Genomic DNA, 72,089 nt, shown 5'->3' on the forward strand with positions numbered 1-72,089 from the left:
ACGATTTCGATAATACTTTGTGGTATTTTCACTAAGATAAAGTTCAAACCGAAAGACACTTTATTTTATGCACTAAAACTGTTTAAGCTAGAGAATGTGGCTTGTATTTAACCAAGTGGGGGATTTTTATGATTGGTTAAATACAAATGATAAAGTGTTAAAATACAAGCAAGGTATAAACACTTAGTAGAATTCACATTGTGTAGATGTGAATTTGAGTTTCAAATTGTAGGCACTTATAAAATGAAAATTTGGGTCCAAAGTGATAATAAAAGTATCTAAGGGTTCCCAAAAAATTTTGTGGCATTTAGAGCATTTTTTGGTCCTTTGGAAGTGTCCAAAGTCAAAGGGGATGGCAACACATCGCCTGGAAGCTAGGGTTTCCGCATCGCCTGCTGTTTACGTGAAATATCGTAAATTCTCTAAATGATGTGTTTTGCAAGTCTAATCCTATTGGTTAGACCTAATGAGGGTGCCTACTGTATATATGGGTCAAAACCAGTAATTTGGGAGACTTGATCACTCTCTCTAATGTCTCTCTACCCTCATTGTCTCTCTAGCTCCAAGAGTCTCTAGTTTTCTCCAAGGATCCTCCAAGAAAGTGCTTGACTTAGAGAGTTGAAGACTTGTTCAATCGCAATCCTCATTTCCTCAAGAGAAGGCCTCAAGCATCAATGGTGGCTGGGAAATAGAGTATTAGGACAGTGTTTCTCAACGTGTATAAGCCTTGGTTTGTGTTTGGTTTTCTCAAGGGTTTGCTCTAAGGATTATTCAAAGTGGTGATTTGCCTAGGGTTTGAAGTTTCATCAAAACTTGAAGAACACCATTGTTCTACATGGGTTTGCGTGTTCTTTTTCTCCGTCTTTTTTAAGTCTCTATCGATCCAAATTTTGTGTAGATTCTATTTTTTTGTTGTGGTGTTATCTCACTCTCCCCCAACAGTATCTACCGCTATGAACTCCATTATCTTGGTTACTAAAACTGGATAGTCTCCCAAGGTCACCGGGAGCTCGATAGATCCCGTGCTGGCTATTCCTTCTCCTGAAAATTTGTACAACGTCATCGCACAGACTTTCAAGTCTCGAACTAAGAGTCCCATCTTTTCCGAGGTGGCATTATAAAGGATGTTAACTGAGCTCCCGTTATCTATCAGGACCCAGCGCACCCTTTTATTGGCGAGATGGAATGTGATGACCAAAGGGTCATTGCGAGGAAACTGGAAGCGTGAGGCGTCTTCTTATATGAAAGTAATGGGTTGAGTTTCAACCCTCTATTATTTTGGAGCTCGTGGTTCAAGTTCATAGGGAGATTCGTCCCCCGTCTTGAGCTCGTTGACATATCTTTTCTGGGCATTTCTGCCTGTCCCAGCGATATGTGGTCCTCCAACAATGGTTACCACATCCTCCCCATCTATCGAGGGAGGTCGGTCATCCTCCCTTGCGCATGGGGCCGTATTATGTTGGGCAGGCTGTGTAGGAGTTGACCTCTGTCCAACCGAAGCTTGGGCTCGATTCCTTGTTTCTAACATACTGCCCAAAATATCCTATCGATATCAAACCTTCGATCTCGTCCTTTAGTTGTCTGCATTCATCGATGGTATGACCGATGTCCCTATGGAATCTGCAAAATTTACTGGTATCCCTTTTCGACTTTTGATTTCACATTGGATCAGGTCATCTGAACGGGACCTGATTCTCGTTTGCGATAAAAATGTTCTTCCGAGTATCTGTAAACTCAGTATAAACTGTGTAAATTGAGAAGTATTTATCTCCCTTTTTCTTTTTTTTTCCCTCGTCCGCCTCTGAGTTATTCCCTTCATTTTCTTCCTTTTTGAAGGGTTGTCTCCTGAGGATCGCGACGTTGAGGGTGTAGCCAAGGTCAAGGCTGGGTTGACGTTCGTCGTTGTAGTTATAATAGGCTGAGGGGTAAGTTTTGATGCTGATCTCACCTCTTCTACATTGACGAATCTCTGAGCCCTGTTATTGAACTCGGTTATTGTCCTTAGAGGTTTCCTTTACATGTCGTCCCAAAGAGGACTCCCTAGCAATACTCCAGCTCGTACTGCCATGAGATGACCACTGTCATCGACATTCCGGGCACGTGGCACCTCTATGTTAAATCTTTCCATGTAGCTTTTTAATGGCTCTCTCAACTGCTGTCTAACATTAGTCAAGGTCAAGGCTTCGAACCTGACACCTACCATGGCCTTGAATTGCTTCTTAAATTCCTTAGCCAGTTGTTCCCAAGATGAGATTGAATGCCTTCGGAACTTGTCGAACCAGTTTTTTTGCTGGTCCCGTTAGTGTGGTTGGAAAAAGCATACACCTTAGCTCGTACCCGACATTGCTGGCACGCATTACTGTGTTAAACATACTCGGGTGGTTATACGGGTTTGAGGTCCCGTCAAAGGGTGCCACGTGGGGTATCTTGAATCTGTAAGGAAACGAAGTGTTTGATGTGTGTGGAGCGAAAGGCTCGAGCTCCTCATCGGAGTCATCAGCCTTATCCTTATTTCTTTCTTCTTGAAGGAGCATGAATGTTCTTTCAAGTTGGTCGATTCTTTCTTGGACCAAGTCCACCGGAGGTTGAGCTTGCACTTGGGGTAGCTGATTATTGTTTGTGAAAACTCTAGCTCACTACCCCAGTACAGGGTTATACTGATTCCGCGTACTAGTTGCATGGGCTCGTTTTGTCTATTCATATGTGTTCATAAATCCGGGTTTGAAGGGTTAGCCTGCCCCCGGTTTTGATTCAAGTGATCTCAAAGATCAGGATAGTCATTCTCGTAATTCCCAATATTCCTAGGTTCGGTGTTGTATACACTCACCGATCTGCTGAGGTCCAGACTTACACTAAGGAAGGTAACATTCCTCTCAGGTTATTTCTATGTGGCTCGATGGTTGCGAGGTTGATTTTCCACTGGCCCCCTCGCCCCAGTTGTTTGTGACCTCGACATATGACTTCCTGCTGGTTGGGATGCCCTATGTCCTCGGGGGACCTCTCGTTCACCCCTTTGTCTTGGTCAAGCCCTATGATTTCTATCTCGGCTCCCACTTCGAGAGGGTCTTTGGGGTGCCCGTTCCCCTGCCTGGTTCCCATTAGGAGCTAGCTGGGGTGCCTCTCGAGCTGGAGAGAGGTGTCTTATTGGCAATGGAGGATGCCTTATTGGTGATGGCGGGGGCCTTCCATTATTGGGTCTGGAAGGTCCAGAATTGGCTCAGACAGACTTCAGGTTGTTCCTGACTGACTCGAGGTTATCATTCTGAGCTATGGGAAGAGCTCAGTTATTCCCTGTTCTAGCAGTTACACTTACCGTAGGGTTGCCCCTAGCAGCATTTTGAGCATTTCCCCCAGGACGACAGTTGTTGGTATTTGTCCTGGGCCTCGGTTGGGCCTGTTGGGCCCTTTGCTCATCCATTTTGGCGGTCTTACTCCCACGAGGACGTCCTCTGGTCCTCCGAGGCAGTGCCTGTGCTTCAACGGCTTACTTAGCCAATTCCTCGTTTCACCGTGTGGCTTTGGCTAGCTGTTCGCGCAATCTGGGATTCTCCAATTCCACGATGGGCACGTACCTTTCAGGATTATAGTATAGATCCTTGTCAGACCTGGGGGTTGGAGCAGGTTGCCCCCTGGAGGCTGATGATGCACTTCCCTCATCGGGGTTCTAATCTACCACGGGCTGCTTCCCAGGCCTTCACAGGTACTTTTCAGTCTAAGGAGTTCGCTCCTCGGAGATTTGTGGCAATGGTCGCCCACCAGTTCCAGGATTGTTCGTGGCGGTCATTGATGGTATGCAGGAGGTTTTTTATTAAACAATACACAAATTTGTTTAATGCTCTCAATGAAAGCACCAAATTGTTGACGTCATTTTTCATCAACTTAGATATGAAGAGCATTAAACAAAAATATAGAAAAAGTAGAAGGATTCAAAGGCTTTTTACATGGTTTCACAGTTAAAATCTGTCTAGTCCACGAGTCACTATTATTATTCTCACTACTCTCTCAAAAAATTTCCAGAAAGAAATTTGGCAGAGTATTCTGTAGTACAATTTTGTGCGTGTCTACAAATGAATTACTCCAGGCTATTTATAGACCTGGTCATAAGAATATCTTCATCTGATTCAGGGAAGTTACAATCAAACAAATAAATTTGAAATAAATATTATAAATGCGTTAATTACATAATATCACATGACAGGGGTTTAACGTATGATAATAGCGAATCCCTAGGAAATAGGGATTATCTGACAGTCTTTCTGTGTACAAATGCATCACTGAGCTCGATCGTTCCGCTGACGCGCTTTCGAGACTGGCCAGACTTCGAGCTCATCATTCCGGTTATAACCTCCTCCTCATCCAGTGAATTTGTCGAGCTCATTCCTCGTAGAAGATTGGTGTGTTCGAGCTTGCAACTATTGCTCGAACTCTGATAACATATTTGGAATCATATGTCAATTTATACAAGTGTACAACCAACACTTGTTATTTTCAAGCTTACTCTTTTCGAGCCTACATTTCGATGCTATTTATTAATTCTCAAAATTTGGGTGTAACACCAGTAATTAAAAAAACTAATATGAGATTATACAGTGGTAAAACCACAACTTGTCACCTTAAAATATCTAAGAAATAATTTTTTTTATATGTTAATTATAGAGTATTTGATCTTCTTGAACAAAATTATATGGAAAATGGCGGCTAAAGTCCCCGTTCTTTCAAAATTGAAGCATTGAAGTCACTCATCTTTTATTTTTTTAGCGCCAATAGTCCCTAACATTCATGTTTAGTCCCCATTTTAACAAAGGGATAACTGTTTTGGGAAAATGTGCAACAATTATGTAACGTTAGGGGCTTTTGCCAGCAAAAAGAAAAGATAAGGGACTTAAATGCTACACTTGTAAAAGAACAGGCACTTTAACCACTAATAACCTTATATTATTATAATAATGATATTTTATAATATTTGAATTTATATTAATATAATTGTTAGATATCTAGTCTTGTATTAAATATTATTATAATAATGATATTTTATAATATTTGAATTTATATTAATAACTTTTAATAAATATTTATTTTTAATAACTTTTAAGGGTATATTCCATTAAATATTTGTAATATTCCGTTAAAGTTAACAAAAAAACAGTTAAAACGAAAAAAATTTGTTATCTACACACTTTTTATATAAACGAGATATGCACACAACAATACTAAGGCAGAGGTAAATATGATACCAAATGTAAGATTAATATAATCTAGATACATTAACAATCCTAATATGCAGAATAAAACTTTATCAGATTGTTACAAAATAAAAGAGATCGATAAATATTATATCTCCAGCTATTGATTTGATAACCTCAATCTAAAGTCTTTAGATCTGCAAAAAAAAAAAGAAAGGGAAAAGAGTATTAGAGTGAGAATGAGCAATAAGCATGGGGAACAGAACCCTATATTTATATAGGTGAGACATTCCATCAAAGTCTTTGGCACAATTAATGTTAGAATATTTAAAATTCAATAGGATATGAAATATTGGGTAACTCAATATTGAGTAACTACCTTAAATGCTGACCATATTGAGAATATTTGTCATTTAATCTCAATATTAATTTTAATCATAATTAATTAGAATTATAGGTTTTGATAACTCTAATTAATTAAATAAAATATTCTAACACTAATCATTTGTCACCACGTGTAACCAAAACAACTGCACCGATGCGACTTTTTTTAATGCCCCCACAGAAGAAATTTCCAGAACAATTATGAGCAAAATTATTATATTTATTAAATTAAATAATAATTATTTTACATTTTAAGGACACATGTCCCACCAAAACAAGGTTAGAAATTCTCACTATACTCTCATATGTTTCACTAAAAAGAGATGATAGCATCCCCACGAGTGCTTGAGTCAAATTGGCTACCCTCTTGTGAGCCACACTCTCTTGCCACTTCCCACTGTATAGTCCCCACTTTCTGTTCTTTATTGAACTCAGCAAATTCAAACAAAATTACCTTGCAGCAATGAGAATGTCAATAAATCAGTTCACAAGAATAAGAGTAGTGTGACGAAAATAAACAGAGGAAAACAAATGAAGTAAGGAGAACAAAACAACGGAATAGAAAGTGTTAAAGAAAAGAAAGAAAGAAAGAAAAAAGGAAAGAATGGGAAAGGATAGAAATGGTGTAATAGAAAAATAACAAACAAGAATAGAAGCTAGGAATATCAAAGACAAGAATTAAATAGTTAGCAACACTTAAACACTTCAACAATACTGGAATTCTATTTATATAAATGTATATAGCAAAGATCTGCAAAGATCTGAATGAAAATAACACTAAAAATTACCAAGAACTGATATTCTTTACAAGTATTTAGAAATTATATCTTCTATGCTATCAATCTCAAAATTCCAGCAACCCGAACCATCAATGAGCCTATTAATTTGTGCTCTTATAATCTTGATGACAAACTCACCAAGATGCACTACTACAATCTGAACGCCAGACATCATTTATGAGACTTCGGTTTCACATAAACCATCACAATACACGTTGATTTGGAACCAACTTCTCATGCAAATTTTGTAGTAGTGATGGAGAATGTAGTGTCAGATGTGTTCTTATAATCAGTTCGTCAAGCTTATGATCCTGACTTTATCATGTTCTTCAACAACATGACCAAATTACTTTCAAGTAATGATTTTGATATGTTTGTTATAATTACTTTCAAGTATGATATACTAGAGATTGTTTGCTTCATGATCGGACCATTCCAAAAAACAGGAAGTGCTTTGTGACATCATTTAAAAAAGAGCCTGAGACGTGTTAGCCACTAGCGGAAGATAATATTAAAGTCAATGTTGATGCTGCTGTTGACACCTCAAATGAGTGGTGCAGTTTTAAGGGCTGTTATTAGAGACAGAAAAAATTGATGTGATTCAAACCCAATTTATTCGAAGATCTTTTATGCTCATTAGCTGCTGAGTTATGGCCATCATGAACGGTGTCAAGGCTGCCAAGGACATGAAGTTTCAGTGTTTCAGGATTCAGCGCACTCAGATTGTGAAGATGTTAACATTGGATATTACCAACTTGGGTGATTATGAGGTTATTATTGTCCATGATTTAAAAGTAAAGAACTGTGATTTTGATGGTTTTTTTTTTTCCTCCTAGATCTGCTAATGTTGCAGCCTATTGTAATGGGCGAAATATGTGTTGTCTAGTAAAATTTCTGTTGTTTGAAAAGAAGATTTTTCTCATTTCGCATTGTCAGTTTTATTTACTGACTTATGCGTCTTTCTTAGGCTTTCTTTGAACTGTTCTTAACAATCCAATACAATTTCCTTTTTCCAAAATAACGTGTATCCATATTTCAAAACACAGAACTTATGTACCTGTCTTTTAATTTTGTTATTGATTTTTTTCCAGTTTAAGAGATAAAAAAATTTAATACCAGAAAATTTTTAAGATCATATTATTATATGGATCGTTAAGAAACATATCATATTTTGTTTTAAAAATACTGGTTACTCTTCTATGTTTCTTTATTAAATAAAAAAGCTCCAAATGAAACCGTTAATGAATCCAAAAAGCTTCGGTAACTTGACCAAAACTGGATCCTCCTGAATACACAAGGAATTCCTTAAAGTTTTGCTAACTTGTAATTAAAATGGTTAAAGAAAAACAAAAACTATTTAACAACCAACTTTGATTAAGGTACTCCAATTACCTTCAGCTGGTAAATTAGATGAGAGAAATAATGTGTTTTTCTTTTCAATGAAAATTATTTGATGTCAAGATAAATTAAATACTACAATAATAAGAGAATTTGGCTAATGAGCTAAGATGATTCAATTTCTCTAAGATAACTAATGATATGAAAGGGTGATTAAAACTGGAACAACATTATTATAAACTAGCATAGTTTGAGATACTCTTGGCACATCAATATATACATAAAAATTTCCTGGTTAGTGTAAAGTTGTGAATTCTTTTGAAGGGGTGCAAAAGGCAGATTTTAAAAAATTCCTGAAAATGCTAACATGATCCATGTTAGCTCTTAAGTCCTTTGGATTAAAATTTCAGTGTGTTCTATTGACAAGTAATGCTCATTGAATGCCCCCATGAGTTAATAGCCAAAATGTAAAAATCTTTGAAACAGAGTTAAATACCCTGATTTCGAGAAAATAGCTGAAGAGCTATTAACCACCTAGTTATCATAGCTGAACAAATTACAACCACAATTCACGAAAGTGACTGAGACTGCCATGCCTGCCTTTTCTTTTGAGCAGCTCTGGTCAATTGCATGTCTTGTCAAACAGGATAAGATATGCTTTTGTGCCCAGCACTCCATATTCTAATAAAGCATATTAGGTCAAATTCATCTCTCCCCACACATCAAGCCGAGAGGGTCCCCTTATTGCAATCGGACAAGGTAGACAATGTATCAGAGGTAACAATTTTCTTTTTCATATTATTCTAGATACTCGTTACTTGTGACAGTGAAAAAGAAAAGGATCATCAAATGATAAAGGGAATTTGACAATTGATGCAACAAAAATACCCACCCCACTATATTCATGAAATTTGACTATTGATGCAACAAAAATACCATTCCCACTATATTCATGTTTATCTTATCCTAGTATTTTTCTTAGTTTCAAAAATACAATTATCATTTCTTTCCCACTTTCTCTCTCCCTCACTCTCTCGGTCCCGAAACCAAAATCTCTCACTCTCCTTTCGCATTCACTGTTGAAACTGTGAGCATTGTCTTCCACGACCACGACCGCACATCAGTGGCAAGAAATCTCGACCGAAGTAAGCGGCGGGTAGGCAAGAAAACCCAATAAATCGACGAAACAACCCCGAAATGTGAGGGATTCACTTGTTTATTCTGCAATAAATTGTCTGAGCCTGATTTATTTATTAACTTTTTGTTCATAGGATAAATCGGGGCTAGGGAATGAAAAAAATTGAGTTATTTTTTTGAGATTTTTATTCACCTTGATAGAAATCAATAGACTTCAATAGTATATGTTAGGTTTTGGGTTTGATTGTGCCACGATAAACATGGAACTACTCTGATTTTTTCAGCGACCTCGATAGAATTAGGTATTTTATGATTTTGCATGGGCTATTAAGGCCTATCGAGGCAATGCAAAATCAGAATATATCTAACTCTATCGAGACCTATCGAGGCAGAAGCAAAAATCAGAGTATGCCTAACTCTATCGAGACCTATCGAGGCACAATCAAACCAAGAACATAATATTTACTATCGAGGCCTATCGATTTCTATCAAGGTGAATAAAAATCTCAAAAAAAAAATCAAATTTCTTTATTACCCAGCCCCGATCTATCCTATGAACAAAAAATTAACAAATAAACCATGCCCAGACAATTTATTGCACAATAAATAAGTAAATCTCTCACATTTTTCTATTTCAGGGTTGTTTCGTCAATCTCTTAGGTTTTCTCGCCTACCCACCTACTCTGGTCGAGATTTCTTTCTATTGATGTGCGAACGTGGTCGTAGAAGACAATACCCACAAATTTGACAGTGAATGCGAAAGGAGGGAGATTTTAGGAATTTTGGTTTCGGGACTGAGAGAGTGAGGGAGAGAATGGAGAAAGTACGAGAGTAAAGAGAGTGAGAAACAAATGACGAGTATTTTTAGAACTACGGAAAATACTATAATCAAATGGACATGTATATAGTGAGTAGGATATTTTTGTTATGGTACCCTATTTAATGCATCAATAGTCAAATTTCCCAATGATAAATACAATTCCAAAACTTTCAAACAAGAGTTTCGTACAGCTCAACTTATTTGAATACAAAAACTATCATGAATTTATGCCATTTATTCATAGAGAAATGTATACACAAACATATTCAGTAAAACTGATATTTGTAATTCCATTTTATGTGTAAAACTTGGTTTTCCCCAACTCAAAGATTAAACACTTTTTTTTTTGAGGAACAAAAAGATTAAATACTTGTGTTGACCATCCATAAATACATAAGAGCATCTGAGTTGTGCACCTTATAAAATAACATTGAAAACAAACAAACAAAATAATGCTCCACATACGCTAAGGTTTTAAAATCAAACGGCAACGCCCTGATCATTTCATAAAAGAAGAATAATGAAAAACAAGACCATCCCTAGTTTGAGAAATAACTATAAATGTAAATATATAGTATGGTATCTTCGTGTTTCTTTGTTGATATTGATGGCAATTACCAAGGCCTACTAAAAACAAAAAATAACCAGAGAAAAACTAAAAGCCCCTTGCAGGTCAAATCAGTATGGAGATGCATCATTGTATAGGTCACATTGGTTATTGGAATGGGATATTTTTCATTTCAAAGGAAGAAGTATTGCCATACCATTGAGTTCTAATAATTTCCACTCTCTTCATTGAATCACCATAGTTGACATAAGAAACCACAAAGGCACTCAAACTTCAACCAATTTCCAGTTACCTTGGGTGTATGACATTTACATATCACTAAACTATTACCTAAAAAACACAACAGAGGATGTAATAAATGGACACTTGAAAAGAATAAAAATGTTAATTCAAAACTGGGAACCAAGAAATGAAGATGATGCTGTTCAAATTTACCAAACCAAATCCTAAAATTGCAGTTTGGTCCCTAAATATACAAAATTACATCATGCATATTGAAATAACAACTTGGCACATGAAAATTACAAGTATAAAAAGCTCAACATAAAATTTCAATTGACCCTCCACAAACTTACCAAGAGGTAAGATTGGCATGTCCTAGCAATGAAATCGACTTCATGATTGGTGCGAAGGAAGCTCCGCACACCTGCTTCCAATACCTTAGTCAAAATTCAATTTACCCTGTGATAATAACTCACTGAAAAATCTAGCATATTAACATACAGAACCTTTTCTATTCTCCTTCTCTTTTTTTTTTTTGAAGCATATACATAACATGCAATTTGGTTTGAAATTTTCAAGTAATGGAGAACAAGTATAGATCTTGTTTTCTTAAGTCACATGCATCCATCTCAGAAACAAGAAAATGAAAACCACTCAGGTAAGGCCACTTTTAATCTAACACCATAGATAGACATGCCTATGAAAATCAAGAGTTTAAAACGCATAAAAAAATCAATTTTTGTCAATAGTAATCCTACCTAATTAATTATATTTTATATAAACCATCCACCATCAAATAGAGTAGGCTGTATAAGAACATAAATTCATGACTAATAATATTGCTTTTAAAATAAAAATAATTAACAAAAAACCATTACAGACTGCTGCTTCGAAGTACACAATTGCTTTCTGTCTTTGAGGACAAATCCAAACATCCAAGTATCATCTTCAACGTTAATAATGGAGGGTGCAAAAGAGGAGATGGGGAGGAAAAAGAGCCAAGTACATGCTGAATGACTAGAATGTCCATAGTCCACTGCAAATCACAGTCATGCTGCCTTCCCAAAATACCATCATTTATGAAAATGACCCGTGCACATGCCTTCAATCAAAACTACTGTTAAAAGATATACAACCTTTTCAACATAAGGTAAAATGACCCATCCAGTGGGCATGACAGATTAAAACAGCACAAATTTTTCACCAAAATTGAAAGCATGTGCACAGATGTTCATAAGAGATGTGCTAATGTGATGGTTGTAATAAAATAAGATTTTAGCATACATCAACTCCTATATGCCACAAGAGGATGTTTGCTTCTCGAGGAGCAGTAGATGATAAGTAAAAACAGGCTGTTGGCCCATAAAAAGTTGTGGTTAAAATTATGTCAGCAATTTGCTGCAAAACTGTGGCAGCTCATGAGACAGTTCGACCGTAGCAAATAGATGCAATGTAAAGGTTCTTCCCCCATTTCTCCTGAAAACCACACAGCATTAAACTAAGCTTGCCGAAAAGTAGAATGGTAGAATAAGAGAGTAAAGAAGAATAATCAATCAGATAATGTACCTTGACATGTGTACTAGGGAAAGCAGAAGTGCGGAGTGTCTCTTGAGTCTCATCTATCAGTTTTCTCCTTGGCACACTCAGAACAAAAGCAGCCTGATCCCAAGTTGCTGCAGTTGCAGTGATACGGTAGCCACTATCCCACCTTCTGTGAATACCTTCACTAGGATACAGAAAATCTAGCTCTACAACCTGACAATGTTGATAGAAAAGTTGTCAGAATTCTGTACACACACACATGTATGTATATGCTTGGGTTGGGCCACCTAATGCAGTTCCAACTAAGACGATTAATAATTTCCAAATATTAACAAAGACCTGGTCAGAGAAGCCTGCGCCTCGAGACATGACAATTGCCCACCTACTTCCAGCAGTGGCCATAGCAGTAACATAAAATCCCTCCCTCCATTTCTTATTGATCCATTTGAATGGAAATGTATCACTCACTTTATATGACTGCTGTAAGTACTGAGTCCCTATATGAAGCAACAAAAGTTGAGTCAGACAGCTATAAACTTCTCCATATATTCATGTTTCTGTGACTCCAGACTAACCTTTGGACATTATGACTAATGAACTACCATTGTTAGCTCCTGCTATTGCACTAATATAGAAATTCTTCTCCCATTGCTCCATGATCCATTCCTTCATTTACAAAAACAGTTACATGAATTCAGAGCTTTAACTCCCATAAGTAGTAATCATGTAGAGTTTTTACCCACTGTAATAAGCACCGGTCATAAACAAATTTGCTGCGTATAAATTCATTAGAGAAAGTATATGCAGCAAAATCAAGAGCAGGTATTCAATGCACACCACACAATGCAAGAAAATGTTAAGCCATAATTATATATGTTCCATAGATCCATCCTGGATTTGAAAGGAGAAAAAGAAACCTTATGAAGAAAGTAAGGAGAGAGTTCATAAACTTGATCTGAGAAACCAGTGCCAGCATCCATAATAAGAGCCCAAAGGTTTGAGCAAGATGAGACACTGCTGATATATAACCCATCATCATGTCCTTTTTCAATGTGTTGGGATAGCCTCACATCTGCAACATTATAGTGATATCTACAAGAGAAATTGAAAAAAAAAAAAATCAAAAATGAAAATCAACTTACTAAGCTTTAGTAAAGTTCAACGTCATGACTTTATTAAGTGAGATGTACACACCTTTGTTTCATAGGACGTCGAGCATTGTAAACACTGATCCACTGTGTCGCAGGCATTCCCATACGAATCTTTTTCTTAGGTTGTTCCTCATCTTCACCTTCCATGGACAATCTTCCTCTTTTATGTCCAACCTGACATATGAGCTTCGCAATCCATAATACACGAGTTAGGTGTATTTCAAGCCAAAAACAACCAAAATTCTTGTTTAATGTAAATGAAAAGTACCTTCTGAGCACCTTCAGTATTTATTGGCCTAATATCAGGGTTAGGGCCAACAATTCCATCAAAAAGGGAGATGCATTTTGCATAGTTGGGTTCTTCGTCGAACTTCAAATTCACCACATACTCCACAAAATGTCGAAAAGGCTGAGGGCAAAAACAACACAGAGCTTCTGGAGAAGTAGCCATCTTTTTCTTACAGACAAGAAATCCTTTATTCTCCCCCTAATACAAAAGATGTCTTAGTATTGCATACAAAATTAGGTATACACATAACCCAACTAAAACTTGAAAATTCTGAACCTGATATCCTTGCCAAGGCAAGCGACCTCGAAGAAGAAATACAAGTGTGTAAGCAAGAGACTCCAAATCATCTCTCCTACTACCAGTTCTACCAAGATGGGCATGCACACTAGCATATCGAACTGTTCCCCTGCAAATTAAAAGTTATATCATATAATATCAAGCAATTGCCAATATAAACAAACTCATCTCCTAATAAGTATAAGATGTCTATTCACCTGAATACATCGGGGCGTTGATCATACTCAACATGCTGGCCTGTTCCACTATCTCGCCACCGAGTTGCTGAAAGGTCAAAACAAGTTCCAAAATTATTTTTCATATAATATATTAACTAATTTTGGCAAAGTAACAACAGCTGAGAGAAGACAATGGTACTCCACAGTTACCTAATCCCAAGTCAACAAGAAACAGCTTTTTCTCATCTGAGGTGCCAGGGGGACCAAGCAAAAAATTCTCAGGTTTCACATCCCCATGTACATATCTGCATGAACAACAGCAAAAAATTAATAGGACCATCATTATCAAAATAATCAATGATCTTGTAGAGCATCACATCATTTCAGATAAAGTTCGAGGCAGTGCTTTTATACACAACCACCATCCAAAACGGAATAGAACCTTCTGCAACCTCAAAAAAAAAACAAATAGCATCAAGATAGAACAAAAAGCACATATCACTCTACAAAGTAAAATGTAATGAACAATAATGTCGTTTAATATACTCTATCTGTGGACCCTGCAAGATGGAAATTTAAAATTGCAATCATATAATGCAACAGTTTAAAAGTTCTGACATGACATAGTAACCATGCTCAGCAACAGAATAAAAGAAAAGTGGTATTATTAGGAAGTAAAATATTGTAAGTACTAAGTATTAAATTAATCACCCTCTAGAATGCATCTTTTCCAATATGGATATCGCCTCAATAGCAATGCATGCCACCATTTCGATTGACATTCTGCAGTTGAGAAATGTATATGTCAAACAACGATAAAGATAATCAATTCTTCAATAAACCAGCACAATATACTTACGTATGTGAATTATTATTCCAAACATCCCACAAACTAGGTCCAAGCATATCCATAACCTGTACAATATAAGATAGGATTACTTTTAAGCATTCACGGAGTAGCAAAACTGGAAGGAGAGTCGATGTCATACGGTTCAACCTAAAATATTAGAAGGAACCATACCATGACAAAATAGTCACCCTGTCGACCCTTATAATGAACTCTAGGCACCCCATGACTACCCCCAAGTGCACTGTAAAAGCAACAAAGTTAGTGACAGTTCTAAACATGTATATACCAAAACCTTGGTGGTGCAAATGCAATATGGACAAGATGAAAACAAAATTAAGAAGGTAGTTGCCTCACTTGTAAACTTGCCATTCGTATGGTGGTCCATAGTTGCATCCTTTACTAGTCCTGTGCTCGAATTTCAAGGCCACCTGAGATAATGAAGATCACAAAAGCCATCAAAAATAATAAACACCCTTCAGAAAAAACACCAAAAGATAACAATGTCAAACCTCTAAAGCTCCAGGGCCAGCTCTTTCATTTATATTTGTAGGATTAGCACGCCTACCGACATAAACTTGTCCAAAGCCTCCTTTCCCTAATTTCCTTTCTACTTTGTATAATGGAGAACCACCAACTTGGACCTGTTGTTGGTAAATAAAAATAAAAAATTAATAAACTTAACCCAATAAAAATGATTATTTTGCCAGACTATATCAATTAGCGACAAGATATACCAGTGGCTTAACAACATCACTAAGAGAAACTTTGTAAAGTATCACAACAAATATGGAAAAGCAAACTGCAAGTGCCTTCTCGGTTCTCCTAAAACATTGCAGCGTCCATTTACAACGGATTAACAAATAAAATTTTCCAAAGGACTCTATCAACCAAAAACAAAAAGCAGAGCAAACTTTTACAAGCCTCTGAAATAATCAAAGTGTGGGAAGCTAAAATATCAAAGGAAAAAAAACTACAAATGAAGGGAAATCCAAACATTGAACACAAAAATCCCCGCATTTTGCTTTATCTTCATTCCCTTTCTACAGTTTGCCATCATGCAAACAAAAAGAAAATATATATTTTTTAAAAGAAAATAATATATTTTATAAAAACAAACACACAGAGAGATATGGACCTTCTCAGGAATAGGAGCAGGGATTCCCTCATCCTCAGCCGCCGCAGCTCCCTTAGCGCCACTGCGACCACCACTATCGAGCTCGTCCATACCTCTCTCACGAACTCCTTCTTCTTCTTCCTCTCCTTCGGCCTTAAACGACCTCCTTTCAACTCCGATCGCCTTACTCTCCTTATTCTTCCCTTTGTTCGCCTTCTTCCCTGGTGACCCTTTACAGTTCGCGGAGGCGGTGGCTGCTCTTCTTGTTGTTTTTGTTGTTGTTGCTGCTGAAGGTGTGTAATCGGGTCGGGTACTGGTTCAGGACTAATAGGTGCCCGATTTCTGCGAGCTCTGCTGCGCAGCTCAGGCATGATAAAGCTGTTGTTGGTCCATGTGGGTGAAGAGGAGAGAGAACACCATGCAAGGAATATTCACGAAGCTTCCAGAATCATCGGCCAAAAATCGATCACTGTAAAGAGGGAAAGAGATATAAAAGTTTGTTTTTTTTCCTTTGCAAATCAAAAGAAAGAAAGAAAGAAAAATTAGGGTTCGGAAAGAATGGAATTGGGAAATATGTGGAGGGAAATGAACACAAATCAAAGCAAAAAAAAGAAGGATTCTCTTCTCAGTCTCTAGATTTCCACTTCAACAGAGAAAAAAAGCCATGTATGATGTATCCCATTTTTTATTTATTTTTTTAATCCTATATATGTATATAAATATCTAGTTCGAATAAGTTTAATCCTTTTAAAAAAACAATACATAACAAAATTTAATCAAAAACTTTAGTTGGTCTTTAGCTTTTACATTATAAATATGTTATAAAATAGAAATATGCAGTTTCCTTTGAAGAATATGGGTGTACGGACATGTGTTTATCGGTGCAAGAAATATATAATAAAACTTTGAATTAGGACAAAAGATATTCACACACGCGAGGACTAGGATTTTTATTATTCTTATTTTGTACGAAAATGCCATTTTAATAATTTATTTTTTAATCGTCTTAGTTCTAAGTTAGTACTTCATTGTTAAATTAATTTCATTTTAATGTTTTGTTTGTTTATAGTGAATTAGTTTTAAATTATATTGTTATGGTGTAAATAGTGCATTCGCTAAAAGAATGATCTAACAACCCAATCAACAAGGAGGCAACGCTTGAGCGAGAAGAAGACAATGTGGCAGCAAATAACAGATAATTCAGACAATTATCCTTGAACTTCGCTGACATGTCTGACAGAAAGTACAACTGTGAGCCGCCTCATGAACACCACCGTATTGTTAGGATTTGTTAAATTACAAAACTCAAAGTGTTCTTAGAAATTTAGGTGATTTTACATAATGGGGGGTTGTGAAATTTTAATTTGAGTTGTATGTATTTAAAAAAAATTATTTTTTTGGATCGTACAATGATGTATCCAGGTGTGTTCAAAATGATTGGAGTATTTGGAAGTGTTTAAAATCATTTTTAAAAAGCTTAACCAACCACTTAGGCGACGTTTTGCCTCCCTAGTGAAAGGCGACACATTGCGCGCGTCGTTTAGAGTCACACTAAACACAACATATAATAGGTCACTTGTTGTGGGGTGTCAACGATATGTCTCCATGACACGTGATATGTTTCCCATCTATTCTGTACAGTGTCAATTTTTTGCTCCAAATGATATATTTAAAATCTCTAATTCAATTTGTTAGGCTTAATAACAATGTCTACACTATAAAGAGAATCTTTTAGAGTTTTGAAGATTTAATCACACTTCTCCACTCTCTCTCTCTAGCCTCTCTCTCTAGCTCTAGCTCTAGCTCTCCAAGATCATAAATTTTCTCCAATAAATTCATCTAGAAAGTGTTTGTCTTATGAATTTCAATGGTTTGTTCAATGTCAATTATATTCCTTCTTAGAAAAGACCTCAAGCATCTACCAAGGACTAGGAAATAAAGAATTTAGACAGCAATATTCCTTGTGTATAAGCCTTTTGGTGTTCTTCCTCAAATTTTGGTGTTCTCCGACAGAATTATTTGGTTTTTAGTTTTTGGTTTCTCGTTTGTTATTTTGATTATTTCTTCATTGAATTATATTTCTTATTTAGAATCTTTCTAAAGTGGTGGTGTAATCTTACTTGACTCAAAAAATATCCAATGCCTCCACTACCAAGCAAATAAGCAATAGAATATGGACACTTGTTAGATTATTTCATGTTATATGATTGAGGGTAATTCTGTAAAAAGAACTTGTGACATAAAGCCCTGTAAAAGGGATAGAAGAACACTATGTAAAGGGATTGGAACCCAAGTTTTCTAAAGGCAATACAAGTCTTAAAACATATTCTCCTCTGCTGTTCAATTTCTTCATTGATATGTTCTTGTTCAACCTTACTACTTTTATATACAAAAAAACATAGTTAACAAAGATCAAATGTTAACATATATATTTACACTAATTTTGGTAAATATTTTTTTGATAAAAAATGTATAAATATGCTTTAGATTTAATTAAACAATAAATTACTAAGTGGTTCTATAACAAAGAATAAGGTATTAAAATGGTACATTCCTATTTTTTTTAACTCAATGCATGATAAGTCTTGTCTTTTGACATGGTTTGAATTTTTTTCTCAATTTTTTTTTCAATAAACTTTGGCATTTGCTTGGTTGGTGATAAGGCATGGCATCAGGTATTAATCATTTACAAGAGTTAGAAGATCGTTATGCTCTTATCAGTTTGGAGGAGGAGGAAAATGATGGTTTGTTATATGACGTACTGGAGGAATAGGAGGTTGGGATTGATGTGAGTTGGTGTGATTAATGCTCAAACGTGACTTCCACTTAGCAGTAGTTGTAGTATAGATGAGTTGTTGATTCCACAAGGAGGTAAAGAAACAAAGAACAAATAAAATAGTTAGAAGATAAGTAATGTGAAAGCATTAAAATAAATTATATTTTTGTGGTTTTGAAGAATTGAAATGAAAGGAAATAAATGATAAAAGGGGTTTGGTGAGGCATCAGGGTTCCACAATATATTTTGGTCACATATTACTTTGATAATTTACAAATGAATTTGAGTAGTAAAATCTCTTAATTGAAGTACATATTCATCTTATTGTTATGAGAAACCTAAAATCGACATAATATCATTGGCAATATGCAGTAAAAGACTACTCACAAAAATAACAGATTAATATATCATGCTAATACTATTGTTACGAGAAATCTATAAGTGACATTATACCTTCTTGGCGATAATGCAGTAAAAGACTACCTGCAAAATAATAAAATTAATATAAATTATTTTAGTAAACTTACATAGAAAAAGCTTGACTAAATCTATATAAAGTTAATAATAAATATTAATTGCATAAATAATGATAGAAATAATAAAACACAAATATTTGAACATTAAAACACTTTTATAAATTTAAAATAAAAAGATTACAAAATACAAAGCTTCACCTCTATCCCCACCAAAAGAAAACTCTAGCCTAAGTTAAAAGTCATTCTCACATTTTACATTGAAAATGTGAGAAGACTAGGCTTAGAGATAAAATGGAGAAGAGAAAATAGAAAGAAAAGATGATAGGGAGAGAAGTGTGTAGAAAATGTGTTTTTCACAAATGAAAACTAGATCTTATTTATAGGTGTAGAATACAAATAAACTATGGTGGAAATAACATGTGGCAAGCTACCATTGGTTGAGAGTCAAGCACATGGATTGCTAACTTTTGTTGAAAAGAAGACACTTCTATTGGTTAAGAATGAAGCACATGGATTGTCAATGTTTGTGGGAATGAGTTGTAATTGACATCTCTTATTGGTGGAGAAGAAATTGCATGTATTGGTGACATGGCATCTTCATGAATTGGATTGGGCTTAACTTCTTCAAAATGTCAACTTTCTTCATTTTCTTCCACGTTTATTTACTTTTCTTTTTGTTTTATTTTATTCAACCAAAATTGTATCATTTTCCTACAACATGAAAAAAAAAATTAAATATTTTCATTTATAAAATATATCACATTAATTCTATGAAAATATTAATTAAAACTTAATTTATGTTGACAATTAAAATCAATAAATGTGCAGTTTTGACCCTTAATCACAACCACCAACTAGATAATTGTTAGTCCCTAGCAATTCAAGCAGATAAAATTTATTACCGAGTTGAAATAATGAATGAAATCATGCAAAACTACTTAACAAAATGTTTAGTGAGAACTTAGAAAATGTTATTTAAAACTATCAAAGTTGTAATCAAAAGTTGTGTGTGTGCACCAAACAATATCAATCTTCTCATAATTCATAATACAAACAGTTTTGAAAAATCACCAAGGAATAAAGTCTCAACTCCAAATCCTCACAAACGTATTGAAAATATTTAAGGAAAAGGTTGACACTCTTAGAGTCGAAAATGTATGAATGATCGCTCAAAATGGATATTATAGTTTTAGGACAATCAATTTAAACAAACATTGATCAAAAGATAGGTTAACCAATTAATTTGAATTCAAATGACATAGAAACTTTCAGGATTTACAAAATAACACTAAGAGCCAAAATAAAAAATAATACAAAATTTAATACACGATTTTTTTTTATAACACAAATTGAAAACAATGTAGTAATGTTGATTTTTTTTTATTTCAACAAAACTACAAAAGATGGAAAATGAGAAATGTTGCTCTTGTTCTTTTTTTTTTTCTTCTCTTCATTTTTTTCTGGTATATATATATAATTTTTTTTTACAAGAGACACTATAAAAAAAATACAATAGATTAAGAGAAAATTACAACAAAGCCTCTTTTAAACAAAAAAATATCCCTATAGTAAATGTCATATTTTAAATTTCAAAAACTAATTGTTACCAACTCAATTGATCAATAAAAGTTCAAAAAGTTGTTTTCTCATTCTTACAACTCACAAAAAATAAAAATCTTTAAAACTTAGGGTTTTTCTCCAACTGAATGTGTTAACAATTTTTTTTCAATGTTTGGTTATGCATGGAATAACTCTCAAAATTACTTCCTAATAGTAAAAATAGCAAAAACTATCTCACAAAAATTTTGTTGTCGTGAATTTGCAAAAATTTAACTCAAAATTTTAAAATGGTAATCAAAATATATTTCAACATATGAATATGCCCACTACCTCCAACTTTAAATGAGACATTGTCCTTAATGTCTAACATTATTTACATTGTGGGAGCCAATGGGAAAATGATAACCAACAAACAACAACAAAAACTCCAAAAAGTAAAATTCGCAGCATAAAATAAAGACACAAATTAAAATAAAGCACACTAAAAAGAAAGATAAAATCTGATCATTCTTTGGTAGACAAAAGCACCGCTCTCAGGTAAGTCTACCAACTGCATGTGTTACATACTATCTTGTATCAAAAATAAATTTTCTTTTATCATGTGTCTAAAAAATAGAAGCGTTAACCACATTTTCAGGAAAAAGAAAATGTTCAGTTTCAAAATCGTGGAGAAAATTATGTGAATTTTTCATTGCAAATATGTTTATGATTTCCTCAACGACTAAGTCTATCACATCAGTGTGATAACTTTCATTTTCCTTTGGAGTGGTTAGAAGAATTTATGTGTGGGAAAGAGTTTCACTCCAAATGGTAATGACATCATTCTCATTGGGTTTGGAACTGGGAGTAAAGGATGGCACTGTGGTCTCAGGTTGAGACAGTAATTGACTTAGATTATGTGCAATAATAGTATTGGTCAATTCTAAAAGTTGAGTACTAGTTACCCTAAAATCTTCCACAAATTGTCTATTGAACTCTCTTTGCGCCTCTATAAATGTGTGTAAAGTGTCTTCTAAGGAATTCCTATCAGTCCAGACATTATATGGAGGTTCATGGGGGAAGTTAGGAAAATTTTGCTTAAAATTCATGTGAGGTGGTGCATGGTAGTTGTACTTAGACTTCCAACTAAAATCTACAGGGTTGTTCCAGCTAGAATTATGATTCCTATGGTCGACTCTTTCAGGGTCACAATAACGTTCATCATAATCTACCTCGGGAGCCTCGTAACTTTCTATATCAAACTTAGTTTCTAAGACCTCAAGTTTGTAGTACTCTCTTACACTAAGTTTGTATGCACCCCTAAAATGGCTAGTACCCTCAGTATCACTAGAATTATGATTGTTTCCGAATGAAGAATAAACCAGTTATCCCCAAAATTTTGTTCAATGGCATGGCAGTCAAATGGGACAAGTGACCATGCATGGTCAGTAAATGACACATTAATAGTCAATAAATGTGTTGATTAAAGAAGTGTGAAGATTGGATGTTGACCTGCGGAGTTGTGATATTGCTAGTTAGGAAATAGATTTAGCTGGTCAGTGGTGTAATGTGTCATGCCCAACCAGAGATGTGCCATGCCCAACCAGTAGTGTTCCATGCTGACCAGAGGTATGCTAGAGGTGTGCTTTGCCTATGCTGACCAGAGGTGTGCTTTGCATATATCGATCAGAGGTGTGCTAGAGGAGTGCTTTGCCTATATCAACCAGAGGTGTGCTAGTGGTGTGCTTTGCCTATACAAAACCAAAGGTGTGCTTTGCCTAAGAGGTGCTTGCCTGTGCCAACCAGTGATGTGTTTGGCATTGTCTTGGCCGACCAGTTACTTCGGGGATGGAGTTGGTTCTAAGAAGCTACCATCTAAGTAACTCAGTAATAGCTTCAACCCGAGTCGTTTGCAACTGTCGCAGGAATATCTCACACATCCCGAAATAATAGCTATATTGTTGTAATTTGAATTTGTTTATTATTCATTAATTAAAGTGGTTGAAACAACCAATGACCCCGTCAAAGGGGATATTTCGCATGTACGATCCATGAGCCTATAAATAAATAGCTCATGGCATCATTATAGGGATCTGATCTTTTGAAAGAAAAAGGAACTCTCTGGTTTTGAGAACTTGGGACTGTCATTTGGGGCATTTTTTGAGAGAGCTTAGAGAGAGAAAGCTTGTATTCTCTAGAGAGAGAAACACTGTATTTTCCTACTGATACTTGAGAAACTCAGTTGACCAAGATTCATCTAATCTTAAGTATAGGTTAAATATATCACAATTCTAAGTGGATTAGGCTATTACCAACAAATTGGGGCTGAACCACTATAAAATTATTTGTGTCGTTATTTTCTATTCAATGCTTACTGTCATTTTGACGTCTACTCATCGTTGGCCAAAATCGTGGTCAACATTGTTTGTGCTTTCATTGAGAACCTGAATAGAAGAAATACATTGCTATCCTACCTATATGGCTCCCAAGAATACCAATATGGCCTCCATAAAGCCAAGTACGTCAAAAGAGCCTGCTAGAGCAGAAGATCCTGGACCTCATAACCTTGAGACTGAGCCCAGGGTCTTTCTCGAGGAGACCACTCCAGAAGTTGAACAACTCTAGGAAGCAATAGGCGCTTTCCAAGAGGAGATGATGTAATTCAATGCTCGACGGGAGTCTTTCGCTGAAGAGATGGCCAGGTAGAGAGCTGCGTTAGAACAACAAAGGCGCGATATGGAGGCCAAAAGTGAAGAGATCAGACAACGACAAGAGGAAGTTGACCGGAGACATCGTGAAGCAGCACTTGCTCTAGAAGCGGTTACCCAATTGGCCCAAGCCAATGCTCAAGCCACAGCACGAGCAGCCACCCAAGGAGCACGAAAGGACAACGCTAGTCGGAAGTCCCCTGCTAGAAGGACGAACTCTCGGGGAACTGATCGAAGTCATAGCAATCAGACTGGTCAGGCAGATGATGGATTCCGCTCTAAAACTGCATCAACACAAAGGGAGATCTCTAAAATCCCTTCTAGAAGTCACCAGTCGGAAACCTCCCGATCAGAGAGTTACCGGTCGGATAGTAAGCACACTCCACCTGGAAACAACCAAACCAAAGCTCCTCGAGATAAAAAAACTCCTAGCTACAAAGATGGACATGGTCGAGACGAGGGGGACAGTCATCAGACTAACCGATCAAGAGAAAAAGAAAAGGAAGGCACTGACCAGCAAGGAGGAAAAGATTGCCCGGGACGTACCGAGAAACCTCCACTACATCCCACCCAGCAGCGTAGTGGGAGAGAGCAGGTCCCGCGTAGTAAGCCCTCTGAAAAATCAAAGAGTACGATGTTCGATCGGCTAGGAGAACATGCTTCCAGGAAGGACCTAAGGGACATTGTCACCAACAAGAGGAGGACTGTCCCGGTCGAAGGGCAAGATCTGAACCGCCCTGTCAGTCAAATAGAAATACTTGACGACAGTGCTCCAGCTGGAAATGCCCAAACAGGAGGTCAAAATCTTGGAGCCTCGTTGGTTGCTCCAGCCATCCAAGCCCAGCTTGACATGCTAACAGCTGCGGTGCAAGGTTTATCAAAACGACCTTTCAGAATGGATGTTGTAGACTACAGGAGTGGCAGTCCATTTTGTGCCCAGATTAGAGTAGCCTAGTTGCCTACAAAATATAAAGCACCGGTGCTGCCGGTATATACAGAAAAGGTGGATCCCATCAGACATGTTGGGAAATTTGAGGACTAGATGGAACTGCTCGGGGTAAGTGACAATTATCGATGTAGAGTTTTCCCAACCACATTGTCAGATACTGCCCAGGAGTGGTATTGGATGTTTAAGTTGAATTCCATTACCTCTTAGGAAACATTCAGGAATGAGTTTTGTAGACAATTCAGTGTTGCTCGGACTCTGCCAGTTTATGCCAACCACTTGGCAGATATCAAACAAGGAAATGATGAATATCTAAAGAATTATATACAGAGATTCATGAGAGAGGACAACAGAACAACTGCCATAAGAGACGAGGGGAAGATGGTTGCCATATCCTTTGGAATCACTTACCGGAGCCCTTTGTGGGATAGTATACATAGAAATCCAATTTCAACACTTCAACAATTTCTTGACTAAGCGGACAAGTATATGAAATTGGATGATGCAATCGAGAAAGAGGATAATGGCATAAACAATCCGGGTGGATCGACTGACCCTCCTAAGAATGGTGGAAATGGTCAGAAGGGTGGAAAGAAATGTGGGAATAACGGGTTTGACCGCCATAAAGAAAAGAAGGCTAAGTCGAGTTCAGACGAAAGGCCAACCAAGTATGAGCCTCAGTTCACTAATTACACCACTCTCTCGGCCAACCAGGCGGAAATATATCTTGCTAGTCATGAAGAGGTTCCCTACAAGAAACCTCCATAGAAAAGAGATAAGTAAGAGAGACATGAATAAGTTTTGTCGTTTCCATGGAGATTATGGTAACGACACGAATGAATCCAATCGCCTCAAGGATGAGATAGAATTTCTTCTCCAGTCGGGCAAGTTGAAAAAGTACTGGGCATTGCACCCCAAGGAGAATGAGGCAGCAACAATCTTGGGTTCAAACGACAAAGATCTCCACCCTTGCAACCCGGGCCTGTAGACTTTACCTTAGACACTATATGTGGAGGTCCACACTTGGCTGAGGATAGTAACAAAGTAAGGGGAGGTATGCCCAGACACTTTGACATGAGCGGGAGTGCTGGGATCAGATTTGGTGAACGGAGCCTGATCAGGAACCACTGGAATGGCGAGCATCTTAGGATATATTATCACTAAATACCTCTTTCAGAGTGGTAGCTTAATTTCAAGTTGTTTAACTTGTTATTTAAGTTTGGTTTATGAGCTGGTTATTTGCTAACCAGTCATTTATTTTTTTAAACAATTTTTGTTGTTTAAGACACGTTTTGTCCTTTTTTAATTTACGAGTAATAAAAGAGACTACGCACAGCGTGGTCGATTCTTGCTACGAATATGCATGTGTGTTAATTTTTCAAACAATGTTCAACTGGTCGGTAAAACCGGATAGTGTTCAACTGCTCGGTACGTTCAAGCAGTGTTCAACTGCTCGAATATTTTCCATATATTCTATGTGTTTCACGAGTAATTAACTGCTCGAACAGATTCAGTCAAGTAGCAAGTGACCAAGGATCTTTCAACCCTCGATCACTTGGGGGGCACATGGGGTATACTGGTATATAATTTAACACATGCAATAAGAGCACGAGTTAAGATATATGTTTTTAGGTTGACTTGTAAATTTTCGAAGTCAAAAAAGGCCATTAAGCTAACTTGTTTGACAAAGCTTAAGTAACTTGGAATTTTTCAAAATTTTAAGTTAGAAGCAAATATTCATGTGACAATAAACATTATGCTCATAAAATGTTAGAGCAATGAGAGTGTGAGAAAGTATACTTAGTAGGGGCTTATGAAATGTCTATAATTTCTAAGTTAAAAAACTAAGTACTCATGCGAAAATATAAGGCATACATCAAAGTGACTTTACTATTCACAAAAAAACTTATAAGTTTTTAAGTCTAAAAAGACATAGAATGTTTCAAGTTAGCAAAGAAAATTAAAGTATAAATGCCAACAACTCGACTGTATGAGAAAAATATCAAAGCTGCTAAGCATCAATTGCCTTCACAAGAGTATAAGAAAAAAGAGTAAACTACTGGTCAAGTACAAAGTTTAGTTGGCCAGGTGCAAAGTTTTCCTGGTCGGGAGAGCAGATACAACTTCCCTGGTCGGCTGAGCATGTATAACTGGTCGAGTAGGAAACTCTGTTGTTGGATAGGAATCTCTCAAGTCGGCTAAGAGTATCTACTGGTCGGGTAAACTAATCCCTGGCTAGTCAACACCATCGTCAATATCCAGGACCTCTTCTGGTCGAAGTGATAGAGTAGGAGAGGCAGGCACGGTGTCAGCTAGAAGAGCTGCCTCCTCTGTGGCCTTGGCTTCGCATTTGGTGAGTTCTTCGACCTTGGCTTCTTCAGAGAGAAATTCAAGATTGAGAGGCTTGTTTAACTTCCTAATCTGATAGAAGCGGTTGAAGCAGATTTCTTCATAATGAGTCAGATCAGTTTCCTTCTCTTGTTTCAGCTCTTCATTCTCTCGAGTCTTCTTATTGAGCTAGTCGGTCAATGTATTATTGGCCTGGACTTGCTTGTTGTTCTCATCAACCAACTCCTTCAACAATCTATCTCAGTCAGCAATTGTTTTCGTAGCCTGCTCAGTCTTTTCTTGGAGATCTTTCTCAGACTTAGTCAAACTTTCAATCTTTGCCTGGGCTTCCACCAATTGACCAGCTCCCTATAGCCGACTACTCGGTGTTGAGCATGACTAACAGTGATGAGTCCCTAGAGTAAACCAAATAGAGAATGAATGAATGAAAATAAAAAATATATACATTACTTTGTGAAAATTAATTTATTTGAGGAAAGGAGTCAATCTTCCCCAAAAAAAATATTTAGGGAAGTTGTGTGCCCAAGGGGTTGTGCCGTGCATGCCCGAGCGGCTATGCTGCATGGTCAAGGGGCTAGGAGGGCCATGTATCCGAGCGGCTCAAGGGGCACGCCGAGGAGCTGCTAACAGGTGCGCGTCCGAGGAGGCAGGTGCCCGAGCGGGTCTGCGCGCATCTGAAGCCTGGTGCACGCCGAGGAGCTTCGTGTGACCGAGCAGATCCGTGTGTATCCGAGAGCAATGCCAAGGAGCTGCAGACAGGTGCGCGTCCGAGGAGGCAGGTGCCTGAGCGGGTCCGTGCACGTTCGAAGGCTGGTGCATCCGAGGAGACAGGTGCCTGAGCGGGTCCGTGCGCGTCTGAAGGCTAGTGCATCCAAGGAGCAGCTGCAAGTGCCTCTGAGGAGGCAGGCATCCGAGTAGCCGTGCATCTGAAGAGCTACTGGCTGGGCATCCGAGTAGCTGTTCGTCCGAAGAGCTGCTGGTTGGGCATCCGAGGAGCTGGTGCGTCCGAGGAGCTGCTGGCTGGGCATCCGAGTAGCCGTGTGTCCGAGGATCTGCTGGCTGGGCGTCTGAGTAGCCGTGCATCCGAGGAGCTGTTGGCTGGGCATCTGAGGAGCTGGTGCATCCGAGGAGCTCCATTTTTCCAAGCGGATCGAGGGGTACACTGAGGGGGTTGCGCATCCGAGGATCCTGCACGTTGAGGGCTGCTGTCCGAATAGCTGGCCATTCGAGGAGCTGCTTGCTGAGTAGCCGTGCGTCTGATGAGCTGGGAGCATGTCTGAGAGGCTGGGCTGTCCAAGGAGTAGCATTACCGAGGAGCTATTTGGGTTCCGAGGGCCAAAACAAATCTGATCGGTTAGGAATGGTAAAAGAAACAAGTTTGATGGGCTAAAGGCTATGGACCATAGCATGATGTATACACATATTTTATTAATCTTGGATTGTGCAAATAAGATCAATAAGAGAACTTCAAAGGTTTCAAAAAGTTTCAGGAAAACTTCAAAGTTCATACAAACCCATGAACCCAAAAGAGCAATGGAAATGGGAAACTGATGACTACCATTTTTCATGGACAAGAAAGATCAATTGTGGGTTTACTTCAAAAGTGAAAGATATTGACCGAGTGAAAGCTTTTGGACGACGTGAATAACTATTAGCTAGAGAAAGAGTTTATCATATGAGAAAATCATATAATAAACTTGGGGGGCAAATGTTATCCCCAAAATTTGTTCAATGACGTGGCAGTCGAATGGGACAAGTGGCCATGCATGGTTAGTAAATGAAACATTAATAGTCAATAAATGTGTTGATTAAAGAAGTGTGAAGGTTGGATGTTGACCTGCGGAGTTGTGATATTGCTGGTTAGGAGATAAATTTAGCTGGTCAGTGGTGTAATGTGTCATGCCCGACCAGAGATGTGCCATGCCTAACCAGTAGTGTTCCATGCCGACCAGAGGTGAGCTTTGCCTATCCCGACCAGAGGTGTGCTTTGCCTATATCGACCAGAGTTGTACTAGAGGTGTGTTTTTCCTGTATCGACCAGAGGTGTGCTAGTGGTGTTCTTTGCCTATACCAACCAGAGGTGTGCTTTGCCTATGCTGAAGAGAGGTGCTTGCCTATGCCAACTGGTGATGTGTTTGGCGTTGTCTTGGCCGATCAGTTACTTCGGGGATGGAGTTGGTTCTAAGAAGTTACCATCTAAGTAACTCAGTAACCGCTTCAACCCGAGTCGTTTGCAACTGTCGCAGGAATATCTCACACATCCCAGAATAATAGTTATACTGTTGTAATTTGAATTTGTTTATTATTCATTAATTAAAGTGGTTAAAACAACCAATGACCCCGTCAAAGGGGATATTTCTCATGTACGATCCATGAGCCTATAAATAAAGAGCTCATGGCATCATTATAGGGATCTGATCTTTTGGAACTCTCTGGTTTTGAGAACTTGGGACTGTCATTTGGGGCATTCTTGGGGCATTTTCTGAGAGAGCTTAGAGAGAGAAAGCTTGTATTCTCTAGAGCGAGAAACACTGTATTTTCCTACTGATACTTGAGAAACTCAGTTGACCAAGGTTCATCTGATCTTAAGTATAGGTTAAATATATCACAACTCTAAGTGGATTAGGATATTACCAACAAATTGGGGTTGAACCACTATAAAATTATTTGTGTCGTTATTTTCTATTCAAGGCTTACTGTCATTTTGACGTCTACTTATCATTGGCCAAAATCGTGGTCAACAAAAACATTGGAAAATAAAGCTCGAAACGTTTCTTTTCTTCTTTATTCATTTTTTTTCAATATTTTTAGATGAAAAAAAATCAATAATATAGCATAAATTAAAAAAATAATACTGAAATAAAATAAAATAAAATAAGTGTCTAAAAAAAAGATGAATGATAATCTCAAGAAATCTTTTCTGATGAGGAAGATCAAATAAAACCACAATCTCAGAGCATACTTCGAGTTTCAAAAATTTATTTTTTTGACAAACAAGCTCAAAAAATCTTTTCTGATGAGGAAGATTAGTTAAAACCGCAACCTCATAGCATAGTTCGAGTATCAAGAGACTATATATTTTTTATATGGAAGGTTTAACTATGTAATAATGCAAGTATATTTTAAGAAATATTCTTATATGTATTGGGAATATTGCCAAGGAACCACTCGTCCTCCACTCGTTAGAACTCCGCGAGGTTCAAAAGTGAAGAGGGAACGCTAACATAGACCTTGAAGCCAATTAGGAATAATCTTTAGTTTCTACTTGTAATATTATACAATTATTCCTAAAAACAAATTAAGTTTCTTTTTTTTTTTGTATTTTTTTTAGAAAAATATATAAAGATAGAATTACATACCTCTTTACATTTTTAAATGAGAACCTTTACTTACTATTGTAGGATCTCATTTATATAAGTCTATATGCATGCTTCCTATTGCACAAAATAACATACAATAGAAAACATAAATACATGCATAGAAGTGATTTTCATACAGAGATTCTTAAATACAATAATAAAACCATTAAAGTTCTTACGAGATGCGTAGCGGAACAATGACTACACCATTTGGATTCCCTAACCTCTTGTTCTTGTTGAATGCTAGGTATTGCAAGGAATCCAAACCATTTTGAAACAAGACCACAATCTTCCAAGTCTTTCTCTAAAATAACCTAGTGTTTGTGTGGGCAAGTCTCAATACATGAGAAGAGAATTCCTAGAGAGAAAACTAAGAGAAAGTAGGCGACTAGGTATATAATATTACTAGTGAATTTTTACATTGTCAAATTCATCTGACCTAATGTATTATATAACACTAGTATATATATGCAATTAGCTAGGACATAAAATAGGTTTTAGTTACCAATTTTATTTTAATTATTTAATAATTATAATTAATTAAATACTTGTCAAAATTAACCAATTATAATTTTGACCTTTATTTAATTTATTTTATTAATATTAATACTAATTTATCAATATTAACAAAATTATCCAAATTGGCTATAATACTCTCTTTTTGAGACTTTGCCATAAAAACCTCAAATTTTCTTCTATTTCTTTTCTCATAAAATATCAATAAATAATTTAACATTATTTATTTCCATTGAACTAGTCAATATGATATTTTTATATTTAATAATTAAATTAATTATTCAAAACTACTAGGTCCATTTTGATAAGAGATGACATGGGGACCGTGGATCTATGAACTCAAGCTCCAATAAGTTACTCTGAGTTTATTTATAACAAATAATCTTACTACCTTATTAATTCTTCGTGACTCCACTATAGCCTCATAATTGCACTCTTGAATTCATAGAACGATTTACACTAAATGTAAATACGTTATCCATTGTTATAATCATAATCGCCATTCAATCATCTATAGATGATCTACTAATGAGACGGGTGAAAATTACCGTTTTACCCCTCATTGGTATTTTATCATTAACTCCCACAAAGTTCCTTGTAAATGATATTTTCGTAAATTTAATTACAGAAATGAGTACTCTATCATTTAACACTTAAATCAAGCTATAAGGAAATCATCGTTTCACTTCTTAAACAGAAGTTATAGATTTCATATCTATGATAAATACTCCCACTCAATTATACTACCGAATCTCCAATATGTAAGTATGAGCTAGTCCATAGGGTAAGCTGGTAATGAACAAATCGAAAGACTTGAATAATACAATTAGCAGAATATTAATCACTGAGAATTAATATTGAATTGACCTATGGTCAATATTGTGATATGATTAGATTATATAATAACGATACTTACTTATCTTGTCAATAATCAATATCGGTCCAGTCCAATGTAACAAAATACATCCAATCTTATTTACTTGGTCAATGCCTTGGACAAGACATCACACCCCGAATGTGTAAGTAGATCATATCATAGATTACCAGATCAGTGAAAATTCAATGCACTGACTTAATCTTAGGACTCGTTCTTTTGAACATATAATTACAATTATAATCCACCATGACCTAGTCACTATATTTGTAATTATTTATATGTTCGGAATTTTATAAATATTTGTATTATTCAAATAATCATGTGATAAATCAAGCAAGCAACACGATTGTCAAACTAAATGATTTCTACTTCTTTTACTCCTAATATAAAATCGCAATTACATGTTTGACATGGTTTTATAAGGGCATAAAATCCAATAACTATTACCTCCCCGGCAACGGCGCCAAAATTTGATTAACGCTCAAACGTGACTTTCACTTAGCGGTAGTCATAGTATAGATGGGCGGTAAATTCCACAAGGAGGTAAAAAAACAAAGAACAAATAAATCGATTAGAAGGTAAGTAATGTGAAAGCAATAAAATAAATTATATTTTTGTGGTTTTGAAGAATTGAAATGAAAGGAAAATAAATGATAAAAGGGGTTTGGTAAGGCATTGGGGTTTAACAATATATTTTGGTAACCTATTTACTTTTATAATTTGCTAATGTATTTGAGTAATAAAATCTCTTAGTTGAAGTACATGCTTATGTTATTGTAATGAGAGACCTAGAATCGACATAATACCATTGTCAATATGCAGTAAAAGACTACTCACAAAAATAACAAATTAATATTTCATGCTAATACTATTGTTATGAGAAATCTAGAAGCGACAATATACCATCTTGGCGATAATGTAGTAAAAGATTACCTACAAAATAATAAAACTGATATAAATTATTTTAGTAAACTTACATAGAAAAAACTTGACTGAATCTATATAAAATTAATAATAAATATTAATTGCATAAATAGTGATAGAAATAATAAAACTCAAATATTTGAACATTAAAACACTTTTATAAATTCAAAATAAAAAGATTACAAAATACAAAGCTTCACCCCTATCCTCACCAAAAGAAAACTCTAGCCTAAGTTAAAAGTCATTCTCACATTTTACATTGAAAATGTGAGAAGACTAGGCTTAGAGATAAAATGGAGAAGAGGAAATAGAGAGAAAGGATGGTAGGGAGAGAAGTGTGTAGAAAATATGTCTTTCATTTCTTATTTATAGGTGTAGAATACAAATAAATTATGGTGGAAATGTCATATGATAAGCTACCATTGGTTGAGAGGGAAGCACATGGATTTCTAACTTTTGCTGAAAAGAAGAAACTTCTATTGGTTGAAAATGAAGCACATGGATTAGTTGGAATTAGTTGTAATTGACATCTCTTATTGGTGGAGAAGAAATTGCATGGATTAGTGACATGACATCTACATGAATTGGATTGGAATTTTTCAATTTGGGCTTGATTTCTTCAAAATGCCAACTTTCTTCATTTTCTTCCACATTTACTTCATTTTCTTTTTGTTTTATTTTATTCAACCAAAATTATATCATTTCCCTACAAAATGAAAACAAATTAAATATTTTCATTTATAAAATATATCATATCAATTCCATGAAAATATTAATTAAAACTTAATTTATTTTGACAATTAAAATCAATGAATGTGCATTTTTGACCCTTAATCATGGTGCTTGGTGGGGAAGTTTTTGATTGATAGGACAATTGATTTTCAAGTCATGCAACATATGATGGTTGCTCACGTCCTGACAGAGGAATGTATGTGAAGGAATTGGATAGCAATATATTTTTGTTCTAGTTTTATCATGATGTTAATATAAGAAGAATGATAAAAGAAAGCCCATGGACCTTTAACAAGACTCAATTAACTATTGTGCATATACAGCCATGGGACAATCCGAGAAGTATGAATCTTAATAAATTGGATATTTGGATACAGCTTCATGATTTGCAACCCGGGGTCATGTCAGAAAAAGTGGCAAAGGATGTTAGGAATTATATTGGCCCCTTTTATTGAGTATGATCTCAATAGTTTTACAAGAGTATGGAAATACTACTTGTATTATGTTGGGAATATATGACTTTACACTTTGCAAATCAATAATAAATAATGGGAATAATGCAATATTCCAAACCGTAGATGTTAATCAAGATCCAAATTCAAAGTATGAATGCAATTCTTGATAATCAAATAAACATGTTCATGATATGAATGTTAATCTTGAATATAAGAAACTAAATGATTAAATGATGATAAGATGGACTTAGAAACATTTAATCATCAATACTAACAATGAAAACACAATAGAGTAACACAAAAGAAAGTTAGGGTTAGATTGATACAACCTTTGATTTAGAGAAACTTGAATCTTCAAACTTGGGGAACTTCTAAGGCTTATACACAATAAAAATATTGTTGTCCAAAATCTCTATTCCAAGTCTTCCCTTACTACTTGAGGCTTCAACTAAGTAGAATGAGATTTGGGATTTAACCAGCCTTAAAACTCATGCAAGTCAAGCAAAACTTGATGAGTTTCTTGGAGAAATTGAGAGCTAGAGAGAGTTAAAAAGTGTGATCAAGACTTTACAACTCTAATAACCCATATTTATAGTGTGTGCATCATCATTAGTGTAATTAATAGGATTAGAGCATTTAAAACACATTACTTGGAGCATTTTACGTAACTGTACAACCCTAAAAGACTGCCCAGATAGGCGATACGTCGCTTACTTGTAGGCAATGCATCCCCTGCTAAGGCTTTTGAAGTCCTTCGCATTTTGGCGATGCTACACCACTTAGGGGGCGACACATCGCCACCCCCTCTAACTTTGGACCCCTCCAGTTGTCCTAAAATTGCTCCAAATGCTACCAAACTTTTTGGGAATGTGTTGGATACCTCATTATATCACTTTAGACCCATAAAAGTCACTTTTAGATGACTTCTATACAATCTCATATTTTCACTTCTCTTTAAGTTAAAATCGTTAAGTGTTTTGCACCTCAACGTGTAAACATCTTAACCATTATATTTAACCAATCTCAACAATCCCCCACTTTGTGAAATATAATCCTCTCTTCTTAGCTTAACAGTTTTGGTGCATAAACTAAAGTATCTTTCGATTTGAACTTTACCTTAATGAAATTATTACAAAGCGTTATTGAAGTCATTGGTGTCTTAAAGATTGAGCCAATTACTCCTTAATGATAAAACTGTAACACCTCCACTTGACCATTCATTTTCCCACTTTTCTCACTTGGCACTCATATGGCCATGTGCTCATTCATTTCATGAACTTTCCGGGGAGAAACTCTAACTCCCATGAGAGGCGGCACCACCTCTAAGTTCACATATGTGAAGTTATTACAACATCTTTGCTACCTTTAGAGATGCTTATTGCACATAAATGAACTTCATTAAAAACCATATGCTTAACCTTCACTCGGTAGCAACCGACATTAACCATCCTTGGATGGAACTCATGACTTTGTTAGTGTTGAAACTATTCACCCAATAACTTGTTCTTACCCATTGAACTCTTGTCCTTGATGTTCACAAGTTTGGAGTTGGGTTGCCATTGTTGGTGAATATATTATTCTAGGAGTTTTAGTGCCATCCCTTTTGAAGTAGAACTTACTAACCTCTTCGCAAGATTTTTTGTAAATGGATCCGCTAAGTTCTCACTTGGCTTAACATATGAGATCAACATGATTCCTCTTGAATCAATTATCTCACATACTCATGTTTAGAATTATATATCTAGACTCCCCATTATATATGCCATTATAGGCTCTTGCCAATGTGGCTTGACTATCACAAAGTATCAAAATCGTCGATACCTTATCTGCAGAAATTAAGATCTCCAACATGAGACCCCTAAGCCACTCAGCCTCTTTGTTGGTTGCTGCTAGAGCTATAAACTTGACCTCCATGGTTGAGTGTGGAATACATGCTTGTTTCTTAGAACCCCAAGAAACCACTCCTCCTCCGGCATAAACACCCAAACACTTGTGGGGAGATTATCTCCTACACTCAATATCCAACTCGCATCAGAATATCCTTCAAGTATCTTTGGGAACTTTTAATATTGGAGGCCTAGCTGTTTGGTCCTCTTAAGGTACCCTAGAATTCTCTCAATCGCTTTCCATTGTTCCATACTTGGATTGCTAGTAAACCTACTTAGTTTACTAACCGCATATGTAATACCCGCTCTTGTACAATGAGCGGCGTATATTAGACTCCCTAATGCACTTGCATACTCAAGTTGAGCCACTGCTCTACCATTATTCTTTTCAAGCTTTATGCTCAAATTAAATGGTGTATTTGCCTCTTTGATTTTGAGATGACTAAAATTATCAAGCACTTTCTCAACATAGTGTTCTTGACTTAAGGCATAACCCCCACCATTTCTTCTCACTCTTATACCCAAGATGGTATCAACCTCTCCAAGGTCTTTCATTTTGAAAGTGGAAGATAAAAACTTCTTCGTTTCTATTATGCCTCTCATCTCATTACTCAAAATCATCAATCACCAATATATAGACACACCAAGATGACAAAGTCATCACAAGTCTTAGAGTATAAGCACTTGTCCGCATTATTGTGTCTAAACCCACCCGAAATTATGGCTTTATCAAATTTCTCATGCCATTTTTTTGGTGCTTGCTTTAAAACATATAATGATTTAACAAGCTTACACACTTTATGTTCATTTCCTCTTAGAAAAAAAACCCTCCAGTTGTTCCATATAAATCTCCTCATCGAGATCTCCATTTAGGAATGGTGTTTTGACATCCATTTGATGAGCATAAAGGTTCTATATTGATGATAAGGCAAATAGTACTCTTATTATAGTTGTCCTAGCAACCAGTGCATACGTGTCAAAATAATTGATTCCTTCCTTTTGTTTAAACCATTTGGCTACTAGTCTTGCCTTGAAGGTTTGCAATGTGCCATCGGTGTGATATTTCCTTCAAAATACCCACTTGCACCCAATTGGTTTTGAACCTTGTGGAAGGTCTACCAATTGCCATGTATGGTTTGAAATAATTAAATCCATCTCACCATTTATTGCCATTTTCCAAAAAGCAGAGTCTCTTGGAGACATTTCTTCTTGGAATGTTTTTGGATCATCCTCAACTTGAAATGTAATATCGACATTTGCATCTTATGGGTATTTTTGTAATTTGGTCTGTGATGGAAATTTTGTAATTTATATATGTTGATGCATATGTGAATTATTTCTTTTAAATTTTATGATAATATGTGATTTATTTCACGATTAGGATATGTATGTGGATGATAGCGGCAAGACACGATTCCTTCAAGTATTGGGGGTTTAAGTGCCAAAGATATTGGAAATAATGGGTTATAATAGAAATATGAATCTTGTGGTAGAAATTGTAATTTCCATAAGTCAAAACTATTAGCTTAAGGAGGAATTACTAAAAAGGGCTTAAGTGGTTTCATAAGGAAGCTTAGATGGGGGATAGGATGGTAATTGTGTATTATTGATTATTAAGAATTAATTAATTATAAAAAATAAAATTAGGTTAAATCTATTGTATTATTGTCAGTTGTTGTATCGATCAAAGCAAGGATTCTCTCTGAGGTTAACGTCTAGAAGGTTGGAGAAGTAAGAATCAACTTGAAGGTAATATCTTATTACTCTTTACAATCTAGGTCATGTTTATGATTGGTCATGGGGCTTAAGAGTAGATGTTATGAATTAATTGTTAGAATTTCATGTTAGGGTATTTTATGAATATGTTTTAATGTTATAAACATGCCATGGAAGAATTAGGAAGAAGAAGTTTTATTGAATGAGAATTGTTAGGGTAATGGAGTTAGGGGCTTCTCATAAATTTATGGTATTTTATTGATCTCTAAGAATTATATGATGATATAGAGGGATTCAAGATGAGAAAAACACAAAAGTAATCGTTCAAATCAGATTTAAATTGCAAGAGTTATGGTTGTTTGAAGAAATATCGTGATCTAGGTTCTTCGTCGAGCGCAACAACACTACATGCCCAGAAAACATGTTTTTGCATCATTTTGATGGTTTTAATTGGGGTTTTGATGGTATAGCTTAAGGGTTTTCTGTTTGGTGATTTTAGGACTTTCTTAAGAACACTTTAAGGCTATTAGAAGTCCTAGAAAGTCTAAGAGAGATTGCATAAGTCTAATATGATGTATGGTCTCTAAGTTCAAGCTTGTATGTTGCTTGGCTTAGGACTTGCTAAAGGATACTTGAATGGAACAAGGAACATGTTTTGGAGCGTTGTTGACCTGAGGTAAGAAGAGTGGTCTCTGTAACACAGGGTGTGCATTGTAGGCACAAATGTTATGTATATGTGATTTAATTACGTATATGTATGGTTAAAGTTATGATTTTGTCATGTATGGTATGACTTTATGAATATTGCATGTTTATGTACGTTGTTGCATGCTGACATTGATATAGGTGTGAATATACTGAAGTGATGTTGCTATGACCTATGTTTATGTTATGACATTGTTTGGTGTTTGGTAAGATGCTGGGTAGGGTAGTTATCGAAACAGGTAAGGTGTCCAAGGCCGCAGAGGTTTAGGGTGGGATGCCACTTGCTACTATAAACTGTCAACACTTGCTTACGTTGTTTGTTTGATGTATGCTTGCGTGACATGCTTACGTTATGAAAATGCATGTGCACGTTATGATAAAATGCATGCATACGTTTCTCATGCTTAGTTGCACACTTGACTAGAACTCACATTTCTTGAACTTTGCAAACAATCTATGCTCCCACATTCTCTGTAGAACCAACCTCAAATGTTGCTCATGTTCTGACTCTGACTGAGAATAAACCAGGATATCATCGATGAAGACGATCACAAACTAGTCTAGATAATCCTTGAACACTCTGTTCATTAAATCCATGAAAGCAGCTGGGACATTAGTCAATCCAAAAGATATGACTAAGAACTCATAATGCCCATATCTAGTGCAAAAAGCAGTCTTTAATATGTCTCCCTCCTTGACCCTCAACTGATGATAACCAGAACGAATGTCTATTTTTTAGAATATCCTTTTACCTTGCAACTGATCAAACAGATCATCTATCCTTGGCATAGGATACTTGTTCTTAATTGTTAGCTTATTCAGTTCTCTGTAATCAATGAACATCCTCAGAGAACCATCCTTCTTCTTCACAAACAGAATTGGCACACCCCAAGGTGAGAAACTAGGTCTGATAAAACCCAAATCCAACAGCTCTTGCAACTATACTTTAAATTCTTTCAACTCAGTTGGGGCCATTCTGTAAGGTGCTCTAGACACTGGCTCCGTCCCTGGTGACAGTTCTATGACGAACTCGATCTCTCTGTGTGGTGGCAAACCTGGTAAATCTTCTGGAAAAACATCCAAGAATTCATAGACTAATCTGGTCTCTTCTGGTTTCACTGGCATGACCTGAGTGGTGTCAACCACATTGGCTAAGAATCCACTGCAACCTCCTTGCAATAGTTCTTTAGCCCTCAGAACAGAAATCATAGGTATAAGGGTTCCACGCACAGTACCAACAAACACAAAATGATCCTCACCTTTAGGCTCAAAGGTGACCATCTTCCTCCTGCAATCAATGGTTGCCCCATACTTCACTAACCAATCCATACCAAGAATCATGTCAAAGTGTTGTGATAAATTAATATTTGATTTTAAATATGCAAGTGTACGTAATCACACAAGTAATATAATGATAAGTAAATCTTCTCCACAGGGATTGCAAAATAGAAAAATAAGCAAAACAATTACTAAAAATCAAATGGGTTGTTTTTAGGCTAAATAAAATATTAAAAAGATGGAAATACTGAAATTAAAACTGAACTGAACAAGAAAATTGAGAGGAATATATGGATTGCAAAAGGGAAATTTCACTTTTTATACATACTAATATGTACAATTACAAAAAAATCTTAGCATTATTAACTTTTTCAAATTGATGCTAAACCTTTCCCTCATACCCAAAATACCCTTCTCATTTTTCGACACCCAAAAAATTCAACCTCAGCCTTCTCTCCCACTCTCGGTTTCTCTCTTCCAGTCTCACAAAAATCCCCCAAAAAACCATCGAACCCTCCGTCGAGCCGTCGAGCCCCCATCTCCATCGAGCCATCGAGCCCGCATCTCCGTCGAGTTTTCGAGGCCCCACCTTCTCCGTCGAACCCCCACCTTCTTCGTCGAACCCCCACCTTCTCCCATTTCTCCGTCGATCTCGAGACCCACAGTAAACTCCCATTTTTCTGTCAAACTCGAGACCCACGGAGCATATTTCCTTCAAAGTTTAAAAAACAAAGGTAAAATCTTGAACCCAAGTCCATATTTGCTTTATATTGTTGTTGAATCTGTGATTTGTGGAATGGGTTGTCCGATTTTGTGGGAAAAATTTTCAGGGTTTGAACCAGTGGCTCGATAGATTCGATTATGGTTCGATAGTAGGCTTGATAGGGTAGTTTGAACAGTTTGATGGTGGATCGATAGGAGCTCGAATGATCTAGGGCAATTTATGAAACTAACTCGATAGGCTCGACAATGGTTCGATAGTAGGCTCGATAGGGCAGTTTGAACGGTTCGATGGTGGATCGATAGGAGCTCGATGGATATGTGGTATTATATTACAAGGGCTCGATAGGTTCGATAATGGTTCGATATTAGACTAGACTGTAGCTTGATGGTTATTTATGTAGATAGATTTTGCTTAGCTTGATAAGCTCGACACTGGCTCGATAGATTTAGGTTGTTGATATTGCTTGATGGAACTCAATAGTTTCTCGATAGGGTATGTTGCAGCTCGATTATAGCTCGATGACAACTTATTTCAGTGTTTTTATGATTTTTTTTTTATTTTGTTTTCGTACCAATTTTTTTTTCATGTGCTGTTACAGATGCCTAAGTTGCTTGTTCCGTTCAGTGATCACTTTCCTGGTCGAGTGACATATCGGGGTAGTAGTACTTTAAATCACATTAAGACCAGGTTTTTGGAGCTCGGGCTGCTTGAAAGGGCTAAGGAATCCCCTTTCAAGCAGTTCTTTTTGGCTTCGGAGTTTAATTTCTCCGGAGTCTTGGTGCATCAACTGTTGCTGAGGAAAATTGCCAGCAACAACGAAGATGAGGTGCATTTTTTCTTGGGTTTGAAGTCTTGTAGATTCGGCATGGGAGAGTTTACCCTGGTGACGGGGTTGGATTTCAGTACCTTCTTGTCACCAGAAGAGTTGGAAGGGCGTAATCTCAGTGACTGGTTGATAAATGAGTATTTCAACGATGTTGAGAAAGTAAAGCTCTCACAGGTGGACCATGCTTTCAAGACTTGTACGGTTGTGGAAGATGTGTACAAGCTTGGTCTATGTCTGTTTGTTGAGGGGGTTCTGAATGCCATTGAGGGCAAGTTGTACATTTGGCGAGATATTATAAAAATTGTTGAGAATGTAGAGTACTTCTTCAGCTATCCATGGGGGAAGTACTCTTATAGGAGGCTATTGCATTCTTGTAAGAAGGACATGGTGAAGCAAAAGGCCAACTATGATGCCAAGAAGGATGCCAAGGTGCAGTAAGAGTCCAAGTACAGTATGTATGGTTATGCCCCGGCCTTACAGTACTGGGCATATGAGGCTATCCAACAGCTTGCGGTGGAGCTTGTTGTGAGCTCTGGAAACATGTTCCCGAGGATGCTTAGTTGGTCGCATCAGAGGAACAAGGATTTCACCAAGTCCGTCATCGCACCGATATTATTGAAGAAGAATGTAAGTTATGTTTTTTTTAATCTATATGCTTATCTTTTATCATTATTTGAGTTAACCGAATGTTTTATGTTGTTTGCAGTTAATTGTTCGTCCGATGTTGAAGCCTCGGCCAGCAGAAAAAGACTATTACTTGTCTTTGACTGAGGGAGATCTTCCCCTTTATCCTGGGCTTGGCCAGGATCCCTCGGAGAATGATGAGGAGGAGGATGCGACTTTTGAGAAAATCGCAGAGATAGTTTCTCAAGCAGCCGAGGCAGCCAAGATATTTGTTGATGCTGCCCCGGGGGAGGAGGTTGCAGGTCCCACCCCTCCTATTGCCCCAGCCTCAACCTTTGCCCCAACATCAGCCCCAGCCTCAGCGTCAACCCCAACACCAACCCCAACACCAGCCCCAGCCTCAGCCCCTGAGCTCGCCAACTTGATTGAGCGGTTGGACAGAGTCGAGGGTCGACATGAGACCCTCCTGAAGAACCAGTTAGTGATCTTGGACGTAGTTAGTCAGATCCTGACATTTATTAAGGAGAAACCGAGGGGCTCCAATGAAGATTCAAACTCAGAGTCAGATATTCTGCTAGACTATGTTGATGATCCAACGACGCCTCCTACCATCATTGTGACACCTGAAGCTGAGACTCCGGGAGTCGTTATTGTCAACCCTGAGGATGTTGCTGGGGTTCAGTTTCAGAGGGCTAGATGCCGAAGATGCAAGCCAGATTGGTTTGAGGATTATACCGATCCCACGAGGAAAAGACCTCGCACTGATGCAGCTGCACCAGCAGAGGAGGCTACATAAGAGGCTACACATGTGCTGGACCCTCTAAAGAAGCCATATCCCAAATAGTATAGGACAATGTGCAAGTGGCTACTTGGAGACATGCCCAACAAGACCCCGTGGGATGTAAAGACTGGGAGTCACGGTCCAGCGTGGTTTCTGACGTTGAAGACACCCCAGTCGTGGCTCGATGATGGGGTAAGCCATTTATACCTAATTATGGACTGTTTTCAATTTTACATGTTTTGATTTTACTGACTCGATATGAGCTCGATGATAGCTCGATAGGAGTTTGATAGGAGTTTACAGGTTCGATGTGAGTTCGATGGAGCTCGATATGAGTTCGATAGGGATGTTAAAATAGGGTTGTTCTTTACTATTTCAGATTGGCTCGATGTGAGCTCGATATAAGTTCGATAGGGATGTTAAAATAGGGTTGTTCTTTACTGTTTCATATTGGCTTGATGTGAGCTCGATAGGAGTTCGATAGGGATGTTAAAATAGGGTTGTTCTTTACTGTTTCAGACTGGCTCGATGTGAGCTCGATGAAGCTCGATAGGAGTTTGATATGGATGTAGGGTTGGTCTTTACTGTTTCATATTGGCTCGATGTGAGCTCGATGGAGCTCGATAGGAGTTCGATAGGGATGTTAAAATAGGGTTGTTCTTTACTGTTTGAGATTAGCTCGATGTGAGCTCGATGGAGCTCGATAGGTAGTTCGATAGGGATGTAGGGTTGTTCTTTACTATTTCAGATTGGCTCGATGTGAGCTCGATGGAGCTCGATATGAGTTCGATAGGGATGTTAAAATAGGGTTGTTCTTTACTGTTTCGGCATGGCTCGATGTGAGCTCGATAGTAGTTCGATATGAGCTCGATGGTGCTCGACAGCAGCAATTTATGATGGTCTTTGCTAATTTTTTTATCGTACTCTCTTTGCAGCATATTGATGCGGCAGAACACATGCTTCGTATGCGTCGCAAGTATTTTCCCAATATATATCGACAGAATGCAGTTGTGATGAACAGTTATTTCCCACAAGTGATACCTGCCCGATATGATCAGTACAAGAAAACAGCCGACAAAACAAAGTATTCTTGGGATGCTGACATTATGTCCATGTTGACCGGCATTGAGCAGCAGTTTTTGGCATCTTGGGGAGGAGTTGAGGATGTATATTGGTGCCAGAACTATGGACAACAACATTGGTTTGCCATTGAGGCTTCCATTTGTAGTTGGACTCTGACTGTTTACGATTCGGACAACTCGGTGATTAGTGACCCAAAGCTTGAGGATATTATGAGTCCATGGTGCTTTATGCTTCCTTCTCTGTTAATGCAGAGTAAACTGTTTACTGATAGCTTGATGCTGAAGATTCCATCAGCAGGAAAGAGGCCGCATCAGTTCACATGGCGTTGCAAACAGAAACACGAGCTCCCTCAGTCAAAGAGAAGGTAACAAACATCATATTCATACTAATTTTGTTTCTAACTAAATTTATAGTAATGTGCACTTAATATTTACTTTTTTTTTACAGTGGGGATTGTGGTGTGTATGCTATCAAGTATATTGAGCATCTAATGGTCGGTCTTCCATTGGAAACTATCTGCGATGAAAATATGGAGGTGTTCAGGAACAAGTGGACCACTGACTTGTGGTATCAAAATTTGTTACCTTGATGATTGTATATATACAGGGTCTTTACATGTACAGTTTGTTGTTCACATTTTTTTATAACTTTCATGGGCTGGACCACAGACTTGTGGAATCAAAATTTGTTACCTTGATGATTGTATATATACATGGTCTTTACATGTACAGTTTCTTGTTCACATTTTTTTATAACTTTCATGGGCTGGACCACAGACTTGTGGAATCAAAATTTGTTACCTTGATGATTGTATATATACATGGTCTTTACATGTACAGTTTCTTGTTCACATTTTTTTATAACTTTCATGGGTTGGACCACAGACTTGTGGAATCAAAATTTGTTACCTTGATGATTGTATATATACATGGTCTTTACATGTACAGTTTCTTGTTCACATTTTTTTATAACTTTCATGGGCTGTTATCGAGCTAATATCAAGTTATATCGAACTGTTATTCAATATATGAGAAATTTGTTACCTCCATGATAATCTTGAATACGGGGTCTTTACATGTACAGTTTCGAACTGTTATCATTTTTTTTATAACTTTCATGGGCTGTTATCGAGCTAATATCAAGCAATATAATTTTCATATCGAACCATTAACATAACTTTTAAGAAAAATCAAATAAAAAGAGTTTATTAATACAACAAGTTCAAATGGGAAAAAAGAGTTTAAAGCCTAGCTTTGCATGTAGCCCTGTTGTGGCCAAGACCACCTCACATGCTACACTTGCGCTCTTTGCGAATGATTTCTCCATTCGATGGAGTGCGATTTGTCTTCCTTCTTCCCACCTTATTCTTCTTCGATCGACCAACTGGTTATTTTTCAACGGGAACCCCAACTTGCATTTTCTCTATGTTCTCGGGAACTTCCCAATCATCCTCGTTGCCAGTTGGGTAAATTGTTTCTTTGTAAGACTCCCTCCACATCTCAGTAGTGTAATATGGTGAACACAATGAGTAAATGCTGACACTGCGCAACATGGCCGCAGCCACACCATGAACACAAGGGTAACCCATTATTTGAAACTGACCACAAGAGCATGATTTGGTCATCAAATTCACCTCACCATCACCTTCTGGGTCTACCACATGAAATTCAAACTGTCCAAGAGGATGGACTTTCAAGTACCTTGCATCATCCGCAATGCCTGAGACATCTTTCTCATATATTGTTGCTAATTTGGATGTGCACTTCTCTACCTCCTCACGACGTGCAACAAACCATGACTGAATTGTGAAACGAATGAATTCCACAAAACCAATGGCTTCCTTCAATTTCATCATGAAATACTTCCAAGAAGCATGATTCTCACTGTCAACAATCGCGAATGCAATTGGATAAATGTGGTTATTCTCATCCAATGCGACAGCACACAACATGTGGCCACCGTACCTTGACTTCAAGAAAGTGCCGTCCACACATATAACAGGACAACATGATGTAAATCCCCTTCTACAAACTCCGAGTGAGAAGAAACAGTAAAGAAGGCGATCGTCATCTGTGACAAAATCAGTAATTGTACCTGGATTCTTTTGCTGCAGCATGTACAGGTAAGAAGGTAACTTGGAGTACGATTCTTCAGGTGTCCCCCTGACATAACCGAGTGCCTTCTCTCTGCATCTCCAAGCCTTCATATAACTCATATCGATCCCAAAATTATTCTTCATATGCTCCTTTATGCTGTTTGGTGGATAGCTAGTGCCATCAGTAGCATATTTGTTCTTGATAAGGTGCCCAATGACAGAAGGTGCTGCTTGACGGTGGTCTTTTTGTCGCAATTCTAGTGAGCAAGTATGTACACTATTATAAACAGTGATCTCAAACATCTCCGATCGCGCTACTTTTTTCCCTCTTATTCTCCAACCACAATCAGGATCCTTGCAGGTGGTATACAACACATCAGTACCAGACTTCTTAACCATAAACTCAAAATTATTCTTCATTGCAAAGAGAGCCGCTTTGGTTTTCAATTCCATCTTGTTCTCAAATGTCTTCCCAAGATGTAATTCCCCCAACGCTACACCAGATGAGGGTGATTCAGAACGACTACAAGCTATGATATCTTCTTTTGTAAACATGGGAGCACTCCATTTTCTGTGATCTTCTGTTGAATTTATTGAAATTTTCCCTGTATAGTTATATTCTGTTCCACCAGGATGACTAGAGCTAGTGCCAGGTGTTCGACGTCCTTGACTTGGTGGGTTCGTCCATGCAATATTACGTATTGGTTGTTCTTGTGCTTCTTCTACTTGCAAATGTTCAGCTAATAGATCATCATCCATTGAATTGTCTCCTAAGTCCTCATTGTGTTTAGCTACTGGATCGTCATTCACATAGGGGTTGTACTCATACTGGTTGTCCCTCAGGTCACCAATAGGAAATCCTAATGTACTGGCTGCTCCCTCAGGTCCGGGAGTGGAATATGGGTCTGCAATGACAATCTTTTTAACAGGAGTGACACACAAGGCCAACCTTTCTTTAGATGTTACTCCTAAGAATGCACGGACACCAAGATCACTTTCAACATGAACGGGTGTAAACGGTTGGTCGCCACAAGTGTAAGGAACCTCCAATTTCAACTCATAAATCTGTTTATCAACTTTAAGTTCCTTGTGCAATATGTCAAGAAGTTGCAAGTACGTTACAGTATCCTCCATCGGTATCACCATGCATTGAGGGTCCTTGAAAATCCACTTATTCCCTTGTAATTCCCAAACACCATTGTAGGATACAAAAACGTAGATAATAGAGCCTGTGTTGGAAAAAAAAAACATTAAAATTGTCAGGAAAACTGTCATTTTTTCAGAAATACATTAAAAAGGAACATTATCGAGCTAACATCGAGCTTTATCGAGTTAGCATCGAGCTCTTATCGAGTTAGCATCGAGCTACAATTTATCAAAACCGAACATAAAACCTAACCAAACCCTCCATCGAACCCTATCGAGCTCATATCGAGAAACCTAAACCTATCGAGCTCAAATATTGTAGGGTCCAATCGAACCCTTATCGAGTTTCCATCGAGCACAATCGAGCACTAACACCCAACCCTATCAAGCTATAATCGAGCTCACATCGAGCTCTTACAAGACCTTTTTCTACATACCATCGAGCTCATATCGAACCGTTATCGAGCTGCTATCGAGCAAAAAAGTTGCAGAAAACCCAGAAAAACACAGATCGCAGAATCTCTCAAAAAATACACCAATACAGGCTCAGATCTGTTCAAAATAGCCAAAAAAATGCAAACAAATAATACCCAATACATAAAATGTAAAATCTTATTACCCATGGTTTTTCTCCTCCAAAAACTCTCAAAATAGATGTTGCCTTTGATATTAGCGACTTCACAGAGACAATGGAGATGGCTAACAATGATTTTGACAAGAAAATTATACAAAATTTTAGGTTTTATGGATGATTTCATGAGAATGAGAGAGAGAGAGAGAGAGAGGGAGGAGAGTGGAAGAGAAGGTTTTGTGATATTTTGATATAATGGGAGGGGTATTTTGGGTATGGGAGGAATGTTTAGCATTAAATTGAAAATATTATTAGTGTTGGGATTTTTTTGGTAATATTAGGCATTATTAGACATAAATAATGAAATTTCCCTTGCAAAATGGACTTGAATTATTGAATTCCCATATATTAATCATCCTGAATAGATTGCGGAAAAATTGCGGCAGCAATATTCTAGCAAAACTCCCAGGTTAACAAGAATTCATTTAAACACTCATAAAACTTTTCCAAATTTTATGACATTAATTCTTCTACCTAATTAAACATATTCTTATGCAAAATCATATTTAAGAATGCAATTCAAAGTGTAATTCTCAAAAGTTACACAAGGCAAATAACACATCCATATGTTACTTACTAACATAACCTAACCTAGATTATGACTTGTGTCATCCAAGTTCTTCCCATTACATTTAATCTTTCCAGCATTAAACATAATTAAATAACTTGCCATTGCTGGCCAAACAACAACAAGAAATTAATATAAGCACACTTGAATGAACAAGGAAGATTTTACTAATATAAAGTGCAAGAAATTGATAGACTATATCATAGGGTTCATCAACAATTCAAGCCACCTAAAAATTAGTTCATGGCTGAGTTCATAAAAATTAATCCACAATCAAAATAGCCCATAATATTCAGATTTAGAAATCAACTCAAAAAGTATAAAAATAAAGTTTAGGAATAGAAGAAAGAACAAATCCAAAATGATGCTTGAGCTTTCTTTGTTCGTCCTCCTTCTTCCTTGTTGATTTATGAGTTTCTTTATTTTCTTTTGCTGGTTTTTCTTTCCAAAATTGCTGATGCATTCCTATTTCGGATGATGCCTCCTTAAGTCCATTCTAGGTTTCCTCCTTTAGCCCCCGAAAGTCCAATATTGCCCTTCCTCCTTTAAAAACGTGAGTTCCTCTTTTCTCTTTTGTCCCTTTCTCCCATATGTTGGCTGATTCTTTCTGCCCTTGCCACCTCAGCCAATATTCCAGCTCACCCATTGACTTGCCACATGTTCTATGTGCCCAAAAACTGCATCATCAAAATGCTTCAGCAAAATCTGTATTGCTGTAGCAAAACCTGATAATTCAGACATCAAAAATTTAATTTAAATAGTTTCACATGTTAGTTCATTCCTTGTGCAAATATTTATCCATGAAACTACTACCTTTAACCCATTAGCTATTAAAAACTACAAAAATAAGTAAACTTAAGTAAGATCATAAAAACACCAAAGTTAGCTACAAAAGCTAAAAATTAAACTAACATCACCCACGATTTTTCCACAATTATAAGTTCAAAAGCATATGAAATAACTCTTTATTCAAGAGTTATCACGAAGTCAGTCATAACTAACTCTATCAAATCCACTGACAACTCTCTGCCCTCCACTGTCACTGGCAAAGATCTGACCCATCTTCTGGATACTACTAACTCCCCAGTGGGTAATAAGGTTCCAAACCCCACAGCATAATAATCACATGGTCTACATAATCTATCAATAATTCTACTAGCAACAAAATAATGTGTAGCACCAGAATCAATCAAAACATTATAAGGGGTTCTAGCACTAAGAAGCTGACCTGTAACTACTAAGGGTGAAGCCTCAGCTTCTGCTTGTGTCAATGAGAACACTTGAGCTAGGGCTGAGCTGTCTGCTTTTCTGGGTTCTTCCTTTCTTGCCTTAGGGAAATCTTTCTTGAGATGACCCACTGCTCCACATAAAAAGCAGGCCTTTTCCCTACACTCTCCCAAATGATGCCTCTTGCACCTAGGGCATTTGGGATAAGTCTTCTAGGCATCACTACCACTCTGGCGACCCATTGAAATACCATGGGGTCGCCTATCAAGACCTGGAACTGGGAAGGTATCAAGAACCTGCCTCTTCTGATCTCTAGGGCCTCCACCCCTACTAGAACCCACAAAAGGAGAACCTGTCCTCCTAACCTCCTTTCTGGTTGCATTGTCTCCCTAGATCTTATTTTCTGCATTCTTAGCTATGAGTATCTTCTCAACCACTTGTGCATAGGTAGTAACCCCTGCCACAGTGGTAATACGAACATCCCGGGCTAATCTAGGCTGTAGCCCCTGGAGAAACCTCTCTCTTCTAGTCTCGTCAGTGGGCACCAGCTCCATGGAAAACTTTGCCAACCGATCAAACTTCAGGGCATACTCAGTCATTGACAAACTCCCCTAAAGTAACTTGATAAACTCTTCAGCTTTTGCAGCCCTGATGACATCATTGTAGTACTTCTTGTTGAACAGAGTCTGAAACTCTTCCCAACTCAGGGCATTGATGTTTTTAGTCTGAGATATAACCTCCCATCAAATTCGGGCATCCTCCCGAAACATATACGTGGCACAGGCCACCCTCTCATTACCAGTCACCCTCATGAAATCAAGGATGGTGGTAAAAATGCTCATCCACTGCTCAGTTTTGGCAGGATCTGCACTGCCCTCAAATATTGGAGGCTGCTGCTTCCTAAACCTTTCATAAAGAGGCTCCCATTTGTTTCCAACCTCTGGCAGCTGCTCAATTGCTGGCACTGATACAGGGGGTGCCTCAGGTACACTAGCTGCTGCAGGAACCTGTTGTTGTCTCAGGAGGCGAAGTTCTTCTCCTTGCCTCAATACCGTGGCCTGCAGGTCATTAAACAATTGTTGCCAGTTATCATGAGCTGGCTGTGGAACTTGATTCTAGTCATTCTCCTGACCCTGCCTGTTATTCTGGCCTTGATCTTCCTGACCAGGTGATGAATCTGTCTGTCTTGGAATCATTCTTACAACTTAAACCTTGCTGCAATAGTCAATACGGCTAGTTAGGCAGTGATAACTAAACCTCTTGCCGCCTCACGGTCCAAGAACAAGCATATAATTACCATATTACATAGTTATACAAATATACAAATGGATACATGATTATAGCATTTAGCATTTAACATGTATCAAATAATAATTCACAATGAACAATACTAATAAGCATGTTCCAGCAATATCAGTACTAATAAGCACGTTCTTGTTGATGATGCAGTAGTCAAGGCACAACCTTATCAAGGTATCTCATGTAAACAAGTAAAGCATTTATAATATATTTAAGCAGTTAAATATATAACCACATAAATAGTTACCAAACCATGAGTCGAGCTTGTCTTCAGTGGTGAATGTGCATGCCCAGCCAATGTACAGGAACCCTAAACCTTGTCACGCTCTGATACCAAGTTGTAACGCCCTGGTTACTCCAAGATTGTTATTGTGAGCTTTGAACCGTGCTTAACTCCTTAATTGGGTTCTTTAGTTATAAACGTGCATCTATGTGTTATTAATAGGTTAAGGTGGAAAACCAATCAAAAGGAAATGATATATTTTATTTAAAACATAAAATTGTTCATGGGCCCATAAAAATCTTTACAAGTTATTTACAATACAAAATGGTCATTATAGTGTAAAAATTACAACCCGCCGACCTAAGCGGCAAAAATAGGGTTAACCTTCTAGTTCCTCTGAGAAACTCCTTGGCCGTGGTGGTCAAGCGGCCTCATATGTACACATCACCACCTAAGCTCTCCACTCAAGGTTGGGTGAGCTTTTCTTTCCCTTTACCTGCACCACATAGCGCCCGTGAGCCAAGGCTCAGCAAGAAAACTCATTACTGCATGTATATAATATCAAATGATGATCGTGATAATCATACAGGACTTATAGCCCTAAATAGATGAGTGACAGACGTGTAAGTCACTAATGTGGGTTCCGTACCCTTAGCCATGTGACGATGTAGTCACCTGGGCCTTCTGGCCTTGGCTCTGAGTGACTAGTCATGGAACTAGACAAGCGCTTTTAGTTTTCATCAAGCTTGGGGTCGGTCAAAAATTAAAGCTCATGATGAGCCATTCAATGCTTATGTCGATTAAATCTAATCTTTTCGGCTCTGCGTTCATGACACTTATGCTGCTCCTGACTCATAGGTCAATAACATACGACCAGTGCTTAGTACTACTGTCGAACTTGACTAGTAAAGTCACAGCATCACGCTCAGTTCTGACACCATTGCCAATTCTGACTAATAGGTCAGTGCCATTCACAAGTAAGCAAGATTTTCTAAGCATTTGATATGCAACCAATGTCCACATTTAAACATTCAACATACCTCATGAATAACCATGCATGTCACATATGGGGTGCACTTTTCTTACCTCTGGTTCGAGCGAGAAATAGTAAAAGAACGACCCTTGAGAACGATTGACCTTTTGATTCCTTAGTGGTTACCTAGTCATAACAAATGATAACCTCCATTAATGAAAATCAACAATAAAAGGGCCTTGACATAAACCTCACTCCCGGGACCTCAAATTGTACCCAAACGGTGAGTAGATTTGATCCCGAGCCTTAGGAATTGAAACCTCGAGCCAAAAACCCTTAAAAATGCCCAAAACAGGAATCTGGAAAAACAGGGTAGTGCTGTAGTGCTACCCCCTTAGCGCCCTAGCACCCTTGGCAGAGGAGAATCCCTCCTGGCTAGCACTGTAGTGCCCACTGATGGGTGTTGTATCGCTACAACCAGGGTTTTCAACCCTGGTTTTTCCCATCCTTCGACACCTCCATTTCCAACCTGAAATACCAGCTTCCAAACTGTAATGACCCACTATTCTAGACTATTTGGACCATTAACGAAACTATACATAAAACTTACAGTTTTACGAAAATACCATAATTTATTGAGTAACTTGCAAAATAAGAGTTATTTACAAAGAAACAGAATACTAAGAAGGATTATGGGATCCCATTGTTTTTAAAACAAAAGATGATTTAAAAATAAAAGACATTACATATTTGGTGCGGAAAATACACATAAAATCATAAAAACATAAAATGAGACTACATCCTCGAATCGAATAACGCTCGGCCCCTTGACTCCATTCACCATCGATACACATCCTCTAAGCGTCACGAATCTTTCCGCCTCTAAAGCTTATTTTCCTGCACATAAAACAGAAAGGAATGAGCCTAATGCCCAGCAAGGAAAATCTAACACATAGTCATATACATAATTTCATAAGAAAACATAAAGACTTAACATAATACATATAACATACACTTATTATAATGGCCATTATTCTTGGGGTCCCATAGACTAAACAAGCATATGCCCATGGAGTTAGTGGGGTCCTACTAGCTAAGTAGGTCATATGCCCATAACCCATTTGGGGTCTTGTTAGCCATATGGGTCATATGCCCAAGCCTACAAACATACATACATATCATAACACATTTAATAACATAAAACATATAGATAACATAAGCACATAACATATTGATTCTAGCCTATTTTCCTTACCAAAGTTACCGGGATATAATGGACTGAGTTGGGACTTTTTGGAACACTCCTAAAACCATAATAAAGAGTGAGTCTAAAGAAAGGAGATGAAATGAAAGAGATGGAAAGACTAAACCATAAAAACATACTTACCGACTTATATGCTTAAGAACTTGGATTCCCTAACCAAAATAAGAATGAGGTTAGGGGACTGAGTAGAAGGTTTTGAGAAAGGAAATAACATGAAATAAATGAAATAAGAGTTTTGGGTTTACCTCAAAGATTTGCAAGATCAATCTAACCTCCACCGAAATACTATAGAACTCACTTCCCAAAGTGTTTGATAAGCTTATGATGTTTAAGCTTATAGTTTTTCCCCAAACCAAGTGTTTACACTCTCACACTCACTTAACACTAGCAGCTTCTGAACTTAGAGCAAATGGTGAATAATGGCTGGGTACTAGGTCCTATTTATAGAGTTTGGGAATGAAAATATCTTGATTTTACTTGAATAAAAATAATGGCTTTTTAGGTGAAAATCATTTGAATAATCGTTCAGCAGAGGCTGAAGACTCGTTCAAAAAGATGCTGGACTGTTGAAGGAGTTTGAATGGCTGAAAGGAAATGAATTCAAAAGAGTTTGAATTCATGCTGAAGGAGGCGATATATCGCCCCCTGTAGGCGATATATCGCCTGGGCCAGTATGCCCGAGGCGACCGTGCATCGTCTCGTGTTTTCCGTATCTACGTGCTGCGATATATCGCCCCCCATAGCTGCGATATATCGGCACACGCTGAATATTTAAACACGAAATTACACATTTTTAGCTAAGTTTGAATGGAGTAAACAGCCTTGACTAAACCTTCAACGTATTCAAAGCTGCTGACTGACCCTATATCATTCAAACTTTACCCTTATTTAATTTAATCCTCCAAAATACTTAATCCTTAATTACCATTCATAACATGTGCTTAAAATCCTATTGGTTGATGTCTAAACCTTATAATATAATAAATATAATCCTTAATATCAGTCACATTAATCAAACCTTAGGTTATACTTAATATTCTTAAACTATAGGTTAAACTTAGAAAATCTATAAGTACTACTACGAGTGTCCAAATAATTCCCGGTCTGAACCAAAAATCCATGGTAACAAAGATAACACTAAACATACTATAATACTACTAAACATTTAGCTAAGTAAAGTTCTTGGACTCTACACAAACCTCATTTAAAGTCCCAAATGAACCCAAAAACCATCCACACATGTCTTAGGAATCTTAACCCAAGTAACCCTATCCAAAAGCTCCCATCAATTCCCATTATCAACTCTAGAAATCCAAAACAAAAACAGAGCAAGCCAAAGTTTTAAATGGCTAGAAACTTACCTCAAGCTTAGATTAGAACCCTCTTTAATGGTGGTACACAATCCTAAGCCCTCAAGATCCACTTCCCTAGCTTGAATCCTCAAAAAAAGCTCAAAAATCCAAGAAGAAAATGAAGAGAAAGTGATGTACAGAAGAGAAGTTCTATGCTTGTTTTGGCCAAGGTTCCAAAGCCTTCAATGGCTTATACATCTCCTAGGGTGAAAATACTAAGTTTCCCCTAGGCTATTTAAAATCCTATAAAGGCTCCCAAGGGTAAAACTGTCCTTTCCCGCCTATTTCGTTAATCATAATTAACACCCTCTAATTCCCATTATTCCCAATATTCTCAAATACCAATAATTCATATCCCGTTACCCTTTAATTCCCAGCAACGCTCTAATCACCAAATTACCTTGAGACTCACCCTGAGCCCTGAACTTAATCTCATTATGAACAAACCGCTAACTTGCACTCAAAGATCGTCTCATGCCGAATGGCTCAAACAAATCCACATTATAATGTGGCCTCAACAATAGTTCACCAACATGCATACAAATATACAATTATGCCCTCAACGGGCCAAATTATCAAAATTCTTTTATCATGAAATGTAGACCCACTTGCATTCATGCATTTAACATCATATTATAATATAATTCACATAAACATGCACATAATCAATTAATGGCATAATAAATCAATTGTGGCCCTCCCGGCCTACTAATCCAACCATTAAACTGCATGAGGGATTTTGGGGCATTACAATTAGGGTTAAAAGATTTTGAACATAAACGGTTAATTTTCATTAAAATGGATGTTTAAGATGTGGGATCCCAAAAATAGGGTACAAGTGATGGTTACAATTCTCAACAGTTTTAATACAAACAACAACCACTCTAATGGAAAAATACAAGTTTTAGGCCTCTGTCCCTGTACTTTCCCTCAGCCGTGGTGGTCGAGCAGTTGACTATGTACACTTCGCCCCCAGAGCTTTCCAACTCATGGTTGGTCTAGCTTCCCTTTGCCCTAACCAGCACCACGTAGCACCCGTGAGCCAAGGCCCAGCAAGAAAACCAGAAACAACAAGCACATGTAACAATAAGAATATTCAATTAAGCTTATCTCATTCAAACATAAAACATAGTACAAATATTCAACTAATCAATGATAAACACATAATCTCAAGTTCTCAAATAATCAGGGTTGGCACACTTAGGCCGAGCACCTTGTTGATCTAGCTGGCCCCGACTCGCTTAGGCCGGGCTGCGCTCAGTACACTTACCATCAGCCCCAACTCCCTTAGGTCGGTCATTCTTGTATATCACATCAATCTTATAAGCACATAGTACAATAAATCAATAATTGAGAACCTCAGTCCCGTTCACAACAACGCAGGGGTGCAATTTTCTTACCTTGGATTTCGAGCAGAGGATAAGGAACGGTCTTGAGCATGATCCTTAGTCCTGAGCCTTGGCGATAAACCTAGTCACAGTGACCAATGAGTAGTCATCAATTTCTAATCCAAATAAATACTTAAGAGACAAAAACTAGCATTCGAGACCTCGATTTCTATTAAGCTGGGTAGTAGAAATCGTCCCGAGCGCCTAAGTTCGAACCCTTGAGCCTTACCAAACATAGAAATCAACCTACGGAAAAAATCCCTAGGCGGCCCGCGACGCGCTCTCAGGTTAGAGGCTCAAACCTTAAACTTCAGGGGGAGGCGGGCCGCGACTTGCCCCCCAGGGTTGCGGCGCGCCCTCAAGACAGAGAGCCACCCTAAGGCCATTTGGGCATGTGGGCCACGGTGCCCCTGAGTTGGATCGCGGCGCGCCCCCACGCACCCATAATTTTTGGGTTTCTTCCACACTCTTCCCAGCCAAAAACCTCAAGGATTCAACCAAACTTTCATCCAAAACCCAAAACTAAACCCATAATTCTTATCCCCACAACTTAACCATCATAGCTAGCCTTATAAGAACTTCATACCCTTATAAAACACTCAAATTCAATCCAAATCCAGCTAATAAAACTAGACCTCATGCAAGCTTAATCCTTAACATGATTTCAACATAATTTAGAGATTCTAGCTTTAATTCTTACCTCAAGTGGCAGCCTAATTCCTCAACAATTTCTCTGAGTATTACCAGCTTGAATTCCCCCTGAGTTCCAGCTTAATTCCCAGCTTGATCACCTTAACTTTCCTTCTGTTTTCCCTTCAATTCCTTCAGCTTCCAAGCACAAGTGAGAGAGAGGGAGAAATCATGAGTGAGAGAGAATAGAGAAAGCTGAATTTTTCCACTACTTTCTAGCTTCTTTTGCTAAGCCTTCTAAGTATATGCTATGTAACACCCTGGATAACCAAGACCGTTACACTGCGTGTTTAAAATAGTGCAAGACTTGCTAATCAAGTTGTTTGAATAAAGATGTGATCCTAAAGTCATAATCAAGTTAGGGTTAATAGATTTTGGTCATAAACAGACAATTTTCATTAAAATAAATATTTAGCACATGGGATCCTAAAAACATGGTTTAAAGGACAAATTTACAAACTTCCAAAAATAGTTATAAACAATCAAAGGCCACTCTAATGGAAAAATACACGTTTTAGGTTTCTGTTCCTTTACCATCCCTCAGTCGCGGCGGACGAGCAACTGACAATGTACACCTTGCCCCCAGAGCTCTCCAACTCATGGTTGATCCATCTTACCCTTGCCTTTACCTGCACCACGTAGCACCCATGAGTCGAGGCCAAGCAAGAAAACCATAACAACATAACATAAAGAATAATGATAATCAAATAATTCACAAGACATGTAATCAGATATTGGACGAGCCATAACATCAAGCTAACAACAATAACCATTTATATTCAACATTTTATCTCAATCAATACACAACACTCAGGGTCGACGCCCTTAGGCCGCACCCTCTGTTTAGCCCACTGACTTCGGCTCGCTTCGGTCGAGTCCAATGTTTATCTAGGTTACCCCAGCTCACAGTGGCCGAGCCGTGTCCTGTGCACAAATTATCAGCCCCGACTCTCTTAGGCCGTTTACTTCATGCTCACATGGCATATCACAATCATACAACATTTGCATTCAAATACAGGGAATCTCAGTCACAGCACAGCCACACAAGGGTGTAGTTTTCTTGCCTTTAATTCTGAACGGAGAAAATGTAATGGTCCCAAGCAAGATCCTTAGTCCTGAGCCTTGGCGATAAACCTAGTCACAGTGTCCAATGGGTAATTGCTAACTTCCAATCTAAATGAATACTTAGGAGACAGAAACTAGCCTCCGAGACCTCAATTTATACTAAACCAGGTAGTAGAAATTGTCCCGAGCGCCTAGGTTCGAAGCCCCGAGTGTTAACAATTCTAGAAACCATTCTAAGGTCAACATCCCAGGCAGGTCGCGACTTGTCCCCACGTCAGAGAGCAAGGACCCAAGCCAAAGGGGAGGCGGTCAACGACTTGGACTAGTGGGTCGTGGCGCGCCCCCAAGTCAGAGAGCATCCTAGGCCAAAATGGCCACATGCGCCGTTGCGTTCCAGGGCTGGGTTGCAGCGTGCCCCCTTTGAGCCTAGAAAATCTGGGTTTCTTCACATGCTTCCCCCAGCCAAGAACCTCAAGACCTTAACCCATAATTTTACCTAAACAAACCTCCCCAATTCAACATCAAGCTAGCTACGAATTCAAGACCTTAATTCACCTGTTTAAACATAAAAATACCACAATACAGACTGAATTTTCTATCCTAAATTAGTGACAATTCATCATTCAATTACTCAACTTAAATCCCATTCTAATAACTAGATTCTTCAGCAAAAAACTAGATGATGAACTCACCTCTATTATGGTTTAATTCCCACAAGTTCCAGCTTAAATTTCCAGCTTGAATCCCCCTAGCTTTCCCCTATATTTTCCTTCAATTTCCTTCAAAGAACACCAGCCCAAGCCTAAGCTTACTGCCCTTTCTTCTCATTCCTTAGATTTAGAGCAAATTGAGAGAGAGAGAGTGAGAGAGAGAGAGTAAGTTGTGAAAGAGAGAGATGAGAGTGTTTGAGAGTTTTTCTTTAATTCTGGTTACTTCCAGTTCCTAAGTTATGAGTATATCCTTTAGTTCCTAGGAAAAAGACCATTATACCCTTCTTAATTAACTAGCCCACAAGTTATCCCTAGGGGTAAAATGGTCATTTCCCCCCAGTTCCCGCTAATTCCTCAAATGTTCCTAATATTTACCAATTAATCCTGTCATCCAATTAATTACCAGTTATTTATTCAATGTCCAATAATTTCCAAATTATTCTCTAAATTCCCAAATTTACCCCCAGGCTCTCGTGAGCCAGGTATTGAACCCTGCTATGACTATTTTGCCAATCCACTCACTAGGACCGTCTCAAGCCATATGCTACAAATATATCCACACAATAATGTGGTCTCAATAATCCAAGGTTGAAGAAGATAAAGTTCTCCCTCTCTAGGGCTCCAAAAATGGGTATAAACCCTTTTCTTTTTCTTCTACACGTGGGGACCACTCTTTCCTCCAAAAAAGTGTCAGCTCCTTTCCACCTCATCCTCCCACTAGTCAAGTCACTCCATCTCATTTAATTACTTGCCAAGTGTGCAAACTTTATGTTGCTGGCTGCACACACTTTGCTGCAGTAAAGTTGACTGATGCTATAGCAAAGTGCCAGAATTCAGCTCCAAGATAATTTCTTTGCACATTTTTCACTAAGCTTTCCAAGCATCCTTTCATTTTGCCTTCAAAATAGATATCACTTTTTTAGATCATAATCCTATTATTTCCCCACAAGATTTATCATTAATAAAAATAACATACGTAAACAAAATTAAAAGATGAAATGACTAAAACCACACAATAACAACACACACACTCTATTTCACTTAGATTTTTAAGTTCAAAAGCTCAATTAATAACTCTAAAATATAAAGTTATCACAGACCCCAGCTCACAGTGGCCGAGCCGCATCCTGTGCGCAAATTATCAGCCCCGACTCTCTTAGGCCGTTTACTTCATGCTCACATGGAATATCACAATCATACAACATTTGTATTCAAATACAGGGAATCTCAGTCCCAACACAGTCACACAAAGGTGCAGTTTTCTTACCTTTAATTTCGATCAGAGAAAATGTAATGGTCCCGAGCACGATCCTCAGTCCCGAGCCTTGGCGATAAACCTAGTCACAGTGTCCAATGGGTAATTATTAACTTCCAATACACATAAATACTTAGGAGACAGAAACTAGCCTCTGAGACCTTAATTTATACTAAATTGGGTAGTAGAAATTGTCCTGAGCGCCTAGATTCGAACCCTCGAGCGTTACCAATTCTAGAAACCATTTGAAGGAAAACATCCATAGGCGGGTCGCAACTTGGTGTAGTGGGTCGTGACTTGCCCCCAAGTCAGAGAGCAAGGACCTAAGCCAATGGGAGGCGGGCCGCGACTTGGCCTAGTGGGTCGCGACGCACCCCCAAGTCAGAGAGCATCCTAGGCCAAAATGGCCACACGCGCCGCGGCACCCCAGGGCTGGGCCACGGCGCGCCTTTTTGAGCTCAGAAAATCTAGGTTTTTTCACATGCTTCTCCCAGCCAAGAACCTCAAGACCTTAACCCAGAGTTTTACCTAAACAAACCTCCCTAATTCAACATCAAGCTAGCTACGAATTCAAGACCTTAATTCATATGTTTAAACATAAAACTACCACAAGACAGACTGAAGTTTCTATCCCAAATCAATGACAATTCATCATTCAATTACTCAACTTAAATCCCATTCTAATAAACTAGATTCTTCAGCAAAAAACCAGGTTACGAACTCACCTCAATTATGGTTGAATTCCCACAAGTTCCAGCTTGAATCCCCCTAGCTTTCCCCTCTGTTTTCCTTCAATTTCCTTCAAAGAACACTAGCCCAAGCCTAAGCTTAATATCCCTTTTTCTCCTTCCTTAGATTCAGAGCAAATTGAGAGAGAGTGAGAGAGAGAGAGTAAACCGTGAAAGAGAGAGATGAGAGTGTTTGGTAGTTTTTCTTTAATTCTGGTTACTTCCACTTCCTAAGTTCTGAGTATATCCCTTAGTTCCTAGGCAAAAGACCATTATACCCTTCTTAATTAAATAGCCCTCAAGTTATCCCTAGGGGTAAAATGGTCATTTCCCCTAGTTCCCGCTAATTCCTCAAATGTTCCTAATATTTACCAATTAATCCTGTCATCCAATTAATTACCAATTATTTATTCAATGTCCAATAATTTCCAAATTATTCTCTAAATTCCCAAATTTACCCCTAGGCTCCTGCGAGCCGAGTATTGAACCCTGTTGTGACTATTTTGCCAATCCACTCATTAGGACCGTCTCGAGCCATATGCTGCAAATATATCCACATAATAATGTGGTCTCAACAATTTATCACATATAATCACATTTATGCCCTCAATGGGCCAAAATTACAAATATGCCCTTATAAGCTATAAACGGCCCACATGCATATATGATATTCACAAACATGCATGTCACATAGTCATATAATCATATTAATCATGCATTCCACAAAATCATGCATCAAATCATTAAATTACACATATACCAATTATGCCCTCACCGCACGCTAATCAATGCCCTGGAGCCTTATTAGTGATTTTGGGTGGTTACATCCTATCCCCAAAAGACCATTTTACCCTTAAAGCTTACTAATTCTCTAGTAGTCTCTAGGGGTAGAATAGTTATTCTGCTCTCGGTTCCCGCTAATTCCTAGAGTGTTCCTACTATTAGCCAATTGACCCCGTCATGTCCAATTAATTACCAAATACTTATTCAATATATAATAACTCCCAAAATTATCTCTAAATTCCAAAAATACCCCTAGGCTCCCTCGAGCTGGGTACTAAACCCCACTGTGACTATTTCGCTAATCTGCTCACTAGGACCGTCTCGAGCCATATATTGCAAATATATCCACATAATAATGTGGTCTCAATCATTTATTACATAAAATCACATTTATGCCATCAACGGGCCAAAATTATAGATATGCCCTTATAAGCTATAAATGGCCCACATGCATATCTAATACTCGTTAACATGCTTATCACATATTCACATAATCATATCAATCGTGCATGCCACGTAATCATGCATTTAACCAATTAAACATACATATACCAATTATGCCCTCCTGGCACGCTAATAAATGGCTCTAAGCCCTATTAGCAATTTTGGGTTGTTACAACTATCCCCTCCTACCGAGAATTTCATCCTCGAAATTTACCTCAATAACTCAGGATACTAATCACACATTAATGACTTAAACTCCCAGGTCGCTTCCTCGACCCTGCTATTCCACCACAACACTTTGATAAGAGGAATTGTCTTATTCCGTAGAACCTTGTCTTTCCTGTCTAGGACCTGAACCGGACGCTCCTCATAAGATAAATTTGTCTGCAACTCTAAATCCTCATACTTCAACACATGATTTGTATCTGAGACGTACTTCTGAAGCATAGAAATGTGGAATATGTCATGAACTCCCGATATCTATAAGCCACCTGCCGGATCCTCTCCAGGATCTCAAAAGGTCCTATGAATCTAGGGCTCAGATTGCCCTTTTCCCCAAACCTTCTCACCCCTCGCAGTGGTGAGACTCGTAGAAACACTTGGTCCTCCACCTGGATCTTCACGTCCCTACGCTTAGGATTAGCGTAGCTTTTCTGTATGCTCTGCGAAGCGAGCATTTGAGCTCGGATCTTCTCGATAGCCTCATTAGTCTTCTGAACCATCTCCGATCCCAAATACTTCCTCTCACCCATCTCATCCCAATGGATGGGCAATCTACACCTCCTCCTATATAACATCTCCTACTGAGCTACTCCAATCGTTGATTGATAACTGTTGTTGTATGAAAACTCAATTAGTGGGAGACACTTACTCCAAGACCTCTCAAAGTCTATCACACATGCTCCGAGCATGTCCTCCAACACCTGAATCATCTTCTCAGACTGTCCATCAGTCTGAGGACAAAAGACCGTACTGAACTTCAGCTGAGTTCACATAGCCTTCTGCAAACTACCCCAAAACTTGGAGGTAAATATACTATCCCGATACGATACTGTAGACTTGGGAACCCCATGGAGACGTACAATCTCCCCACGTACAGCTCCGCATACTGGTCCATAGTATAGGTCATCTTCACTGGCAGAAAGTGAGTTGACTTGGTGTGTCTGTCTACTATCACCCACACTGAGTCATATAATCCCACTGTCCTGGGTAAACCTCCCACAAAATCCATGGTAATGTCCTCTCATTTCCACTCATGAATACCCAAAGGTTGTAGCAACCCCGCTAGTCACTAATGCTCAACCTTCACCTGATGACAGGTCAAACACTTGGCCACGTACTCCACTACATCCTTCTTCATCCCAGGCCACCAATATAATGTCCGTAGATCTTGATACATCTTTGTGGTGCCTGGATGGAGTGAGTACGATGTAGTATGGGATTCATCTAATATCTTTCATCTAATACCCATATTTTTTGGGACACAAATCCAACCCTTATACCGTAGTAACCCTGTCTCTAAAATAGAATAATCCTTAGCTATCCCAGCTAGGACATTCCTTATAGCCTCCTGCAACTGCGCATCATCCATTTGACCCTCTCTTATCCTCTCCAGGAGGGTAGACTGCAAGGTAATATTGGCCAACCGGCCCACAACCAACTCTATCCTTACTCTAGTCATCTCCTCTGCCAACTTTCTCGAGATCTTTGCTGAGCTAAACAATTGTTCCGGGCCCCTCTGGCTCAACGCGTCCGCCACTACATTGGCTTTCACTGGGTGGTAAAGGATATCACAATCATAGTTCTTTACCAACTCTAGCCAACGCCTCTGCCTCATATTCATGTCCTTCTGGGTGAAGAAGTACTTCAAACTCTTATGATCGGTGTATATCTCGTACGTTTCCCCATACTGGTAGTGTCGCCAAAATTTTACTGCGAATACCACTGCTGCCAACTCTAGGTCATGGGTAGGGTACCGCTGCTCATACTCCTTCAGCTGCCATGATGCATAAGCAATAACCTTCTCATTCTGCATCAAGACACATCCCAGTCTCAACCTTGATGCATCAAAATATATCAAAAACTTCCCTCCCTCTAAAGGAAGACTCAATACCGGAGCAGTAATCAGCCGTCACTTCAGTTCTTGGAAGCTATTCTCACCCTTGTCTGACTAGGTGAACTTCCAATTCTTCCGTGTCAATTTTGTCATCGGTGCAGCAACCTTCAAGAACCTTTCCACAAACCGCCTGTAATATCCCGCTAATCCAAGGAAGCTCCTAACCTCTGAGGCATTCCTTGACCTCGACCAATCTCTCACAGCCTCTATCTTAGCTAGATCTACCTTAATCCCATCTTCATCATCAATATGTCCAAGGAATGTCACTTTTGGTAGCCAAAACTCATACTTCTTAAACTTGGCATACAATCGACACTCGATCAATCTCTGCAAGACCTGTCGGAGATGATGTTCATGCTCTGCCTCTGAACTGGGGTAAACTAAGATGTCATCGATGAATACAATCACAAACTGATCCAAGAAGTCTTTGAACACCCTATTCATCAAATCATTGAATGCTGCTGGGGCAATGGTTTAAACCAAATGACATGACCAAGAACTCATAATGTCCATACCTCGTTCGGAAGGCCGTCTTTGGTATATCCTCAACCTTGATCCTCAGTTGGTGATAACCAGATCGAAGATTAATCTTCAAGAATACCGTCTTTCCCTGCAGCTAATCGAACAAGTCATCGATCCTTGGTAAGGGGTATTTGTTCTTGATGGTCAACTTTTTCAACTCCCTGTTGTCTATACACATCCTTAGATTCCCGTCCTTCTTCTCCACAAACAAAACCTAAGTACCCCATGGCGAGAAGCTGGGCCTGATAAATCCCAAATCAAGAAGCTCTTGTAACTGTATCTTCAATTCTTTCAGTTTCACCGGAGCCATCCTATATGGTGCTCTAGACATTGTCTCTCTCCCTGGCGCTAGCTCAATAATGAACTGAATCTCCCTCTGCGGCGGAAGTCCTGGTAAATCCTCAGGAAACACATCTAAGAACTCACGAACTAATCTGGTCTCTCCTGGCCCTGCTGGCAAAACTCTGGTAGTATTCACTACACTAGCTAGGAAACCTATACAACCTCCATGTAATAAGTCTCTAGCTCTCAATTCTGATATCATGGGTATGTAGGGTCCATGCACATCACCCACAAAAATAAAGGGATCATCTCCCTCAGGTACAAAAGTCACCATCTTCTTCCTGTAATCTATAGTAGCCCCATATCTGACCAGCCAATCCATCCCCAAGATCATATCAAAATTATCCATACCCAACTCGATCAAATCTACTGATAGTTCCCTACAGTCTACCATCACTGGCAGTGCTCTAATCCATCTCCTAAAAACTACCAATACCCCTGGAGGCAGTATAGTCCCGAACCCCACAGTATAATTGTAACGACCCAAAATTACTAATAAGGCTTAAAGGCCTTGATTAGTGTGCCGGTTGGGCATAATTGGTTTTTATGTGAATAAATGATTAAATGCATGATTATGTGATATGCATGATCCTATGAATGTATGGGTGTGTGAAATGCATGTTTATAAGTATTAGATATGCATATGGGCCCTGTCTAGCTTGTAAGGGCATATTTGTAATTTAGGACCATTGAGGGCATAAATGTAATTAAATGTGATGAATTGTTGAGACCACATTATTATGTGGATATATTTGCAGCTTATGGCTCGAGACGGTCCTAGTGAGCGGATTGGCGAAATAGTCATGGCAGGGATTTATACCCGGCTCGGGGGAGCCTGGGGTATTCTTTGGAATTTAGAGAACATGTTGGGAGTTATTAGACATTTGGGTAAATGATTGGTGAATAATTGGATGACGGGATTTAAGTAATAAATATTAGGAACACTTGAGGAATTAGTGGGAATTGTGAACAAATGACCATTTTACCCCTAAATCAATTAAGTGGTTAGTATAATATTGGAGGGCAAAATGGACTTTACAAAATAAGGATATGCTCAGATTTATTTGGATAAAGGAAGAACATTTTAGAAACTCCTTCTCTCTCTCTCACATACTCTCACGTGTCTCTCTCTCTCTCTCTCACTTGTTCTCATTTTGGGGATTTGAAGCTAAGGAATGAAGAGGCTTGGGATAGAATTTGGAGCTGGTAATCTTTGATTGAATTGGAGAGAAGTTAAGCTAGGATTTGGAGCTGGAAACATAGAAGAATTCAAAAATAGTAAGCTGAATTGGTGCAAGGATTCAGTTGGAAAACTCAGCTCCAATTTGAGGTAAGAGCTTTAGATTTAATCTCTAAGTTTTTGATGAGTTTGTTTAAGTAAATTCCATGTTCTTGAGTAGAATTAGTATAGATTTATAGAGTGTTTTGATTATGGTGGAATTAAGATAGTGATGTTGGTGTTATAGCTGAGGTTTTGAGGATTTAAAATATGTAAATTGTTCTTGAATTCATGGTTGGATTGGGGTTGAGTTATAAAGGGATAAGCTGGAAAATTCTGGGTTGATGGTTTAGTGTTATTGGCTAGTAGGAAGAAGAGAAAACTCAGAATTTTCTGGGTCGAAGGGGGCGCGCCGCGACACATGTGTCCCTTCTAGTTTGGGTGCTCTCTGATTTGGGGGCGTGCCGCGACTTGCCTGGCCAAGTCGCGACCCGCCTCCCCTTTGGCTTGGGAGGATGCTCTCTGACTTGGGGCAAGTCGCGACCCGCCTGGGAGATTTGATCTTGGAAGAATTCTAAGTATTATTAAGGCTTAGGGGGTTCGAATCTAGGGGCTCGGGACAATTTCTACTTCCCGGTTTAGTAGAAATTGAGGTCCCGGAGGCTAGTTTTGTTCCCTAGGTATTTTGTTTCTAATTGGAAGTTGATAGATATCCATGGCCTTTGTGACTAGGTTTATCGTCCAGGTTCGAGGCTAAGGACCGTGCTCGGAATCAAATCACCTTCATCGCTCGGAATCAAAGGTAAGAAAACTGCACCCAATTATGTGTTATGTTGGGACTAAGAGTTCCCTGTATTTGTATGTAACGTCATATGATGGTATTATGCCATGGGGACATGAGATAAACAACCTATGAGTGCCAGAATTAATATTGGCGCACAAGGATGGGGCTTGGCCACTGGTAGCTGAGATTAATTAAATAATCACTGAGCTTGGCCTAAGCGAGCCAGAGTCAGTGGGTTGAACACTGGGCTCGGCCTAAGTGAGCTGAAGACAGTGACTTAAACAAAGGGTGCGGCCTAAGGGCGTCGACCCTAGTTTTTGCATAATATGTTTACTATGTTAATCTAATGATTATGGCATGTTAAGTACTTGGTTAAAAGACTGTTGATTTGTCAATTACTATCGCTAATTATGTGAATGCTGTGGATTGTCGAATATCTGGTTATGCTTTATAAATTATTTGGTTGTTGATATTGATTGTGCTATGATGTCTAATCATGAGCTCTTGCTGGGCCTCGGCTCATGGGTGCTACGTGGTGCAGGTAAAGGCAAGGGTAAGATGAGTCGACCATGGGTTGGAGAGCTCTGGGGGAGAGGTGTACATTGTCAGCTGCTCGACTGCCATGGTCGGGGGAAAATGTAGAGGGACGAAAACCTAAAGTGTGAATTTTTCCATTAGAGTGGCCTTGGTTATTTATAACTTTTGGAGATTTTGTAAATATGTCTTTTAGACCCTGATTTGGGATCCCAAGTACTAAACATTCATTTTAATGAAAGCGATCTGTTTATGACCAAAATATTTTAATCCTAACCTGTTTAAGACTTTAGATTCATGTTTTTATTTAAATGACTTGGTTAGCAAGTCTTGCACTACTTTAAACACACAGTGTAACCGTCTTGGTTATCCAGGGTGTTACAACTTGGTATCAAAGCGGTCTAGGTTTAAGGGTTCCTGAAGACTGGCTGGACATGAACATTCGCCGCTAAAGACAAGCTCGACTCAAGGTTTTGTAATTGAATACCTGAGATTATATGCTTAAGTGCTTGAATGAAAATATGAATGTGTAAAGTGGTATAATTAATAGGGAGCATGAGATACTGATAGGGCCTGGCCCTTGACTGTTGTGTGATGAAATTGAGGTGTGCTGATTAGCATTGCTATTGCATGTGGATGAATATTTGGATAATGGTTTGTATACTGATTGTATGTGGTGAGTTGTTTAAATTGAACCTATATGTTGTACCTGTTTATTGGTATATGGAAGGCATGGTAAGTGTGAATGTACTAGGTAGTAATGAAATTGGATAATTAAATGCATAGTGCTATAGATTTGTATTTATTATGCTTTATGTATGCATGATTATTGTGGTTGTTTGGGCTTGGTTGTGGGATGGTTCTGGGAATGAACGTCAGGGCTGAGGGGTTTAGTCGGTGATGTCAGATGAATTCAGATTGTTGTGTGCAGATCGATTAAGTGGACTGGTACTGTTATAATGAGGGTTACAAATGATAGCAAGGGTTGGAATCCTCCATCTGCCCCTGAATGTTGTAGCAGATGTTCGCTGATTGTGAGAAAGGTTGTTGGGTCTGATAGAGGGAATTAGATGGCTGAAATAACGGGCTTTTTTGGGGAAAGAGCTGCTTTGTATATCTTCACAGTATGGTTACCTGCGTTGGTTTAATTTGAAGATATAGACAGATAAGAGTACTATATGGAAGGCTTAGAAGGCATTATCCTCTGGTTTTGAGGAAGGTTTGGGTTTGCTCAAGAGTTGATTAGTGAATGGACATAGCTAATCCTATCTTTGATAATATGAAGGTGATAGGTCATGACATGGTGGTTGTGCTAAGTAGTTGTGGCAGAAGGATGCCGAAAATGGTACTCAGACCCAAAATGTTGTTATAATGGGCTGAGAGGAATTCAGACAGTAATTTGATAAAGAGGTTACTATGAAGTAGTTGGAGCCACAAAGACTAATGAGTTTATGAACGTGGTTTAGAATGGTAAGACAATGACAGAGTATGTCAACAAGTTTGGGAGTTAGTCAATCTGCTTTGGAAGTTGATACAAGTGGATGTAGCCGGGAATGATGACTCATTTAAGGATTAAACTCTGGGATGGCCCAAAGCATCAGGGCCGCTCCAGCGCATGAGATGTTTATTCATGCTTGGATAGCAGGGAGGGCCATGTTACTTAAGGTATACAGAATGAGGTATGGAGCGTGATGTCATAGGGCAAGAGATGCAGATGACAATATTTCCATTGGTGGGAATTAGTAATGACAGATTCTCGGTAATTAGAATAAAAGGGACCCCTGATAGTTCTATGGCTCTTGGCTCTGACAGGAAGGGGTCAGGTTTACGGGATAGTCGTCAGGACAGTGTTGAGACCTAATAAAGTTACTTAGCATGCATTGAGAGCAGGAGACACCATCTGGGAAGGCGTCAGGTAAGGGTACGTTTTCTACATGGAATAGTTCTGTATGTCAGGTCGAACTAGGGATTGTTTGGAATTAGAGAATGGAAAATTGGAATGCCTTGTTACATTTGAGGCCCGAGGCTAGTTCCTCGGAGGTGATCAGTTGACTTATAGTCTTTGTTCTTGGTTATATATGAGCTAGAGGGGTTTGGTGTTGCGTATCTTCCAAGAGAGATTCAACTATGAAGTATATGCCTCAAGGTTATTATATGAGAGGCTTGAGACATTAGCGCGTATTGGGAATGAATTAGAAACTTCTAAGAGAAGAGTTGGAACGCAACTGATGAAGAGGTTCATAGTGAAATAAATTGAACTCATCATATGAGAGCCTTGTTGTGAGCCTGAGTGAGATCTAATCTGTTAAGAGACAACCATGGATTGTAAGGGACATCACTTGAAGTTTATGGGTTGGAACTAATGGAACTGGGTTGGTCAGTAGGGATTCAGATGGGTATGTAAGAAATTGTTGGATACGCTTTAGAATTGGGCTATGGACAGACTCGGTATCAGGGACACTATGAAGAATGGTATTAGTTTGGCACACAGGATTACTGGTTCAGTTGAAGAAGTTTTTTTTATTTAAGGACAGATTATGCAGAGCATCAGATTATGGGATTTGTTGTCATTGCCTGTTAAGGATAAATAGTTCAAATGCCTGGTTACAAGACAGGACAATGCCTCCAGGAATTGATCTTCGATTTGGTTATTACCAGGTGAGGATCAAGGAAAGAGACATTTAAGGAATTATTACTTGTACCCAGTGAAGTATGATGAATTATTAGTAAAGGTTCTTAACTGACTTAAACTTCAACAACACAGGTAAGTTCAACAACTAGAGAGTGTAGGAACAGTTTGGATAAGGCACCTTCAGGTTTGCTAGAAATGCGTTGATCTACTTCACAGTTAGAAGCAGACTATGGACAGCTACTACACTGATGAATGATATTAAGAATGAAGCAGCAGGGTTACAGGTAAGGTTCTAGAAGGTATTAGCTTCATTTCTTCAAGGGTAATCAAGGTCACGCTATAGGAAGAAAAGGGATCAAGTATGAAGAGATTCAATTTGAAGCCACAGAGAAGTTACTGAAGAACGTATGAGGGATAAGAAGCACAATAGGACCAGTGGGCATGTCATCTACTACCTGAAGTATCTTCGAAGACAGCTACACCAGAGATTGGAGGGACATAAAGTAAGACCGAATGGATGATTTTGTATTTGATTTTCAGAAGACAGAGTAAGGATTGGTTAGCACCCTGTGGTATAGGAATTTGTGTGTAATGGATGGATACGGAGGGTAATGTGAAGGACCTTGTCTTTGTTAAGACATGAAACTGTAAGCGATGCATCAAAGGCTGAGACGCGCCCAGTTATAGACTGATGAGATGATGATTTGTGCCTTGTGGGAGGTGAAAGAATGTGAACGTGGCCGATATACATGGAACATTAAGTTAACGATGAATACATAACGTAAGGGATTTAAGCCTTTGGTTATTTGTAAGAAAGATAACCCTTAGACCAATATTCAGTGAGACTTAATGGGCGACTCATGTCAGGAACCCTTGTCTGTATAAGGGGAGAATTAAATTGGAAGTTGACCTCTTACTTGCGAAAGTTTGTGCTGATTGGATAGGACACCACAAATTACAGTAAGGTCAGACAAGGTAACAATTGAGATTGGTGTAACACCTGTAATTGGTTATGGACAGAGATATATATCCTTGGACAATGGAATCCAGAGTGAGGATCTTATGGAGATGATGAGGAACCCTACCAGAATAATACGAGTTAAGTTATGGAGATCGGACGAGTGATCCGATGGAATTTGGTGTGGAGATCTTAAATGAACATTGTACTACCTTCTAAATTATATGATAGTCAAGAAGTTTAAATGGATGATAAGATCTAATATTTGGATATTGGGAGGTAAAATGGTATAAGGAAGGTTTGTAAGAATATATCGTATTATACTACAAGTAAAATAATTGGACATAGAAGGTTGCAACCCAACATATTGAGTTAACATATTTTGGTTCATGTGAACGGGTGACAGGGCATGGTAATTGATAGTGCCAAGTTGAGATCCTTTAGTTTTCAGGTTTTGGAAAGAAGTTAGAGAACAAAGGGAACAAGGTTGGAACCTGGAGTTATTGGTTGACTATTGATAGTATGGCAATCTGAAGACTTAATGGTTATTCTAAGGGATTATGTATTGAATGTGCAAATGATTGGGATATTAAGAAACTATAGTCCCTTGATGGAACAGTCACAGTGATGAATGCTGGATTACAGCTAATGTGACACGACACCAGACATGGTAAGATAGAAAGCGAGAGGTACTGGTTCTAGGTGAAGGAATGGAAGGCAGTGGGTATTATGGTTCAGTATTGGTTCGGGGTAAAACCAATGAAGCTGTTAGAACTATTAGGGCAGAAGTATCTACCTATCTAAAAAGACATAAGTGTTTGCAAGTTGTACGGTTTGGAACATGAAGTTCCAGAATGAGAGACAGACAAGAAAGAGTATGGTATTCTGGGGAAGAAAAGGGAGTTTTGGCTCTCGATTCGGTAAGAGTTCTGAGATCATATCAAGGTTTAGGCCAAGGGGCTACAAGCTAACCTTAACCTGGTATGGGTGATGGCTTATGAGTATTACTAGCATCAATGAAAAGACGAAAAAATCATCACTGATGAAATAAGTAGACCCTGGGATTTCAGCAAAGTTGTTGTGCAAGAAAGGGTTAATGAAATTACAATCATAAGGTAAGATATTATGGAACAAAATTGTCACTCTAGTAAGAGTGTTACTAATTAATAAAAGGTAAAGAATTAGGCAATGGTATTATGGTCAGAGGTAGGAGGGGATAGTTGTAACGACCCAAAATTACTAATAAGGCTTAAGGGCCTTGATTAGTGTGCTAGGAGGGCATAATTGTTATTTATGTGAATAAATGATTAAATGCATGATTATGTGATATGCATGATCCTATGAATATATGGATGTGTGAAATGCATGTTTATAAGTATTAGATATGCATGTGGGCCCTGTCTAGCTTGTAATGACATATTTGTAATTTTGGCCCATTGAGGGCATAAATGTAATTATATGGGATGAATTGTTGAGACCACATTATTATGTGGATATATTTGCAGCTTATGGCTCGAGACGACCCTAGTGAGCGGACTGGCGAAATAGTCACGACGGGGATTTATACCCGGCTCAGGGGAGCTTGGGGGTATTCTTTGGAATTTAGAGAACATGTTGGGAGTTATTAGACATTTGGGTAAATGATTGGTGAATAATTGGATGATGGGATTTAAGTAATAAATATTAGGAACACTTGAGGAATTAGTGGGAATTGTGAACAAATGACCATTTTACCCCTAAAGCACTTAAGAGGTTAGTATTATATGGGAGGGCAAAATGGACTTTTCAAAATAAGGATATGCTCAGATTTATTTGGATAAAGGCATAACATTTTAGAAACTCCTTCTCTATCTCTCTCTCACTCTCACTCTCACGTCTCTCTCTCTCTCTCACACTTGTTCTCATTTTGGAGATTTGAAGCTAAGGAATGGATAGGCTTGGGATGAATTTGGCGCTGGTAATCTTTGATTGAATTGGAGAGAAGTTAAGCTAGGATTTGGAGCTGGAAATAGAGGAGAATTCAAAAGGA

At 38.1% G+C, this 72,089-nt stretch overlaps 1 long non-coding RNA gene and 1 pseudogene across 1 annotated transcript; both read right to left on the reverse strand.

Annotated features, from left to right (window-relative positions):
* Nucleotides 1-5,268: 5,268 nt before the first annotated feature.
* LOC133803871 (uncharacterized) lies at nt 5,269-7,110 on the reverse strand. Its single transcript, XR_009878181.1, has 3 exons — nt 6,356-7,110; nt 5,931-6,021; nt 5,269-5,380 (listed from the first exon to the last, which is right to left on the reverse strand). It is a non-coding gene; the product is annotated as an uncharacterized LOC133803871 (long non-coding RNA).
* Nucleotides 7,111-11,165: 4,055 nt separating this feature from the next.
* Nucleotides 11,166-16,662, reverse strand: LOC133804955 (casein kinase 1-like protein HD16; annotated as a pseudogene).
* Between the last annotated feature and the right edge of the window lie 55,427 nt (nt 16,663-72,089).

Source organism: Humulus lupulus, chromosome X (assembly GCF_963169125.1).
Source record: "Humulus lupulus chromosome X, drHumLupu1.1, whole genome shotgun sequence".
NCBI classification, from domain to species: Eukaryota; Viridiplantae; Streptophyta; class Magnoliopsida; order Rosales; family Cannabaceae; genus Humulus; species Humulus lupulus.